General features: G+C 38.7%; 3 non-coding genes across 3 annotated transcripts; all 3 read right to left on the reverse strand.

Moving 5' to 3' along the window:
* Positions 1 to 1,791: 1,791 nt before the first annotated feature.
* TRNAD-GUC (transfer RNA aspartic acid (anticodon GUC)) lies at positions 1,792 to 1,868 on the reverse strand. The gene has a single exon. It is a non-coding gene; the product is annotated as a tRNA-Asp (tRNA).
* Positions 1,869 to 10,423: 8,555 nt separating this feature from the next.
* On the reverse strand, positions 10,424 to 10,527 carry LOC130937490 (small nucleolar RNA R71). Its single transcript, XR_009068709.1, has one exon. It is a non-coding gene; the product is annotated as a small nucleolar RNA R71 (small nucleolar RNA).
* Positions 10,528 to 21,635: 11,108 nt separating this feature from the next.
* On the reverse strand, positions 21,636 to 21,743 carry LOC130937374 (small nucleolar RNA R71). The gene has a single exon (XR_009068596.1). It is a non-coding gene; the product is annotated as a small nucleolar RNA R71 (small nucleolar RNA).
* Between the last annotated feature and the right edge of the window lie 50,346 nt (positions 21,744 to 72,089).

Raw genomic sequence — 72,089 nt, forward strand, 5'->3', positions numbered from 1 at the left:
TCTCTAAAAGTTGTTTAAATAGTAAACTAGTAACCTAGGTTTACAGAAAATGAGTAAACTATGATAGATGATGTAGAAATCCACTTCTGGGGCCCACTTGGTGTGTGCTGGGGCCGAGACTTAAGCTTCTCACGTGCCTGGGGCTGTTTTGGGCGTTCAACGCCAGGTTGTAACCTGTTTCTGGCGTTGAACTCCAACTTGTAACCTGTTTCTGGCGCTGGACGCCAGACAGCAGCATGATACTGGCGTTGAACTCCAGTTTACATCGTCTATCTTCGCGCAAAGTATGGACTATTATATATTGCTGGAAATCCCTGGATGTCTACTTTCCAACGCCATTGAGAGCGCACCAATTGGACTTCTGTAGCTCCAGAAAATCCATTTCGAGTGTAGGAAGGTCAGGATCCAACAGCATCAGCAGTCCTTTTTCAGCTTAACTCAGATTTTTGCTCAGCTCCCTCAATTTCAGCCAGAAAATACCTGAAATCACAGAAAAACGCACAAACTCATAGTAAAGTCCAGAAATATGATTTTTGCCTAAAAACTAATAATATTCTACAAAAAACCAATTAAAACATACTAAAATCTACATGAAATTACCCCCAAAAAGCGTATAAAATATCCGCTCATCAATAGGACAGGAATGGCTTAGAGGATGGAAAGGAAGCTTGCAAAAATGGAAGGAACGCAAGGAAACAAAGAAGCTGACAGGTGCGCACGCGCACACATTAGCGCATTCACATATTGACGCGCACGCGCACCTGGTGCGCATGCGTGACATGCACGACCTGCAGAAATCGCAAAAATCGCTAGGGGCGATTTCGGGCCAGTTTTAGACCCAGTTTTTGGCCCAGAAACACAGACTAGAGCCAGAAAACAGCAGAGACTCAAGACACATTTACATTCTGCATAGTTTTAGTTTAGTTTTGGAATATAGAGAGAATTCTACTCCTTCCTCTAGGTTTTCTTCACATTCATAGTTTTAGAGTTTTAGTGTTTTGCTTTGGATATTGAGAAGATTCATTACCTCCGTTGGAGCTTCCTCATTCTAGTTTGTCTCTTTATTCTTTACTCTTTTATTGCCCATTGACTCTGTTTAGATAAGTATGTTCGTGATTTTGGGATTTATTAATGCAAAGAACCATTTTTACTTTTGATTGATTTTTAGTTATTAATTATCATGTCTTCCTTTTATTCCTCCCTTAATTCTGTGAAAGTTATATTCATGATAATGGAGTAGTTCCTTAACTTGATTGGGAGTTGATTAAAAGGAAAACCTTGAGTTGAAATACTCAAGTGTTAATATTAATTGGAAGTGGTTGGCTAATTCTCCTATCTTCGACTCTAATCCTTTCCTAGGAAAGGATTAGGTCGCAAACGATAGGATTAGTTTGAGAGTACTTGACTTTCCCTTATTATATAAGGGTTAACTAAGTAGGATAACAACCCTTTTATTATTACACTTGAGAGAGTTCAACAGGGATAGAACTTCCATTTAATCTTCTCCTGGTCAAGGCTTTCATTTAAATTACATAAATTCTCAATCATTTATTTCTCTGTTTCTCAAACTCAAAAATCTCTTGGAAAATCTCTGATTAATAAAATAGCACTCTTTCTGCAACTCGTTGGGAGACGACCTGGTATTTATACTCCTAGTATTTTATTTCTAAATTTTGTGACAACCCCTTCTAAATTGATACGTGGAGTCAACATTGGTTAAGAGATATACTTGCAACGCTATTTTCTCTATAAACTCTTGATCGGTGATTTTTTCGCCACGTCAATTTTTGGCGCCATTGCCGGGGATCGAACCCGGGTCACCCGCGTGACAGGCGAGAATACTCACCACTATACTACAAACTTTTGGCGTCATATTTATTCTTAAAAGATTTATTCACTTTTAGCCAAGTAGGTATAAGCATTTTGCATTTAGTTGCATTCATACAGATAGGTTGCATCTCATACTGTCTACCATTCCTCTTTACTCTTATAGCCTCTCTTGAGCTTAGCATGAGGACATGCTAATGTTTAAGTGTGGGGAGATTTGATGCACCACTATTTCATGGTACATCTTGTGCTTAATTGAGTGGATTTTATCCACTGATCTCACACTTATTCATTGAATTTGCATGTTTTATATTTTCCTTCCTGATTTTGTGCTATGATTGAAAACATGCTTCTTTGGTCTTAATTTAGCTAATTTTAATCCTCTCTTATTACCATTCGATGCCATGATATGTGTGTTAAGTGTTTTCAGAGATTACAGGATAGGAATGGCTTAGAGGATGGAAAGGAAGCATGCAAAAGTGGAAGGAATACAAGAAATTGAAGGAATCGCAAAGTTGTCAAGCCTGACCTCTTTGCACTTAACTAACCATAACTTGAGATACAGAGGTTCAAATGAGGCGGTTTCAGTTACGTTGAAAAGCTAATATCCGGGGCTTCGCAACAATATATAATTTGCCATAGTTGACTTGGCGTTCAGGGACGCGCACGCGCAAAGCACGCGGACGCGCGCATCTGCGAAATTCCCATAGGCCTGCTTGCGCACCTGACGTGTACGCGCGCATGAGCCGCGACCTGTACGTATCAAAAATTGCCCCAGCAATTTCTGGGCTGTTTTTGACCCAGTTTTCAGCCCATAAAACACAGATTAGAGGCTACAGAGTGGGGGAATCCATTCATTCAATCACAACTTCTCATTCACGCAATTTTTAGGTTTTAGATGTAGTTCTCTAGAGAGAGAGGCTCTCTCCTCTCTCTTAGGTTTTAGGATTAGGATTTCTTCTTCTTCTCAATTCTAGGTTCTATGTTCTTTTAATTTAGTTTCTCCTTTATTTGTTTATAAACTCCATGTTAGTTTTGATTTCTTTATTTAATGCAATTTGAAGTATTTCATATTTATGATTTTAATTTAGCTTTTTACATTTTTAGCTTGTGTTTAGTAATTAGAGACACTTGAGTTATCAAACTCCTTGTTGATTGAAAATTGGAATTCTTTGCTGATTGATTTGAATTTTCCTAACTCTAGTCTTTTTTTAAGAATTGACTAGGACCCGAGGAATCAAATTGATTTATCCACTTAACATACTTTCATAGTTAGAGGTTGACCAAGTAGGAGCAAAAGCCAATTCTCATCACAATTGATAAAGATAACTAGGATAGGACGTCCAGTTCTTATACCTTGCAAGGGTTTTCATGATAATTAGTTTACTTTCTTGTCATTTACATTCCTTGTTCAAACCTTTCAAAAATCCAAAAAGATACTTTTCTCATAATCAATAATAACACACCTCCCTGCAATTCCTTGAGAGACGACCCGAGGTTTAAATACTTCGGTTATCAATTTTATTAGGGGTTTGTTAGTTGTGACAACCAAGTTTTTGTACGAAAGGATTCTTTGTTGGTTTAGAAGCTATACTAGCAATGAGAACTTATTTGTAAAATCCTTTACTAGCAAAAATCCGTTCGTCAAAGTGCAATCAAATAATAACAACTAAAGAGAGCAATAATAACATGGAAACATAAATTTGCATTAAATGAAATTAAAGTCAACAAAAGTGTTCATAACATAAAAGTGACAAAATGAAGGAAATAACAAGAGAAATGAAGAAGATCAAGACAAAAGAGCATGAAAACATAAAGGAAACTACATCAAAACAAGAATTAAAGACTGAAATTAAAGAGAAATTAACACATGAAACCTAAATTCTAGAGAGAAGGGGGAGCTTCTCTCTCTAGAAAACTAAAACAACATAACAAAACCTAAAACTAAATGCTCCCTTTGCCCCCTCTTGGATTAGGGTTGAAATAGCTTCAGAAATGAGTTGGATTGGGTTTTTGAGACCCAAAATTTGCTGCCAGCGAATTGCATTAATGAGGTAACGTGCTGGGACCTGTACGTATGCACACTTTCTATTTCTCTACTTGTGCGTACGCACATAAGGTTGTGCGCACGCACACTTGCTGACCCTCACTTGTGCATGCGCACACTTGTTGAAAAGCTCCAAACTCCAATTCTTCATGAATTCTCCACTTTTACATGCTTTTTCTTCATTCCTTCAATCCAATTTTTGCCTTACAAGTCTGAAATCACTCAACAAACACATCAAGGCATCAAATGGAATTAAAGTAAATAAAATTTATCAATTAAGGGCCTAAAAAGTATATTTTTACTTTTGAGCACAATTTATGGAGAATTTACAAAACCAAGCTATTTCATTGAATAAATGCAAGGAAAGTTGATGAAATCCACCCAATTAGAGCAAATAAATACCATAAAATGTGGATTCATCACTTCCCCACACTTAAACAATAGCATTGCCTCATGCTATACTCAAGAAAGAAACAAGGGGTATTACATGTATTCAATGCAAGGAAACTACTTATGTGCAATCTATCTAAATGAATGCGACCACTTAGTCAAAATGAATCAATTTCCAAGAAAGCATATAATGACCTAAAGGCTAAAGCAATCTTAACCAAGTCAAATCCATAATTGATTAGAGTTATTGAAAAAAATTAACAACTTGCAAGAAAGGAGATAATCAAAGGTGGAAACATAGAATTTGAGCCATCGAACCCCTCACCGAATGTGTATACACTCTAATTGCTCAAGTGTTTAGGGTTGATTCACTTAATTCTCTTCTAATTAAGCTTTCTAAGATTTGTTTTCCATCTAACAATCAACAATCAGTTAATGTATGCATACAAGTATCATGAGGACTTTTCATGGTTGTAATGGGGCTAGGGTGAAGGTAAGGTTATATATGGTTAAGTGAGCTTTATATTTGAATCTTTGACTAACTTAAGCTTTCACCTAACCTACATAACAACCTATACAACTCAAAGCAAACCTAACTACCCATTCCTCACTTTTCTTACACACTCATATATTCTTTTCAATTCACATCCCATATGCATTTTTATTTCTCAAACTTTTGGGGCATTTTGTCCCATTTTCTATTATTCTCCATTTTTTCTTAACATGGAAACATAAATTTATATACAAAAAAGTGTCAATGCATATGGTTTAAGCAATTGATGCATGGGTATGTACTCAATTCCCAAGATTTTTAACAAAAATACAAAAATCCACTTTTATCTCAACTAAAGTTCCCAAACTTCCCCACACATAGATGATACACACTCTCACTAGCCTAAGCTAATCAAAGACCCAAATGAAGGACATTTATTATTTTCCGCTATAAAGCTAGTAATGTGCGAAAATTAAGAACAAAAAGAGGATTAACATAGGCTCAAAGTTGGTTAACAAAGGAAGATAAAAGGGTAGGCTATTTGGGTAAGTGAGCTAAATGAAAAGATAGCCTCAATCATGTAAATACATATATACATCAAACAATGGACATAAAGAATCAAACAAATCAAAGATTGCAGTCATAAAAAGATAATATCACACACAATAATGAAAATAGTGGTTAATATGATGTAACCACATAATGAGGCTCAAACCTCACATGCTTAGGTGTTCTTAGCTTAAAAATATGTTCCACAATATATTTCAAGCAAGTTTCAATAAAAATTTATCACTCAAATCAATTAGGATGTCAATTCCCTATCAAGAATGTTTTTCTTGGAAAATTTCATTAAATTAACTAAGCTTCTTATATGTATGCAAAGAAATGCAATAGACTATGGAAAAATGCAATGAAAACTCTAAAATATATACAAACTAAGAAAAATAAACTATGCAAGTGTTTGGAATTAGAATTTGTCACCAAGATTGCCGATCGGTAACGACATCCCCACACTTAAGGGTTTGAACTGTCCGGGGTGCATCCAAAATGAGCAGGGGGGTAAGCGACTTTGGATTGCCACTTTCAGCTGGTGAATCAATTGGCTACTACGTGCTCTTTCTCCTACTTCCCTTGTTGCTTATGGTGAATCATGCATAAAAAATAGAAAATAACATTGTAAGATGAGTGAATGCAAAAATAAGGAAGCAAAGATTGTTGGAATGAAGCAAGAATCACTAAAATGAGTGAGTGAATAAGTTTGTCACATGAAGGAAACAAGTGTGTGTATTCTAAGTTATGCGGTTTAGAACACACACACTAGCATGGAAAGCTATGTCACAATTATACAAAAGAACATGCACTTCACTCATTCTAGTGTGCTTGAAATACTTTAAAGAAAACTTGTAGGTTAATATAAACAAACAAGCAATGAAGAAGCATGAAAGCATTCAAGCAAGAATCAAGGAATTGTGAAATGGATCATGAAGTAACACCTAATTGACATGAAGTGAAAAATATGGCAAGCATAGTCCACAAAGCTTAAAATGCTCAAAAGAAAAAGTCACTAGGTAAGCTTATGATCAAATTCACACTTTCTCAATTTCAATGCATCAACTAGGTGACTTAAATAAAAATCAATCATAACAAGTATCACCTAACAAAAAAAGCATAAACTAAGACAAAGTGCCTATCTATAGATAATGAAATCAAATTACATAGTAGCCAAAACATGCAATTTAGAAATCCAAAGACATTCTCAAAGGCAATGTTATGAGTACTTGGTATGGGCAAATATTCAACATTCAAAACTCAATCCCAAGTAACAAAGTATGACTTCAATGAAGATATCCAACAATATTTAGCAACAACAACATCAATAATTCAGTAGCAGTATCTCACAGAATCAACAAATCAACTCAATCATCCAATACTTAACACCAAAACAGAAAATTAAACAAACTAACTAAACAAATAACTAACTAACTAACTAACTAACTAACTAGTGATGAGCGGATAATTTATACGCTTTTTGGCATTGTTTTTAGGTAGTTTTTAGTAGGATCTAGCTACTTTTAGGGATGTTTTCATTAGTTTTTATGCTAAATTCACATTTCTGGACTTCACTATGAGTTTATGTGTTTTTCTGTGATTTTAGGTATTTTCTGACTGAAATTGAGGGACCTGAGCAAAACTCTGATAAGGAGGCTGACAAAGGACTGCTGATGCTGTTGGATTCTGACCTCCCTGCACTCGGAATGGATTTTCTGGAGCTACAGAACTCCAAATGGCGCGCTCTCAACGGCGTTGGAAAGTAGACATTCAGAGCCTTCCAGCAATATATAATAGTCTATACTTTATTCGAGATTAGATGATGCAAACTGGCCTTCAACACTTGTTCCACGCTGCATTCTAGAGTCAAACGCCAGAAACACGTCACAAACCAGAGTTAAACGCCAAAAACACGTTACAACTTGGCGTTTAACTCCAAGAGAAGCCTCTGCACGTATAAAGCTCAAGCTCCGCCCAAGCACACACCAAAGTGGACCCCTGAAGTGGATTTCTGCATTTAGACTTATTTCTGTAAACCCTAGTAACTAGTCTAGTATAAATATGACATTTTACTATTGTATTAGACATCTTGGAATAATTTTTGGATTACCTTATGATCCTTTGATCACGTTTATGGGGGCTAGCCATTCAGCCATGCCTGGACCATCACTTATGTATTTTCAACGGTGGAGATTCTACACACCATAGATTAAGGTGTGGAGCTCTGCTCTACCTCGAGTTTTAATGCAAAGTACTACTATCTTTTATTCAATTCAGCTTATTCTTATTCTAAGATATTCGCTGCACTTCAACATGATGAATGTGATGATCCGTGATACTGATCATCATTCTCACCTATGAATGCGTGATTGACAACCACTTCCGTTCTACCTTAGAACGAGCGAGTATCTCTTGGATTCCTTAACCAGAATCTTCGGGGTATAAGCTAGAACCCTTTGGAGGCCATTCTTAAGGATCCAGAAAGTCTAAACCTTGTCTGTGGTATTCTGATTAGGATTCAGGGATTGAATGGCTGTGACGAGCTTCAAACTCGCGATTGTTGGGCGTGATGACAAACGCAAAAGAATCAATGGATTCTATTCCGACATGATCGAGAACCGACAGATGATCAGCCGTGCTATGACTGAGCATTTGGACCATTTTCACTGAGAGGATGGGATGTAGACATCGACAACGGTGATGCCCTACATATAGCTTGCCATGGAAAGGAGTATGAAGGATTGAAAGTAAGAAAGCAGTATGTTGCAGAGATTCAACATGGACAAAGCATCTCCATACACTTATCTGAAATTCCCGCCAATGATTTACATAAGTATCTCTATTTTATTTTATGCTTTATTTATTATTAATTTTGAAACCTTTATAACCATTTGAATCTGCCTAACTGAGATTTACAAGATGACCATAGATTTCTTCATACCAACAATCTTCGTGGGATCGACCCTTACTCACGTAAGGTATTACTTGGACGACCCAGTGCACTTGCTGGTTAGTTGTGCGAAGTTGTGACAAAGTGTGATTCACGTTTGAGAGCGCTACCAAGTCTTTGGCACCATTGTTGATGATCACAATTTCGTGCACCAAGTTTTTGGCGCCGTTGTCGGGGATTGTTCGAATTTGGACAACTGACGGTTCATCTTGTTGCTCATATTAGGTAATTTTCTTTTTGTTTTATTTTCAAAAAATTTTTACTTTTGTTTTCGAAAAATTATTCTAAATTTTTAAGAATGAATTCTAGTGTTTCATGAAGCATGTTGAAGCTTGGCTGGCTGAAAAGCCATGTCTAACTCAATTGGATTGAGGCTTCCCTTTATCAGTATATGAAGTTGGATGAAGTATCAGCTGTTGTATGTCTGATTTATATGCTAAAACTTGGCTGGCCATTGGCCATGTCTAGTGTTTTGGACAGAAGCTTTCACAAAAGGCTTGGCTGGCTATTAAGCCATGTCTAATTCCTGGACCAGAGCTTTAGACTAACATTGCAAAGATTCCTGGAATTCTTATTAAAAATTTTGAATTTCTTATCTTATTTTTCCTAGATGTTTTTGAAAAAAAATAATACAAAAAATTAGAAAATCATAAAAATAAAAAATATTTTGTGTTTCTTGTTTGAGTCTAGTGTCAAATTTTAAGTTTGGTGTCAATTGCATGTCTTTAAACTTTATGCATTTTTTTCGAAAATTTCATGCATGGTGTTCTTCATGATCTTCAAGTTGTTCTTGATAAGTCCTCTTGTTTGATCTTTATGTTTTCTTGTTTTGTGTCTTTTGTTATTTTTCATATGCATTTTTGCATTCATAGTGTCTAAACATGAAAAATTTCTAAGTTTGGTGTCTTGCATGTTTTCTTTTCTTGAAAATTTTTCAAAAATAAGTTCTTGATATTCATCATGATCTTCAATGTGTTCTTGGTGTTCACCTTGACATTCATGTTTTGGGTCATATTTGTGTTTTTCTCTCTCCTCATTAAAAATTCAAAAATAAAAAAATATATTTTCATTATTTCTCTCATAAATTTCAAAAATTTGAGTTGACTTAGTCAAAAATTTTTAAAACTTAGCTATTTCTTATTAGTCAAGTCAAATTTTCAATTTTAAAAAAATCTTATCTTTTCAAAACTTTTTTTTTCAAAAATCAAATCTTTTTCATTTTTTTACTATTCTCGAAAAATTTTGAAATTGTTTTTCAAAATTTTTTTCTTAATTTTATTTCAAAATTTTAAAAACTTTACTAACAATTAATGTGATTGATTCAAAAATTTGAAGTTTGTTACTTTCTTGTTAAGAAAGGTTCAATCTTTAAATTCTAGAATCATATCTTTTAGTTTCTTGTTAGTCAAGTAATCAAATTTTAAATTTAAAAATCAAGTCTTTTCCAAAATATCTTTTTCAATCATATCTTTTCAAAATATCTTTCTTTCAAATTATATCTTTTTCAAATTCAACTTCAAAATATCTTTTCTAACTTCTTATCTTTTCAAAATTGATTTCAAATATCTTTTCCAACTAACTAGTTGACTTTTTGTTTGTTTTAACTATTTCTTATCTTTTTCAAAACCACCTAACTACTTTCTTCTTTCTAATTTTCGAAAATTACCTCCCTCTTTTTCAAAATTTTCTTAATTAAATAATTCAAATTTTAATTTTAATTTTATTTCTTCTCTTAATTTTCGAAAATCACTAACCTATTTTCAAAAATACTTTTGGAAAACTCCTCTCTCTCATCTTCTTCTATCTATTTATTTATCTACTAACACCTACTTCCAAATTTGATGGAAGAAGCATCACAATCCCTACCATTGGAGCAAACAATTTTGAGATGAAACCTCAACTAGTTGCTCTACTGCAATAGAACTGCAAGTTCCATGGACTTCCATCAGAAGATCCCTACCAGTTTTTAACTGAGTTCTTGCAGATCTATGAGACTGTTAAGACTAATGGAGTAGATCCTAAAATTTATAGGCTCATACTTTTTCCTTTTGCTGTAAGAGACAGAGCTAGAACATGGTTGGACTCACAACCTAAAGATAGCCTGGACTCTTGGGATAAGCTGGTCACGGCCTTCTTGGCTAAGTTCTTTCCTCCTCAAAAGTTGAGCAAGCTTAGAGTGGATGTTCAGACCTTTAAACAGAAAGATGGTGAATCCCTCTATGAAGCTTGGGAAAGATACAAGCAGATGACCAAAAGGTGTCCTTCTGACATTCTTTCAGAGTGGACCATTTTGGATATATTCTATTATGGTCTATCTGAGTTCTCTAAGATATGACTGGACCATTTTGCAGGTGGATCCATTCACCTAAAGAAAACGTCTGCAGAAGCTCAAGAACTTATTGACATGGTTACAAATAACCAATTCATGTACACTTCTGAGAGAAATTCTGTGAATAATGGGATGCCTCAGAGGAAGGGAGTTCTTGAGATTGATGCTCTGAATGCCATATTTGCTCAGAACAAAATGTTGACTCAGCAAGTCAACATGATTTCTCAAAGTCTGAATGGATGACAAAATGCATCCAACAGTACTAAAGAGGCATCTTCTAAAGAAGAAGCCTATGATCCTGAGAACACTGCAATGGCAGAGGTAAATTACATGGGTGAACCTTATGGAAACTCCTATAATTCCTCATGGAGAAATCATCCAAATTTCTCATGGAAGGATCAACAAAAGCCTCAATAAGGCTTTAACAATGGTGGAACAAACAGGCTCAGCAATAGCAAGCCTTTTCCATCATCTTCTCAGCAACAGACAGATAATTCTGAGCAGAGTTCCTCTAGCTTAGCAATTATAGTCTCTGATCTGTCTAAAGCCACTTTAAGTTTCATGAGTGAAACAAGGTCCTCCATTAGAAATTTAGAGGCACAAGTGGGCCAGCTGAGTAAGAAAATCATTGAAACTCCTCCTAGTACTCTCCCAAGCAATACTGTAGAGAATCCAAAAAGAGAGTGCAAGGCCATTGACATAATTAAAATTGCCGAACCTAGAGAGGAAGGGGAGGACGTGAATCCCAATGATGAAGACCTCATGAGACGTCTCCCAGACAAGAAGGAGTTCCCTATTGAAGACCTAAAGGAATCTGAGGCTCATATAGAGACCATAGAGATTCCATTAAACCTCCTTCTACCATTCATGAGCTCTGAGAACTATTCTTCCTTTGAAGAGGATGAAGACGTAACTGGAGAGCCAGTTGCTCAATATCTAGGAGCCATCATGAAGTTGAATGCCAAATTGTTTGGTAATAAGACTTGGGAAGGTGAACCTCCCTTGCTCATTAGTGAACTAGATACATGGGTTCAGCAAACTCTACCTCAAAAGAAACAAGATCCTGGTAAATTCTTAATACCATGTACCATGGGCACCATGACCTTTGAAAAGGCTCTGTGTGACCTGGGGTCAGGTATAAATCTTATACCACTCTCTGTAATGGAGAAGCTGTGGATCTTTGAGGTACAGGCTGCCACATTCTCATTACAGATGGCAGACAAGTCAGTAAGGCAAGCTTATGGATTGGTAGAGGACGTGTTAGTAAAGGTTAAAGGCCTTTACATCCCTGCTGATTTCATAATCTTAGACACTAGGAAGGAGAAGGATGAATGCATCATCCTTGGAAGACCCTTCCTAGCCACAGCAGGAGCTGTGATTGATGTTGACAGAGGAGAGCTAGTCCTTCAATTAAATGGGGATTACCTTGTGTTTAAAGCTCAAGGATATTTCTCTACAACCATGGAGAGGAAGCATGAAAGGCTTCTCTCAATACAGAGTCAAACAAAGCCCCCACAATCAAACTCTAAGTTTGGTGTTGGGAAGCCACAACCAAACTCTAAGTTTGGTATTGAACCCCCACATTCAAACTCTAAGTTTGGTGTTGGGAGTCCACAACATTAACCTGATCACCTGTGAAGCTCCATGAGAGCTCACTGTCAAGCTATTGATATTAAAGAAGCGCTTATTGGGAGGCAACCCAATTTTTATTTATCTAATTTTATTTTTATTTTATTTTTCTTTTATGTTTTATTAGGTTCATGATCATGTGGTGTCACAAAACAAATACTAAAATTAAAAACAGAATCAAAAACAGCAAAAGAAATAGCACACCCTGGAGGAAGAGCTTACTGGCATTTGAATGCCTGTAAGGAGCATCTGGCTGGCGTTCAACGCCAGAACAGAGCATGAATATGGCATTGAATGCCAAAAACAAGCAACAATCTGGCGTTTAAACGCCAGGATTACACCCTGAGGAGAGCTGGCATTAAACGCCAGAAACAAGCATGGAACTGGCGTTCAACGCCAGAAACATGCTGCAGACTGGCGTTGAACGCCCAAAACAAGCATAGAACTGGCGTTTAACACCATAAACAAGCATCAATCTGGAGTTAAACGCCAAGATTGCATACAAAGGGCATTTTACATGCCTCATTGGTACATACCTCAGGATCTGTGGATGCCTCATTGGTGCATGCCTCATTGATGATTAGCTGTGCTGTGACAGAACATTTGGACCATTTTCACTGAGAGGATGGGATGGAGCCAATGACAACAGTGATGCCTTACATACAACTTGCCATGAAAAGGAGTATGAAGGATTGAAAGTAAGAAAGCAGTATGTTGCAGAGATTCGACATGGACAAAGCATCTCCATACACTTATCTGAAATTCTCGCCAATGATTTACATAAGTATCTCTATTTTATTTTATGCTTTATTTATTATTAATTTCGAAACCTTTATAACCATTTGAATCCGCCTAACTGAGATTTACAAGATGACCATAGATTGATTCATACCAACAATCTCCGTGGAATCAACCCTTACTCACGTAAGGTATTACTTGGATGACCCAGTGCACTTGCTGGTTAGTTGTGCGAAGTTGTGACAAAGTGTGATTCACGTTTGAGAGTGCTACTAAGTTTTTGGCACCATTGTTGATGATCACAATTTCGTGCACGAACTAACTAAATAACCAACTAAAGGAGAGTATGATAGGTGGTGAATGATAGTGGTGGATGGTAGTTGGAAGAGGGAAAAAAGAGAAGAAAAGAGAAAAGAAGATAAGAAATAGAGATAAGAGAAGAAAAGAAGTATAGTGGTGAAAAAACAGGGTTGTGTGTACGCACATAGGACCGTGCATACACACAAAGGGTTTAAAATGGGAGTGGGCACACGCACAAGCTTGTGCAAGCACTCTGGGCAGAAGGAGAAAATTGGTGTATGCGGGCGCAAACATGCGTGCGGATGCACAGAAAGAGATTTTTTTCGAGAAAATGAAACGTCAAAATTGCCAGCTATCTTGATGTGTGTGCATACGCACACATGTCCATGTGTACGCACAAAACACAAAGAGAATGGGGATGCGGACGCACAAGGTGTGCGAGCGCTGCGAACAAGAGGTGTATAAGCTGGCGTGCACACACACAGTGGAGTGCGTGCTCACAAAACGCAAAAATTGGGGTTGTGTGCGTACGTACAAAGCGCAAAATTCAAAAGGGTGCCCACACACAAGGCGTGCGAGTGCTCTGAACAAGGGCTGTGTTAATGAGTGTGCGTACGTACAAGCTGATACGTACGCACAAGATGCAAATTTTGGGGAGGTGTGCGTACGCATAAGTGTGTGCGCACGCACATGCTCTGTTTTTTTCCAAAAATTTTTAGAGTTCTAAGGCACCAAACTTGAGTTTAACAAAAGGGTTTTAACCCCAAAACATCCAACATTGCACAACTACATTATTCAAACTAAAATTAATCTAACTAAGCTTGAAATTAAACTAAACATAAGTTATCTGCAAGAAACAAAATGCAATGAATTAAAACAATAGTCAAAGAGAGGCTTAGAAGAGTGTTACTATGCTTGGGGTGTCTCCCACCTAGCACTTTTATTTATTTTTCTTAAGTTGGACAATTGGGGGAGCTTTGGCTATGGTGGCTTGTGCTTAGATTCTTCCTTGAATCCCCACCAATGTTTGTTTCACCAATAGCCTCTTGGATCCCAAATCTTGTGTACCTGATCTTCTTGTTGACTCATGTGACTCCATCCGAGTGGCAAGCATCTAGAAATCTCACTCAAGTATCCAAACAATCCATCCAATTGAGAATTACCACAACCATTAAAGCAAAATTTTAAAGATTCAACTTCTATGAACTTAGGATCATGTTTCCAACCACTACCTAATTTTTCTTTATTTTCCAATCCATAAATTTTCCTAAGTTGACTATCATTTTCAATCAAACCATATTCAAGTGGAATAATGAAGCTCAAGGTTAAGGATGTTACCCACTTAAATGAAGGAGGTGATGGTCATTCTTGTATGATCTCCGCCTCTTCAAGTCTTTCAACCACTCCTTTTAATTCCTTGAATTTAACCTTATCCACTTGCAACTCATACTTCAATTCCTCTTCTTTCCCTTGTAGTTCCAAGCTCCCCTCCAATCCACATGCTTCAATTGGAGTTGGTTTTTCACTTTCATTCATAGAGGTGCTTGAATTGTTGGAAAAGTGTAGTGAGGCTAAGTGGGATAAGGCTCCGACTAAGGTAGCCATGATGTTGTCTTGCCTCTTTTGGTACTTTTCTTGTTCTAGAAGGAAGAATTGGAAGGCTTCCTCTGTTGAAGATTGTGGAGGAAAAGAAGATTCATTATGTGGGAGAGGGTCCTCATATGTTGAAGGTGGTTAGCATTGATGAGAGTATTGAGGTAGTGTAGGGTATTTGTGTTGGAATTGTGGTGGTTCTAAGTGTGGTTCATAAGGTTCTTCATGAGGCACATAAGGTTAATGGTATGGTGGGTATAAATTAGGCTCATGTGAAGGTGTTTGGTAATAGTGTGATGTGGCTTGTGAGTAAGGTTGATCATAGTGTTGAGGGTTTGATTGGTATTGGTATGCATCAAGAGGTGGATAGTAGCTATAAGGATGTGGAGGAGGTTCTTGCCAAGAGGGTTTCCTAGAAGCATATAGATCCTCACTCAGTTGATCCAACAATTCATGATGCATTCTATCATTGAGGTTCTCATATCCTACAACATTATAACAACCAAACTCCAAGGCAAAGGGGTGAGAATTCATAAAACAAAGAGGAAATAAAAACAAAATCTTCTAAGAGAAACTAAAACAAATTCCTAACAACTAATAAAAATCAAGCAAACAACCAAAAAGAAGTAAATATTTACGTATCAACATATTTACAATAGCCAACAAATAGCACACATTGCAACTCCCCGGCAACGGCGCCAAAAACTTGATGTCAGAATTATTTCCGGTTTAGAATCAATCAAAATAAGAATCACTTCGTTAATAGCATAGTCCAAACCAACAATAAACTCTCACAATCAAAGTTTAATTCAAAGATAGGCAAAAAATCATCTAAAAGCATATGATAAATAGGCAAAAAGGCCATAAATTCTATCTATAACTTCCCAAAAAAGTACTTAAGATACTTATATGTCAATACCTCAGCGTTGGAAGCAGCTTTGGCAAAACTCTCTAAAACCAAAAATAGTTTCATGCAAAAAACTAGAGTTTCAATTCAAAACTTGAAGGTTCAAATGGGTCAGTTGAGCAATCAAGTTGCTGAGAGGCCTCCTAATACCTTCCCCAGTGATATAGTACCAAATCCAAGATAGGAATATAAGGCCATCTATGTAATAAGTGAAAAAGTGGTGGATGCTTGGCTTTCTAGCGATGAGGGGTAAGCTGAAGAAGTTATGACGTTTGCCAAGGACCTTGAGGAGCACGCTCTCTCTCACTGATGTGAGAATTATTGCCGGTTTAGAATCAATCAAAATAAGAATCACTTCATTAATAGCATAGTCCAAACCAACAATGAACTCTCACAATCAAAGTTTAATTTAAAGATGTCATAACCAATACAAAATAACCGGGAGTTTTTAAGTCCCGGGTCGTCTTTCTTAGGAGTTGCAATTAAGTGATCAATTATTGGCTATGGAGGAATGGAGATTGAGATAGCAATTGACAAGAATTTAAAGTGTAAGAAAGTAAATAAACATGCAAGGAATTAAATGAAAGCAATTAAATTCAAGACAATTAATCAAAAAAAAAAGAAAAATTCAAGTTCTAAGAAACCTCATGGTAAGGATTGAGGGTCAAGGTTATCTATCCTAGCCATTGACTACAAACATATGATGATTATGAAGAGTTAATCCTACTTAGTCAACCCTAACATCGAGGATAAATCAAATAGGCATAGCTGACCTCAATCCACAAGTCCTAGCCAACTCTATTAATGGAAGGCTTAGAATTAGTGGAAACCAAATCAACTAACTACTCTAATATATCAATCAAGAATGGACATTAATGACTCAAGGGTCACCAAAATCCTCAATTCCAAGCCAAGAGTGAGGAAAAACTAAGTTAAAACTAAGCCAAGCATTTTTATCAAACATTTGGTGTACATGAAAATAAAAGCATATTAAATTGCAATAATAATAAAATCTAAAACTACCAAGTGCAATCAAATAATAACAACTAAAGGGAGCAATAATAACATGAAAACATAAATTTGCATTAAATGAAATTAAAGTCAACAAAAGTGTTCATAACATAAATGTGACAAAATGAAGGAAATAACAAGAGAAATGAAGAAGATCAAGACAAAAGAGCATGAAGACATAAAGGAAACTACATCAAAATAAGAATTAAAGACTGAAATTAACAAATAAAACCTAAATTCTAGAGAGAAGGGGGAGCTTCTCTCTATAGAAAACTAAAACAACATAACAAAACCTAAAACTAAATACTCCCCCCTTGCCTCCTCTTGGATTAGGGTTGAAATAGCTTTAGAAATGAGTTGGATTGGATTTTGGAGGCCCAAAATTCGCTGCTAGCGAATTGCATTAATGAGGTCACGTGCTGGGAACTGTGCGTATGCACAATTTCTATTTCTCCACTTGTGCGTACGCACGTATACTTGTGCATGCGCACACTTGCTGAAAAGTTCCAAACTCCAATTCTTCATGAATTATCCACTTTTACATGCTTTTTTTCATTCCTTCAATCCAGTCTCTGCCTTACAAGCCTGAAATCACTCAACAAACACATCAAGGCATCAAATAGAATTAAAGTAAATAAAATTCAGCAATGAAGGGCCTAAAAAGCATGTTTTCACTTTTGAGCAAAATTTATGGAGAATTTACAAAACCAAGCTATTTCATTGAATAAATGCAAGGAAAGTTTATGAAATCCACCCAATTAGAGCAAATAAATACCATGAAATGTGGATTCATCACTCACCCTGCATATGCCAAGGTTGAGCAACCCAATGTGAAGATCTCAATACCTGAGTACGAGCCAACTATTCCATACTCTCACATGCTTCAGGGAGAGATCAAGGATAGGCAATACTCTGACTTTTTGGAGGTATTTAAGACACTACTGATGAGCGGATAATTTATACACTTTTTGGCATTGTTTTTAGTATGTTTTTGGTATGATCTAGTTAGTTTTTAGTATATTTTTATTAGTTTTTAGCTAAAATTCACTTTTCTGGACTTTACTATGAGTTTGTGTATTTTTCTGTGATTTCAGGTATTTTCTGGCTGAAATTAAGGGACCTGAGCAAAAATCTGATTCAGAGACTGAAAAGGACTGCAGATGCTGTTGGATTCTGACCTCCCTGCACTCGAAGTGGATTTTCTGGAGCTACAGAAGCCCAATTGGCGCGCTCTCAACGGCGTTGGAAAGTAGACATCCTGGGCTTTCCAGCAATATATGATAGTCCATACTTTGCCCAAGATTTGATGGCCCAAACCGGCGTTCAAAGTCACCTCAAGAAATCCCAGCGTTAAACGCTGGAACTGGCACCCAAATGGGAGTTAAACGCCCAAACTGGCATAAAAGCTGGCGTTTAACTCCAAGAAGAGTCTCTACACGAAATTGCTTCATTGCTCAGCCCAAACACACACCAAGTGGGCCCGGAAGTGGATTTTTATGTCATTTACTCATTTCTGTAAACCTTAGGCTACTAGTTATCTATAAGTAGGACCTTTTACTATTGTATTAGAGGACTTTGGTAGCTATCTTCGTTTTAGGCTATCTTAGATCATTGGGAGGCTGGCCATTCGGCCATGCCTAGACCTTATGCTTATGTATTTTCAACGGTGGAGTTTCTACACACCATAGATTAAGGTGTGGAGCTCTGCTGTACCTCGAGTATTAATGCAATTACTATTGTTCTTCCATTCAATTCCGCTTGTTCTTGTTCTAAGATATCACTTGTTCTTCAACTTGATGAATGTGATGATCCGTGACACTCATCATCATTCTCACTTATGAACAAGGTGACTGACAACCACTTTTGTTCTACAAGCAACCAAGGCTCTAGTGAATATCTCTTGGATTCCTGATTGCACGATGCATGGTTGATCGCCTGACAACCGAGTGCTCGCCTGACAAATGAGCCAACCATTCCGTGAGATCAGAGTCTTCGTGGTATAGGCGAGAACTGATGGCAGCATTCAAGAGAATCCGGAAGGTCTAACCTTGTCTGTGGTATTCTGAGTAGGATTCAATGACTGAATGACTGTGACGTGCTTCAAACTCCTAGCAGGCGGGGCGTTAGTGACAGACGCAAAAGTATCGATGGATATTATTCCGGCCTGACCGAGAACCGACAGCTGAATTCCGCTATGCCGTGACAGGGCATATGCAATCGCTTTCACTGAGAGGATGGGAGGTAGCCATTGACAACGGTGAAACCCTACACGAGCTTGCCATGGAAAGGAGTAGGAAGGATTGGATGAAGACAGTAGGAAAGCAGAGAGACAGAAGGGAAGGCATCTTCATGCGCTTATCTGAAGTTCCTACCAATGAATTACATAAGTATCTCTATCTTTATCTTTTATGTTATTTTCGTTCATCACCATATACATTTGAGTCTGCCTGACTAAGATTTGCAAGATGACCATAGCTTGCTTCATACTAACAATCTCCGTGGGATCGACCCTTACTCACGTAAGGTATTACTTGGACGACCCAGTGCACTTGCTGGTTAGTTGTGCGAAGTTGTGTAATGCCATGGAATTGAGCTACCAAGTTTTTGGAGTTCATGACCGGGGATTATGAGAGTTGTGAAAAGTATTGTTCACAATTTCGCGCACCAAGTTTTTGGCGCCGTTGCCGGGGATTGTTCAAGTTTTGAGCAAGCTTTTGGTAACAATGCCTGAGATTGTCAAGTTTGGACAACTGACGGTTCATCTTGTTGCTTAGATTAGGTATTTTTTTTCGAAATTCTTGAAGATGAATTCTAGAGTTTCATGATGATTTGTTTAAATCTGGCTGGCTGAGAAGCCATGTCTAATCTCATTGGACCGAGGTTTCAACTTATCATCACAAGAGCTTGTTGATTTTTATCAATCTTGCTTTTGGAGCAGTGATCTGCTAAGGCTTGGCTGGCCTTTGGCCATGTCTAGTGTTTTGGACCGAAGCTTTCTTTGAAAGCTTGGCTGGCTGTGAAGCCATGTCTAATTCCTGGACCGGAGTCTTAGGCTAGCATTGCACTGATTCCTGGAATTCTCATTAAGAATTTTGATATCTTTTTCCACTTAATTTTCGAAAAACAGGAAAAAAAAAATCAAAAAAATTTCATAAAAACCAAAAATATGTTATGTTCATTGTTGAGACACTAGTCTCATCTTAAGTTTGGTGTCAATTGCATACATTCATTCATGTATCTTAAGGATCTTCAAGTAATTCTTGATGATTTCTTACTCTGATCTTTGAATTCTTTTGGCTTGAGTGTTTATGCGTCTCATATAGTGTCAGTAGTATACAAACTGCTAAGTTTGGTGTCTAGCATGCATTGTTATTTCATTCTTGTTGCATTTTGATTATTAAAAATCCAAAAATATTTTTAATTTGTGTCTTCTCAAGTCAATAATACAAAGAATTGAAGATTCAGAACATGCTGCAGAGGAATTATACAGAAAAAGCTGAGCATTCAAAAATGCCCAGTGAAGAAGACAGACTGGCGTTTAAACGCCAGCCAGGGTACCTGGTTGGGCGTTTAACGCCCAAAGAGGTAGCATTTTGGGCGTTAAACGCCAGAATGGAGGCCATTCTGGGCGTTTAACGCCAGGATGGCAAAGGGGGAAGATTTTGTTTTCAAATCATTTTTTTCAAGTTTTCTAAGCTTTTCAAAATCAAATCTTTTTCAAATCATATCTTTTCAATCAAATGTTTTCAAAATCAATTCCTTTCCTTTTTCAAAGATACTTACTAACAATTAATGATTTGATTGAACATCTCAAATATGTTGCCTTTTCTGTTGAGGAAGGTTTAATGTTTGAATCATATCTTTTCTTGTTAGACAAGTCATTGATTTTCAAAATCAAATCTTTTAAAAAATTGTTTTCAAAACATATCTTTTAAAATCGTTTTTAAATCAAATCTTTTCAATCATATCTCTTTAATCACATCTTTTTCAAAATCAGTTTTCAATCAAATCTTTTTAACTTCTAATTTCAAAATCTTTTTCAAAAATCACTTGATTTCTTTTCCACTTTCAATTTTCGAAAATTATCAATCAATTTTTAAAATGTTTTTGACATCTTTCTAATTAATTTTCAAAAATTCTCTTCCCTCCTTCTCACATCCTTCTATTTATGGAGTACTACTCCTTCTTAATGCACAATTCGAACTTTATATCATCAAGTTCGAATTCTTCTACCTTCTTTCTTCTATTTTTCTTTTCCTCTGACACCTCAAGGAATCTCTATACTGTGACATAGAGGATTCCACATCTTCTTGTTCTCTTCTCTTTCATATGAGTAGGAGCAGAGACAAGGGCATTCTTGTTGAAGCTGACCCTGAACCTGAAAGGACCTTGAAGAGAAAGCTAAGAGAAGCCAAAGCACAACTCTCTTTAGAGGACCTGACCGAATTCTTCAAAGAAGAAGAACACATGGCAGCCGAAAACAACAACAATGCCAACAATGCAAGGAAGGTGCTGGGTGACTTTACTGCACCTACTCCCAACTTCTATGGGAGAAGCATCTCTATCCCTACCATTGGAGCAAACAACTTTGAGCTTAAGCCTCAATTAGTTTCTCTAATGCAACAGAATTGCAAATTCCATGGACTTCCAATGGAAGATCCTCATCAGTTTTTAGCTGAGTTCTTGCAAATCTGTGACACAGTCAAGACTAATGGGGTTGACCCTGAGGTCTACAGACTGATGCTATTCCCTTTTGCTGTAAGAGACAGAGCTAGAATATGGTTGGACTCACAACCTAAAGATAGCCTGGACTCTTGGGAAAAGCTAGTCAATGCCTTCTTGGCAAAGTTCTTTCCACCTCAAAAATGGAGTAAGCTTAGAGTGGAAGTCCAAACCTTCAGACAGAAGGATGGAGAATCCCTCTATGAAGCTTGGGAAAGATACAAACAATTGATCAGAAAATGTCCTTCTGACATGCTTTCTGAATGGAGCATCATAGGTATTTTCTATGATGGTCTCTCTGAACTATCCAAGATGTCTTTGGATAGCTCTGCTGGAGGATCTCTTCATCTGAAGAAGACGCCTACAGAAGCTCAAGAGCTGATTGAAATGGTTGCAAATAACCAATTCATGTACACTTCTGAAAGGAATCCTGTGAACAATGGGACAAATCAGAAGAAAGGAGTTCTTGAGATTGATGCTCTGAATGCCATTCTGTCTCAGAACAAGATATTGACTCAACAAGTCAATTTGATTTCTCAAAGTCTGTCTGGAATGCAAAATGCACCTGGCAGTACTAAGGATGCTTCATCTGAGGAAGAAGCTTATGATCCTGAGAACCCTTCAATGGAAGAGGTGAATTACCTAGGAGAGCCCTATGGAAACACCTATAATTCTTCATGGAGAAATCATCCAAATTTCTCATGGAAGAATCAAGAGAGACCTCAACAAGGTTTCAATAACAATAATGGTGGAAGAAACAGGTTTAGCAATGGCAAGCCTTTTCCATCATCTTCTCAGCAACAGACAGAGAGTTCTAAGCAGAATACCTCTGACTTAGCAACAATGGTCTCTGATCTAATCAAAACCACTCAAAGTTTCATGAATGAAACAAGGTCCTCCACCAGAAAAGGACAAATGGGTCAGCTGAGCAAGAAAATTACTGAACTCCCTCCTAGTACTCTCCCAAGCAACACAGAAGAAAATCCAAAAGGAGAGTGCAAAGCTATTAACATGGCCGAATTCTGGGAGGAAGGAGAGGCAGTGAACGCCACTGAGGAAGACCTCAATGGGCGTGCACTGGCCTCCACTGAGTTCCCCAATGAGGAACCATGGGAATCTGAGGCTCAAAATGAGACCATAGAGATTCCATTGGACTTACTTCTGCCTTTCATGAGCTCTGATGAGTATTCTTCCTCTGAAGAGGATGAGTATGTCACTGAAGAGCAAGTTGCTAAATACCTTGGAGCAATCATGAAGCTAAATGACAAGTTATTTGGAAATGAGACTTGGGAAGATGAACCTCCTTTGCTCACCAAAGAACTGGATGACTTGTCTAGGCAGAAATTACCTCAAAAGAGACAAGATCCTGGAAAGTTTTCAATACCTTGTACCATAGGCACCATGACCTTCAAGAAGGCTCTGTGTGACTTAGGGTCAAGTGTAAACCTCATGCCTCTCTCTGTAATGGAGAAGCTAGGGATCTTTGAGGTGCAAGCTGCAAGAATCTCACTAGAGATGGCAGACAACTCAAGAAAACAAGCTTATGGACTTGTAGAGAATGTTTTGGTTAAGATTGAAGACCACTACATCCCTACTGATTTCATAGTCCTAGAGACTGGGAAGTGCATGGATGAAACCATCATCCTTGGCAGACCCTTCCTAGCCACAGCAAAGGCTGTGATTGATGTTGATGGAGGTGAACTGATCATTCAAGTGAATGAAAAATCCTTTGTGTTTAAGGCTCAAGGATATCCCTCTATCACCATAGAGAAGAAGCATGAAGAGCTTCTCTCAAATCAGAGACAAACAGAGCCCCCACAGTCAAACTCTAAGTTTGGTGTTGGGAGGCCACAACCAAACTCTAAGTTTGGTGTTGAACCCCCACAGTCAAACTCTAAGTTTGGTGTTGGGAGGTTCCAACATGACTCTGAGTATCTGTGAGGCTCCATGAGAGTCCTCTGTCAAGCTAATGACATTAAAGAAGCGCTTGTTGGGAGGCAACCCAATGTTTTATAATTAACTATTTCCTTTTGTTATTTTATCTTTTTTTGTAGGTTGATGATCATGAGAAGTCACAAAATCAATGAAAAAAGCAAAAACAAAATGAAAAACAGGAAGAAAAACAGCACACCCTGGAGGAAGATGTTGCTGGCGTTTAAACGCCAGTGAGGTTAGCTGTTGGGCGTTTAACGCCCAGCCTGGCACCATTCTGGGCGTTTAACGCCAGAAAGGGGCACCAGACTAGCGTTAAACGCCAGAAAAGAGCAAGAACCTGGCGTTAAACGCCAGGAATGGGCACCAGCCCGGCGTTTAACGCCAGAAATGGCTCAAAACGTGATTTTGAGCAACATTTGGTGCAGGGATGACTTTTCCTTGACACCACAGAATCTGTGGACCCCACAGGACCCCCACCTACCCCACCCCCACTCTCTCTCTTCTTCCCCCATTCACCAATCACCTCAATACCTCTTCCCCAAAAACCCTTCACCTATCAAATCCCATCTTTCTCTTCACCACTCACATCCATCCTTCATAATACCCCACCTAACCTTCCATTCAAATTCAAACCACTTTCCCACCCAAACCCAACCATAATGGCCGAACTCCATCTCCTCTCTCTCCTATAAATACCCTTCTTCATTCCTTCATTTTCACACAACCTAAACACCACTTCTCCCCTTCTTTGGCCGAATACAAAGCCATCCCTTTCTCCCTCATTTCATCTTCTTCTACTCTCTTCTTTCTTCTTTTGCTCGAGGATGAGCAAACCTTTTAAGTTTGGTGTGGTAAAAGCGTTGCTTTTTCGTTTTTCCATAACTATTTATGGCATCCAAGGCCGGAGAAACCTCTAGAAAGAGGAAAGGGAAGGCAAAAGCTTCCACCTCCGAGTCATGGGAGATGGATAGATTCATCTCAAGGGTGCATCAAGACCACTTCTATGAAGTTGTGGCCTTGAAGAAGGTGATCCCCAAGGTCCCCTTTTCACTCAAAAAGGGTGAATATCCGGAGATCCGCCATGAGATCCGAAGAAGAGGTTGGGAAGTACTTACCAACCCCATTCAACAAGTCGGAATCTTGATGGTTCAAGAGTTCTATGCCAATGCATGGATCACAAAGAACCATGATCAAAGTATGAACCCGAATCCAAAGAATTATCTTACTATGGTTCGGGGGAATTACTTGGATTTTAGTCCGGAAAGTGTATGGTTGGCATTCAATTTGCCCATGATGCAAGGAGATGAACATCCTTACACTAGAAGGGTCAACTTTGATCAAAGGTTGGACCAAGTCCTCACAGTCATATGTGAAGAGGGCGCACAATGGAAGAGAGATTCAAGAGGCAAGCCGGTTCAATTGAGAAGGCATGACCTCAAACCTGTGGCTAGAGGATGGTTGGAGTTCATCCAACGCTCAATCATTCCCACTAGCAACCGGTCCGAAGTTACTCTAGACCGGGCCATCATGATTCATAGCATTATGATTGGAGAAGAAGTGGAAGTTCATGAGGTTATAGCCCAAGAACTCTATAAAGTGGCGGACAAGTCTTCCACCTTGGCAAGGCTAGCCTTTCCTCATCTCAATTGTCACCTCTGTTATTCAGTTGGAGTTGACATAGAAGGAGATACCCCTATTGATGAGGACAAGCCCATCACCAAGAAAAGGATGGAGCACACAAGAGACCCCTCTCATCATGAGATCCCTGAGATCCCTCAAAGGATGCACTTTCCTCCACAAAACTATTGGGAGCAACTAAACACCTCCCTAGGAGAACTAAGTTCCAACATGGGACAACTAAGGGTGGAGCATCAAGAACACTCCATCATCCTTCATGAAATAAGAGAAGACCAAAGAATCATGAGGGAGGAGCAACAAAGACAAGGAAGAGACATTGAGGAGCTCAAGCACTCCATAGGACCTTCAAGAGGAAGAAAGAGCCGCCATCACTAAGGTGGACCCGTTCTTTGATTTCCTTGTTCTTTAGTCTTCTATTTTTCGAATTTTATGCTTATGTTTATCTATGTTTGTGTCTTGTGATCATTAGTGTCTTAGTGTCTATGCCTTAAAGTTATGAATGTCCTATGAATCCATCACCTTTCTTGAATAAAAATGTGCTTAAATGAAAAAAAAAAGAATTGCATGAATTTTGAATTTTATAATAGTTTAATTATTTTGATGTGGTGGCAATACTCTTGTTCTCTGAATGTATGCTTAAACAGTGCATATGTATCTTGAATTTGTGGTTCATGAAGGTTGGCTCTTGAAAGAATGATGAAAAAGGAGACATGTTACTGAGGATCTGAAAAATCATTTAAAAATGATTCTTGAAGCAAGAAAAAGTAGTGAATACAAAAAAAAAAGAAAAAAAGCAAGCGAAAAAAAAAGAGAGAAAAAAAGAAAACCGAAAAAAAAAAGAAAAAAAAAGAGAATAAAGTTGTGATCCAAGGCAAAAAGAGTGTGCTTAAGAACCCTGGACACCTCTAATTGGGGACTTTAGCAAAGCTGAGTCACAATCTGAAAAGGTTCACCCAATTATGTGTCTGTGGCATGTATGTATCCGGTGGTAATACTGGAAGACAGAGTGCTTTGGGCCAAGGCCAAGACTCAATAAGTAGCTGTGTTCAAGAATCATCATACTTAACTAGGAGAATCAATAACACTATCTGGATTCTGAGTTCCTAAAGAAGCCAACCATTCTGAATTTCAAAGGATAGAGTGAGATGCCAAAACTGTTCAGAGGCAAAAAGCTAAAAGCCCCGCTCATCTAATTAATACTGATCTTCATAGATGTTTTTGGAATTCATTGCATATTCTCTTCTTTTTATCTTATTTGATTTTCAGTTGCTTGAGGACAAGCAACAATTTAAGTTTGGTGTTGTGATGAGCGGATAATTTATACACTTTTTGGCATTGTTTTTAGTATGTTTTTGGTATGATCTAGTTAGTTTTTAGTATATTTTTATTAGTTTTTAGCTAAAATTCACTTTTCTGGACTTTACTATGAGTTTGGGTGTTTTTCTGTGATTTCAGGTATTTTCTGGCTGAAATTGAGGGACCTGAGCAAAAATCTGATTCAGAGACTGAAAAGGACTGCAGATGCTGTTGGATTCTGACCTCCCTGCACTCAAAGTGGATTTTCTGGAGCTACAGAAGCCCAATTGGGGCGCTCTCAACGGCGTTGGAAAGTAGACATCCTGAGCTTTCCAGCAATATATGATAGTCCATACTTTGCCCAAGATTTGATGGCCCAAACCGGCGTTCAAAGTCACCTCAAGAAATCCCAGCGTTAAACGCTGGAACTGGCACCCAAATGGGAGTTAAACGCCCAAACTGGCATAAAAGCTGGCGTTTAACTCCAAGAAGAGTCTCTACACGAAATTGCTTCATTGCTCAGCCCAAACACACACCAAGTGGGCCCGGAAGTGGATTTTTATGTCATTTACTCATTTCTGTAAACCTTAGGCTACTAGTTATCTATAAGTAGGACCTTTTACTATTGTATTAGAGGACTTTGGTAGCTATCTTCGTTTTAGGCTATCTTAGATCATTGGGAGGCTGGCCATTCGGCCATGCCTAGACCTTATGCTTATGTATTTTCAACGGTGGAGTTTCTACACACCATAGATTAAGGTGTGGAGCTCTGCTGTACCTCGAGTATTAATGCAATTACTATTGTTCTTCCATTCAATTCCGCTTGTTCTTGTTCTAAGATATCACTTGTTCTTCAACTTGATGAATGTGATGATCCGTGACACTCATCATCATTCTCACTTATGAACAAGGTGACTGACAACCACTTTTGTTCTACAAGCAACCAAGGCTCTAGTGAATATCTCTTGGATTCCTGATTGCACGATGCATGGTTGATCGCCTGACAACCGAGTGCTCGCCTGACAAACGAGCCAACCATTCCGTGAGATCAGAGTCTTCGTGGTATAGGCGAGAACTGATGGCAGCATTCAAGAGAATCCGGAAGGTCTAACCTTGTCTGTGGTATTCTGAGTAGGATTCAATGACTGAATGACTGTGACGTGCTTCAAACTCCTAGCAGGCGGGGCGTTAGTGACAGACGCAAAAGTATCGATGGATATTATTCCGGCCTGACCGAGAACCGACAGCTGAATTCCGCTATGCCGTGACAGGGCATATGCAATCGCTTTCACTGAGAGGATGGGAGGTAGCCATTGACAACGGTGAAACCCTACACGAGCTTGCCATGGAAAGGAGTAGGAAGGATTGGATGAAGACAGTAGGAAAGCAGAGAGACAGAAGGGAAGGCATCTTCATGCGCTTATCTGAAGTTCCTACCAATGAATTACATAAGTATCTCTATCTTTATCTTTTATGTTATTTTCGTTCATCACCATATACATTTGAGTCTGCCTGACTAAGATTTGCAAGATGACCATAGCTTGCTTCATACTAACAATCTCCGTGGGATCGACCCTTACTCACGTAAGGTATTACTTGGACGACCCAGTGCACTTGCTGGTTAGTTGTGCGAAGTTGTGTAATGCCATGGAATTGAGCTACCAAGTTTTTGGAGTTCATGACCGGGGATTATGAGAGTTGTGAAAAGTATTGTTCACAATTTCGCGCACCAACTACACATCAATATCCCATTTATAGAAGTTTTTGAACAAATGCTTATGTATGTTAAATTCATGAAGGAATTGTTGTCTAAGAAAAGATCCCTGAAGAGAGGCCAAACAATGGTACTAACAAGAGAGTGTAGTACAATCATTCAAAGGAATCTACCAAGTAAGAAGCCAGATCTTGAAAGTTTTCAAATCCCATGTACCATTGGAAACAACACCTTTGAAGGAACGTTGTGTGATTTAGGGGCGAGTATCAATTTGATGCTACTCTTTGTGATGAAAAAGCTGCAAATTCAAGAGGTAAAACCCATGAGACTAGGTCTTCAATTGTCACACAAATCTATAAGGCAGGCACATAGGGTGGTTGAGAATGTTTTGGTCAAGGTGGGAAAGTTCTTCCTCTAAACAGATTTTGTGATTCTTGACATGGAGGAAGATGAAAATTTTTCCATTATTCTAGGCATCGATGTTTGTGATCAAAGTTTAGCTATATGCTTGTGATGTGATGAGAGGATATTTTATACGCTTTTTGACATCATTTCATATAGTTTTTAGCATGTTTTGTTTAAGTTTTATTATGTTTTCATAGGTTTTAGTGCAAAATTCACATTTTTGGATTCTACTTTGAGTTTTTGTGTTTTATGGTAATTTCAGGTATTTTTTGGCTGAAATTGAGGAGTTTGAGCAGAAGTCTAATTCAGAGACAGAGAAAGCATTGCAGATGCTGTCAGGATCTAACCTCTATGCACTCGAAAGCATATTTCTGGAGCTACAGAAGTCCAAATGGCGCACCCTCAATGACTATAGAAAGCTAACATCTAGGGCTTTCCAGAAATATATAATAGTTTATACTTTGCTTTGGAAATAAATGCCTAAAAATGGCATTTAACGCTAGCTACCAACCCCAATCCTGGTGTCCAGTGCCCACAGGGGAGCAACTGGAGTTCAACGCCCAAAAGAGGGTCCCTAGCCAGCGTTTAACGCCCCTAAGGGACACTAGAATGTGGAAGACACTCAAGCTCAGCCCAAACACTCACCAAGTGGGCCCCAGAAGTGAATTTTAGCACTATCAACTTAGATTATCTTATTTCTGTTCCTTAGTCATTAGATTATTATATATAGGAGAAAATCACTGATGAACGAATTCCTCGCATGGTCTAGAATTCACAAATAAGTTCTCATTGAAAGTATAGCCTCTAAACCAACAAAGAATCCTTTCATAAAAAAAGTTTGGTTGTCACAAGTAACAAAACCCCTAAAAAGTAATAATCGAAGTATTTAAACCTCGGGTCGTCTCTCAAGGAATTGCAGAGAAGTGTGTTTATTATTGGTTATGAGATTTTCTGAGAAATTTTGGAGTTGGAGGGTGGAAAAATAAATGATTATAAATTGAAGCAATGAAAATTAACAAGAGGTTTTATGTAATTAAAATAAAAAGCCTTTGCTAGGAGAAGATTAATCGAAAGTTCTATCCTTGTTGGATTTCCCAAGATTAATAATAATAGGTTTTTGTTTCTACTTAGTTAACCCTCAACGAATGAAAGAAAGTCAAGTAGTTGAGCCAACTTCTATTCACAATTTCTAATCCTCTCCCTTGGGAAGGATTAGCGTTAGCAACTAGAGAGCTAGCCAATAACTTCCAGTTACTATTTAACTCTTGAGTTTTCCAACTCAAGGGTCTCCAAATATTAATCTAACTCCAAAGCCAAGTTGGAGGCCTACTCCGTTGATATGGATGCCAATTTCGCATACATGTAAAGGGAGTAGGAAGAAGACATGATAATAAGACTCAATTGAAAATAATCAACAAATAAAGAGATTAAATAGAAAAGTATCCTTGCATCAATTAATTCCAATATCGAAGGTATCCATATAACTCTGAACAAAGTAAATGGCAAATAAAAGAGTAAGGAAATAGAAAATAAACAAGAATGATAAAACTTCAACGGAGGTAGTAATATCCAACTCAAGAGCATAAAACTAGGAATCCTAAAATATAGAGAGAGGAGAGAGCCCTTCTCTCTAGAAAACTACATCTAAAACCTAAATTGTGAATAATGAGAAGTGCATAACGTGAAGTCCTTCCCATCCTGCTCCACTCCCAGCCTCTAATCTGTGTTTTTCGGGCTTGGAACTAGCCAAAAGGAGCCCAAAAATCACTCCCAACACTTTCTGCAATTTCTGCACGTGATGCATGTCACGCGTACGTGTCAGTCACACGCACGCGTCGCTTTTCTTCTACGCTAGTCACGCGTACGCGTCGTCCATGCGTACGCGTTGCTGCCAGCTCCTCAAAATTTCATTTTCTCGCATTCCTTCCACTTTTACATGTTTTCTTTCCATCCTCTGAGCCATTCCTACCCTATAAAGCCTGAAAATACTTAACACACAGATCATGGCATCGAATGGTAATAAAGGATAATTAAAATTGACAGTTTAAAGGCCTAGGAAATATGTTTTCAACTATACCACATAATTCGGAAGAAAAATGTAAAACATGCGATTTCTATGAATAAATGTGAAATTAGTGGATAAAATCCACTCAATTAAGCACAAGATAAACTTTAAAATAGTGGTTTATCAATCTCCCCACACTTAAACATTAGCATGTCCTCATGCTAAGCTTAAGAGAACTAAAAGAGTGAAGGCAAAATGGTAGAACTTATGCAATGCAACCTATCTATATGAATGCAACTATATGCAAAAATGATTCTACCTACTTGGTTAAAAGTAAATCAAATTCTCCAAGAACAAATATAAAATGGGTTCCACTAATTCAAATCATAAAAAATGAAGTAAAATAGACTTGCAGAAGAAGATATCTCATGAAAGCCAGGAACAAAGAATCGAGCATTAAACCCTCACCAGAAGTGTATACACTCTAATCATTCATGTGTTTAAGGTTCGATTCTCTCAATTTTCTACTAACCTTGCTTTCTAAGGCTTGCTCTTTATCTAACAATCAACAAAAATTTAATGAACAAATACACAAATCAAAAGGTCTTTTGAGGGTTGTAATGGAGTTAGGGTCAAGGTAGGATTGTATTTGGTCAAGTGGACTAAAATCTGAATCTTTGATTAACCTAAACTTACCACCTAACTTAGGACAATCCAAGTAATTACAGTGCAAAATCTAACTACCCATTAACTGTTTTTCCACATATTCATGCATCCCAAATGTAGTACAGTACATATGCATTGATATTATTACTTAACTTGGGGCATTATGTCCCCTTTTTATTTATTTGCTCTTTTTTCTTTTCTTTTTCTCTATATTTTTTTCTTTCTTTCTATTTTTCTTTTCTTTTGTCTTTCTCAATGCATATGATTAAGGTATTGTATGCATAAACATGTGTTTAACATTCTTTTTCACATTTTCACCAAAAATATACAATATACCCAATTCTCAAACCAAATATTTTCAATCCCAATTTCTCCACACTTAATTCGTGAGTACTCTCACTAGTCTAAGCTAACTGATGCACCACTATTTTGTGGTACATCTTGTGCTTAATTGAGTGGATTCTATCCACTATTCTCACACTTATTCATGTAAATTGCATGTTTTACATTTTCCATCCTGAATTTGTACTATGATTGAAAACATGCTTCTTTGGTCTTAATTTTGCTATGTTTAATCCTCTCTTATTACCATTCGATACCTTGATATGTGTGTTAAGTGTTTTCAGAGATCACTAACCAAGGATTCAAATTAGGGACATTATTGTTTTTCACTTAGAGTTAATGATGTGCTAAAATAAAGAACAAATGGGTAAAATAGGCTCAACTTTGGTTTACAAAGGATAATGAAAGGGTTAAAGCCATATGGATATGTAAGCTCAGTGAAACAAAGGCCTCAATCATATAAGTGCATGCATACATCAAAGAATGGAAATATAGAATTAAGCAAGACAAAGATCACATTACAGAGAGAACAACACACACCAAAATAAAATATTGGTCGATAAAAGGCAACCAATAAAATAGGCTTAAAATCTCACTAGTTTTGTGTGTTCGAGCTCTAAAACTATGTTTCAAAATAAAATTTCTTCAAACAAGTTTAACAAAAGTTTTAATTCAAATTAGTGAAATACTCTAAAAAGTTTCTTGAAAAAGAATTCATCGTTTCAACTAAGTAGTGGTAAAATATGCACAAAATCAAACAAACATGCAATCAAACATGCAAATGCAACAACTAATTTAACAAAAAAAAAATTTAAACATTGGTGTTAAGTCAAAAAGTAGTTACCCGCGGAAGTCGGTATCAACCTCCCCACACTTAAAGATTGCACCGTTCTCGGTGCATGCAAAGATGTGCAAGTGGACGGGGGTTGTGAGCTATAACTGTTGCTCTTTCTCTAAAGAATGTACAGATGGACTTGTTTGTTGCCCTATTGAAAAGCTTTTCCTTTTCCTTCTCGGTGGCCACCCTGAAAGAAAAAAAAAGGAAGAAAAATAACCCAGAAACAAAGCTAAGAAAATAAATAGAATATGGGTGGGTTGATGTCAAATAATGAGGATCTCAACTACATGGTAGCTACAACATGCAAGAGAGAAACAGTAGAAACAAATGGCATATAAATAGTGCAAAAATTGCAATAATGGAAGAGAGAGTGTGGGTAATGAAAGGCAATATAAGTGCATATCAATGCAAATGGAATACAAGTATCATAAAAATTAGCATTGACTTATAATTAATAACACCCAACAGTTTAAAACAAGTCACGAAGCACCAAAATAATTCAAGAAAAGATGCAACAGTTGAATAATAACATTTAACACCAATGGTAAAATGGGAAATTAGAAAAGGGGATAAAAATATGAACAAAATTAAAATGCAATGAAAGAAAGTATGCAAATGCAGTATGTAAAAGAGAATGAAAGAGAATAAGGATGAGAAGGGAGGAGAAGAAAGAATTAGGATTGAGAGAAAATTATGATTTGGGAGGAGGGAATAATTGAAACTGGGTGGCGCGCTAGTTTAGTGATGCGGTGCATGCGACGCGCATGCGTACCCCACGCGGACGCATGGGTCGCGCAAAAGTGAAGGCGATGCATAAGCGTCCAACACGTGTAGGCGTGCCCATGGGCGTGCCAGGTGCACGAGTCCAGCCTCATGTACGCACAACTCTCTGTTTGCATAGCATACGAATCAAAATATGCATATGACGCGTGCGTGTCAGGCACGCGCACGCGTGGGTGGTCTGAGAACGAGAGGGACGCGTACGCGTGAGTGGATTTGTGCCTCTCGCACGATGCCAGTGCCAGGCCATCACAACTTTCTATTCAAAACATATTTACGTCGATTCCCTGATGAACGCGTGCGCATGCTAGACGCGTACGCGTGGGTTACCAAAATCGCAAGTGACGCGCACGCGTGGACTTGTTGGTGTGCAAGGCATGGTGCCTATGCCACTCCCGCGTAACTCTTTATTCAATCCAATATATTTCACATTCACGTATGAAGCGTACGCGTCATAGACGCTTGTGCGTCGAATGCTCCCTTCTTTCATTTTTTGGATGCAGAATGAATGTATTTATGCAGAACTTAACACTGATAAAGATATCATAGAACTAATAGTAAAAATGAAAGATCATACCATGGTGGGTTGTCTCCCACCTAGCACTTTTAGTTATTGTCCTTAAGTTGAACATTTGATGAGCTCCTTGTCATGGTGGCTTGTTCTTGAACTCATCCAGGAATTCCCACCAATGTTTGTAATTCTAATAGCCGTCGAGATCCCAAACTAGGCGCATACAGCCTTCAAGCAAATTAAAACAAGTGACAAGGCCCCAAGAGTGTTGATTGTTGGAATGAATTTCAGGGTCCCAAACTTTGCTTTTACACCTGTCTTCTTGCTGATCATCGTGATTCCATCCGGGTGGTTTAGCCTTGGAATTCTCATGTATGCACCCAAACATCCTCCTAGACCCATTCACTGAGGTTCTACACCAACCATTGTTATCAAACTTTGAGCATGCAACCATCATGAACCTAAAGTAACGCTTCCAACCACCACACAATTTCCCCTTACTCTTCAATCCGCAGAGAGCTCTAGGTTGACCATCCGTCTCAAGCAAACCATAGTCAAGTGGGAAAGTAAAGGTTAAGGATAAGAATTTTACCCACTTGAATGTTGTATTGGATGGTAATGGCTTTGAGAGAGGTATTTCTAATGATCTTGCAAGCTCCACTCCCTTGTGTTCTTTCTTGACAACTTCCACCTCTTTGCAAGCTTCTTCAATATCAACCTCTTCCTCTTGGTAGCTTTCTTCCAATTCAATCTCTTCTTCATTGCTCACCAAGGGCATGGGAGGTTGTACACCCTCCTCAACATAAATTTCAAACGTCTTAAAAGGAGGCTCTATGACTTGACTTTCCCATGGAGGTTCCGCATCTTCCAAGTCTTCAACCACTTTCTCTTCTTCTATAGTTTTGGCTTTCTCCACTTGCTCTAGTACAAAATTAAACTCCTCCTTGATGTCTTCCACTTCATGATAACTTTCTTCAAGGGTCTCCACTACCTCCACCTTTTGGGTCTCCTCTTGCTTCTTTTGAAGTATAGATGCATGAAGCCGATCCATTACGTCCCTAAGACGATCTCTTCGCTCTTGTTCCGGGTCAGTAGCATCATTGGGATCATGTTGCTCTTGGATTGATAGATATGGATATTCTTGCACGGAGGGTAGTGGTGCACTAAAGCTTGAGGGTTGAATATTGGAGGTAGAGGGTTGGTCCCTGCGGGATATAAGATATTGGAGTTTAGAGGTGAGACCAATGAGAGTAGAGATAAGTGTGGTTTGAAGCTCTCCTTGCCCCTGGTGAATAACACTAAGAGTGTTGTTATTCAATGGAGGTTGGGGTGGATAGGAGGGTTCATGTGTTGGGAGAAAGGGCTCATAATACGGAGGTGGTTCTTCTTGATAAGGATATGGAGACGGTGTATATTGAAGTGGTGGTTCTAAGTATGGCTCATGAGGCACTTGGTATGGTAGGTAAAGATTAGGGTCATATGGCGGTGTTTGGTGGTAAGGTGCTTGTGAGTATGGTAGTTCAAAATTATGTTGAGGAAGGGGTTCATAGGCATATGGTGGTGGTTGTTGATAATCAAAAGAGTGCTCACCATAGCCGTTATCTTGGTATGCTTCTTGGAATGGCTCTTGATCATAGTATGTTCATGGAGGTTGTTGCCAAGAGGGTTGATCAAATCCTTGTGGCTCCTCCCATCTTTGATTCTCCCATCCTTGATGCATATTCTCATTGTAATCTCCTCTTTCTGCAACATAATTGTAATCAAACTCATAGCCAAAGGGGTGAGAGTTCATAGTAGCTAAAGAAAATAAAAACAAAAACTAGCAAAAATAAGCAACTAATTCTTAAACTAACAAAAACTACCAAACAAGAAAAAAAGCAAATAATTACAATAACCAATAATAAGGCACACGTTTGCAATTCCCTGGCAACGGTGCCATTTTGATAAACGAATTCCTTGTGTGGTCTAGAATTCACAAATAAGTTCTCGTTGAAAGTATAGCCTCTAAACCAACAAAGAATCCTTTCATACAAAAGTTTGGTTGTCACAAGTAACAAAATCCCTAAAAAGTAATAACCGAAGTATTTAAACTTCGGGTCGTCTCTCAAGGAATTGCAGGGAAGTGTGTTTATTATTGGTTATGAGATTTTCTGAGAAATTTTGGAGTTTAAGAGTAGAAAAATAAATGATTATAAATTGAAGCAATGAAAATTAACAAGAGGTTTTATGTAATTAAAATAAAAAGCCTTGGCTAGGAGAAGATTAATCGGAAGTTCTATCCTTGTTGGATTTCCCAAGATTAATAATAATAGGTTGTTTTTTCTACTTAGTTAACCCTCAACGAATGAAGGAAAGTCAAGTAGTTGAGCCAACTTCTATTCACCAGTCCTAATCCTCTCCCTTGGGAAGGATTAGCGTTAGCAACTAGAGAGCTAGCCAATAACTTCCAGTTACTATTCAACTCTTGATTTTTCCAACTCAAGGATCTCTGAATATTAATCTAACTCCAAAGCCAAGTTGGAGGCCAACTCCATTGACATGGATAGCAATTTCGCGTACATGTAAAGGGAGTAGGAAGAAGACATGATAATAAGACTCAATTGAAAATAATCAACAAATAAAGAGATTAAATAGAAAAGTATCCTTGCATCAATTAATTCCAACATTGAAGGTATCCATATAACTCTAAACAAAGTAAATAGCAAATAAAAGAGTAAGGAAATAGAAAACAAACTAGAATGATAAAGACTTTAACGGAGGTAGTAATATCCAACTCAAGAGCATAAAACTAGGAATCCTAAAACCTAGAGAGAGGAGAGAGCCCCTCTCTCTAGAAAATTACATCTAAAACCTAAATTGTGAATAATGAGAAGTGCATAATGCGAAGTCCTTCCCATCCTGCTCCATTTCTAGCCTCTAATCAGTGTTTTTCAGGCTTGGAACTGGGCCAAAAGAAGCCCAGAAATCACACCCAGCACTCTCTGCAATTTCTGCACGTGGTGTATGTCACGCGTACGCGTAGGTCATGCATGCGCGTCGCTCGCCGAAATTTCTTGTCACGCGTACGTATCTGTCATGCGCACGCGTCTATTGTCTTCTGTGCTAGTGGTGCACGGAATTGTGATACACAACTCCGATACAACTAACCAGCAAGTGCACTGGGTCGTCCAAGTAATACCTTACGTGAGTAAGGGTCGATCCCTTGGAGATTGTCGGCTTGAAACAAGCTATGATCATCCTGTAAATCTCAGTCGGGCGGATTCAGAATGTTATGAGAGTTTAGATAATTAAAAGATAAATAAAACATAAAATAAGATAGGGATACTTATGCAATTTATTGGTGGGAATTTCAGATAAGCGTATGGAGATGCTTTGTTGCTCCTGAACTTCTGCTTTCCTATTGCCTTCATCCAATCATTCATTCTCCATTCCATGGCAAGCTGTATGTTGGGGGATCACTGTTGTCAATGGCTACCGTCCGTCTCTCAGTGAAAATGGTCTGGCTACGAGTTACGTAGGACTAATCATCTGTCTGTTCTCACTTGTGTTGGAATAAGATCCAATGATCCTTTTGTGCATTGTCATTGTGCCCAACAGTCATGAGTTTGAAGCTCGTCACAGTCATCCCATCCCAGATCCTACTCGGAATAGCACAGACAAGGTTTAGACTTTCCGGATCTCAAGAATGCTGCCAATTGGTTCTAGCTTATACCACAAAGACTTTGATTTCACGAAATTAAAAGGCTTTGTTGTCAGGAGAGGCAATCATGCATCGTGAACCAGGAACCCAAGAGATACACACTCAAGTTCTCACAGATAGAACGGAAGTGGTTGTCAGGCACGCGTTCATAATAGAGGATGATGATGAGTGTCACGGATCATCACATCCATCAGGTTGAAGTACGAGTGAATATCTTAGAATAAGAATAAGCGTGAATTGAATAGAAAAATAATAGTACTTTGCATTGATTCATGAGGAACAGCAGAGCTCCACACCTTAATATATGAGGTGTAGAAACTCCACCGTTGAAAATACAAAAGTGATGAAGGTCCAGGCATGGCCGAATGGCCAGTCCCCAAAACGTGATCAAGAGATCAAAAGTGATCCAAAGATGTTCTCAAAAATGATCTAAAGATATAAATACAATAGTAAAAAGTCCTATTTATACTAAACTAGTTACTAGGGTTTACAGAAATAAGTAGATAGTGCAGAAATCCACTTCTGGGACCCACTTGGTGTTTGCTTGGGCTGAGCATTGAAGCTTTCACGTGCATAGGCTTTCCTTGGCGTTTTACTCCAGCTTTGGTGCCAGTTCTGGCGTTTTACGCTAGAAAAGGGTCTCTGACCGGCGTTTAGATGCCAGTTTGGGCCATCAAATCTTGAGCAAAGTATAGATTATTATATATTGCTGGAAAGCCCAAGATGTCTACATTCTAACGCAATTAAGAGCGCATGGATTGGGCTTCTATAGCTCTAGAAAATCTATTTCGTGTACAGGAGGATCAGAATCCAATAGCATCTGGAGTCCTTTTTCAGCATCTGAATCAAATTTTTGCTCAGATCCCTCAATTTCAGCCAGAAAATACCTGAAATCACAGAAAAACACACAAACTCATAGTAAAGTTCAGAAATGTAAATTTTGCATAAAAACTAATAAAAATATAATACAAACTAACTAAAACATACTAAAAACTATGTAAAAACAATGTCAAAAAGCGTATAAATTATCCGCTCATCACAACACCAAACTTAAATTGTTGCTTGTCCCCAAGCAACTAAAAATAAAATAAGATAAAAATAAGATAATATACTATAAATCCCAAAATATCAATGAAGCTTAGTTCCAATTAGATGAGCGGGGCTAGTAGCTTTTTGCTTCTGAATAGTTTCGGCATCTCACTTTATCCTGTGAAGTTCAGAATGATTGGCATCTATAGGAACTCAGAATTAAGATAGTGTTATTGACTCTCCTAGTTTAGTATGTTGATTCTTGAACACAGCTACTTTATGAGTCTTGGCAGTGGCCCTAAGCACTTTGTTTTCTAGTATTACCACCGGATATATAAATGCCACAGACACTTAACTGGGTGAACCTTTTTAGATTGTGACTCAGCTTTGCTAAAGTCCCCAGTTAGAGGTGTCCAGAGTTCTTGAGCACACTCTTTTTGCTTTGGATCACGACTTTAACTACTCAGTCTCAAGCTTTTCACTTGGACCTTCATGCCACAAGCACATGGTTAGGGACAGCTTGATTTAGCCACTTAGGCCAGGATTTTGTTCCTTTGGGCCATCCTATCCATTAATGCTCAAAGCCTTGGATCCTTTCTACCCTTGCCTTTTAGTTTTAAGGGCTATTGGCTTTTTCTGCTTGCTTTTTCTTTTTTTTTTCTTTTAATTTTTGCCACTTTTTTTTCGCAAGTTTTGTTATTCACTACTTTTTCTTGCTTCAAGAATCAATTTTATGATTTTTTAGATCATCAATAACATTTCTCTTTTTTCATCATTCTTTCAAGCGTCAACAAATTTAACATTCATAAACTTCACTATAAAAAATATGCACTATTCAAGCATTCATTCAGAAAATAAAAAGTATTGCCACCACATCAAAATAATTAAACTAATTTCAAGATAAAATTTGAAATTCATGTACTTCTTGTTCTTTTGTAATTAGGAACATTTTTCATTTAAGAAAGGTGAAGGATTCATAGAATTATTCATAGCTTTAAGACATAGACACTAGACACTAATGATCATGAAATAAAGGTAAAACATAGTCAAATATAAAGCATAAAAATCGAAAAACAGAAAAATAAGAACAAGGAAATTAAAGAATGGGTCCACCTTAGTGATGGCGGCTAGTTCTTCCTCTTGAAGATCTTATGGAGTGCTTGAGCTCCTCAATGTCTCTTCCTTGCGTTTGTTGCTCTTCCCTTATGGCTCTTTGGTCCTCTCTAATTTCATGGAGGATAATGGAATGCTCTTGGTGCTCCATCTTTAGTTGCTCCATCTTGGAACTCAAATCTCCTAAGGAGGTGTTGAGTTGCTCCCAATAGTTGTATGGAGAAAAATGCATCCCTTGAGGTATCTCAGGGATTTCTTGATAAGGAACTTCCTCATGCGCTTGTTGAGGTCCATGAGTGGGCTCTCTTGTTTGCTCCATCCTCTTTTTGGTGATGGGCTTTTGAGATGAATATTTCCATCTCCCATGACTTGGAGGTGGAAGTACTTGCCTTCCTTTTCCCCTTCCTTGAGATTTCTCCGGCCTTAGGTGCCATTAATGGTTATGAAAAAAAAACGCAAGGCTTTTTCCACACCAAACTTAAAAGGTTTGCTCGTCCTCGAGCAAAAGAAGAAAGAAAAGAGGAGAAGAAGAAGAAATAGAGGAGATAGAAGTGTGCGAAGGGTTCAGCCAAGGGGGGTTTAGTGGGTTAAGATATGTGAAATTGAAGGTGGTAAGGAGGGCTATATAGGGAAAAAGAGGGGTGGGTGGCCGAATTGAAGTGGGTGGGTTTGGGAGGGAATTGTTTTGAATTTGAATGGTGAGGTAGGTGGGGTTTGATGGAGGGTTTTGGGGAAGAGTGAATGGATTTGATAGGTGAATAGTGGTTTGGAAAGAGTGTTATGGAAAAGTGTGAAGGGGATAGAGAGTGAGTTGAGGTAGGTGGGGATCCTGTGGGGTCCACAGATCTTGAGGTGTCAAGGATTTTGCATCCCTGCACCTTGCTGGCGTTAAATGCCCCTCTATGTTCCTTTCTAGCATTTAAACGCCAGGCTGTTGCCCTTTTCTGGCGTTTAAACGCCAGTCTGCTGCCCTTTTCTAGTGCTTAAACACCCAGAAAGGTGCCAGACTGGGCGTTTAAACGACCATTTTTATACCTTTACTGGCGATTAAACGCCAGTTTTCCTGCCAGTTCTGGCGTTTAAATGCCCAGAATGGTGCCAGGCTGGGCGTTAATTGCCCATTTTGGTATCCTTACTGGCGTTTAAACGCCAGTAAGCTCGTCCTCCAGGGTGTGCCATTTTTTATGCTGTTTTTGATTTTTCTTTAATTTTTTTGCAGTTGTTTTTGTGACTCCACATGATCATGATCCTAAAGAAAACATAAAATAACATAGATAGATAAAATAAAATTGGGTTGCCTCCCAATAAGCACTTTTTTAATGTCAATAGCTTGACAGTGAGCTCTTTATAAAGCTTCACAAATGCTCAGAGCATGATTGTGGCCTCCCAATACCAAACTTAGAGTTTGAGTGTGGGAGCTCTATCTGATTCTGTATTGAGAGAAGCTTTTCATGCTTCTTCTCCATGTTTACAGAAGAAGATCCTTGAGCCTTAAACACAAGGTAGTCCTCATTCAATTGAAGGACTAAATCTCCTCTCTCCACATCAATCACAGCCCTTGCTGTGGCTAGGAAGGGTCTTCCAAGGACGATGGATTCATCATCATCCTTTCTAGTGTCTAGGATTATGAAGTCAACAGAGATGTAAAGGCCTTCAACCTTCACTAGGACATCCTCTACAAGTCCACAAGCCTTTTTCATTGATTTGTCTGCCATCTCTAGTGAGATTCTTGCAGCTTATACCTCAAAGATCCCTAGTTTCTCCGTTACAGAGAGTGGCATGAGGTTGATACCAGACCCCAGGTCACACAGAGCCTTTTCAAAGGTTATGGTGCCTATGGTACAAGGTATTAAGAACTTTTTGGGATCCGGTTTCTTTTGAGGCAAAGTCTGCTGAATCCATGTATTCAGTTTATTGATGAGCAATGGAGGTTCATCCTCCCAAGTCTCATTACCAAATAACTTGGCATTCAGCTTCATGATTGCTCCTAGATATTGAGCAATTTGCTCTTCAGTAGTAACTTCATCTTCTTCAGAAGAAGAATATTCTTCAGAGCTCATGAATGGTAATAAAAAGTTCAGTGGAATATATATGGTCTCTGTATGAGCCTCAAATTCCTCAAATAACATTCATAGGTGAGAATGATGATGAGTGTCACGGATCATCACATTCATCAAGTTGAAGAACAAGTGATATCTTTGAACAAGAACAAGCTAAATTGAATAGAAGAACAATAGTAATTGCATTAATACTCGAGGTACAGCAGAGCTCCACACCTTAATCTATAGTGTGTAGAAATTCCACCGTTGAAAATACATAAGAACAAGGTCTAGGCATGGCCGTGAGGCCAGCCCCATGATCTAAGATAGCATAAGACTAAAGATAGCTACCAAGATTAAAATACAATAGTAAAAGGTCCTATTTATAGGGAACTAGTAGCTTAAGAGTTACAAAGATGAGTAAATGACATAAATATCCACTTCCGGGCCTACTTGGTGTGTGTTTGGGCTGAGCATTGAAGCATTTTCGTGTAGAGACTCTTCTTGGAGTTAAACGCCAGCTTTTGTACCAGTTTGGGCGTTTAACTCCCACTTTGGTGCCAGTTCCGGCGTTTAAGGCTGGGAATACTAAAGGTGACTTTGAACGCCGGTTTGGGCCATCAAATCTTGGGCAAAATATGGACTATCATATATTGCTAGAAAGCCCAGGAAGTCTACTTTCCCACGACGTTAAGAGCGCGCAAATTGGGCTTCTGTAGCTCCAGAAAATCCACTTCGAGTGCAGGGAGGTCAGAATCCAACAGCATCTGCAGTCCTTTTCAGCCTCTGAATCAGATTTTTGCTCAGGTCCCTCAATTTCAGCCAGAAAATACCTGAAATCACAGAAAAACACACAAACTCATAGTAAAGTCCAGAAAAGTGAATTTTAACTAAAAAATAAAAAAAATATACTAAAAATTAACTAAATCCTACTAGAAACATACTAAAAATAATGCCAAAAAGCGTACAAATTATCCGCTCATCAAAATCGTTGATGGGAATTTTAGATAGGCGTATAAAGATGCTGTGCTCCTTCTGAATCTCTGCTTTCCTACTACTTTCATCCAATCATTCTTACTCCTTTCCATGGTAAGCTGTATGTAGGGCATCACCGTTGTCAATGGCTACATCCTATCCTCTCAGTGAAAAAGGTCCAAATGCTTTGTCACAGCACGGCTAAGCATCTGTCGATCCTCAATCATGCTGGAATAGAATCCATTGATTCTTTTGCGTTTGTCATCACGCCCAACAATCGCGAGTTTAAAGCTCGTCACAGTCATTCAATTCCTGAATCGTACTTGGAATACCACAGACAAGATTTAGACTTTCCGGATTCTCATGAATGCCACCATCAATTCTAGCTTATACCTCAAAGATTCTGATTAAGGAATTTAAGAGATATGCGTTCGGTCTAAGGTAGAACGGAAGTGGTTGTCAGTCACACGTTCATAGGTGAGAATGATGATGAGTGTCACGGATCATCACATTCGTCATGGTTAAGTGTAACGAATATCTTAGAACAGGAATAAACTGAATTGAATAGAAAATAGTAGTAATTGCATTAAAACTTGAGGTACAGCAGAGCTCCACACCCTTAATCTATGGTGTGTAGAAACTCCACCGTTGAAAATACATAAGTGATGAAGGTCCAGGCATGGCCGAATGGCCAGCCCCCAAAACATGATCAATAGTCTCCTAAGATGAAAAATGGAATAAAACCGAGACCAAAGATGTCTAATACAATAGTAAAATGTCCTATTTATACTAGACTAGCTAGTAGAATTTACAGAAGTAAGTAATTGATGCAGAAATCAACTTCCGAGGCCCACTTGGTGTGTGCTTGGACTGAGCTTGAGCTTTACACGTGCAGAGGCTTCTTTTGGAGTTGAACGCCAAGTTGTAACGTGTTTTTGGCATTCAACTCTGGTTCGTGACGTGTTTCTGGCGTTTGACTCCAGAATGCAACATGAAACTGGAGTTGAGCGCCAGTTGACGTCGTCTAATCTCGAATAAAGTATGGACTATTATATATTGCTGGAAAGCTAAGGATGTCTACTTTCCAACGCCGTTGAGAACGCGTTATTTGGAGTTCTGTAGCTCCAGAAAATCTATTTCGAGTGCAAGGAGGTCAGAATCCAACAGCATCAGCAGTCCTTTGTCAGCCTTCTTATTAGAGTTTTGCTCAGGTCCCTCAATTTCAGCCAAAAATACCTGAAATTACAAAAAAACACACAAACTCATAGTAAATTCCAGAAATGTGAATTTAGCATAAAAACTAATGAAAACATCCCTAAAAGTAGCTAGATCCTACTAAAAGCTACCTAAAAATAATGCCAAAAAGTGTATAAATTATCCGCTCATCACAACACCAAACTTAAATTGTTGCTTGTCCCCAAGCAACTAAAAATCAATTAGGATAAAAAGAAGAGAATATACTATAAAGCTCAGAATATCAATGAATATTAATTCTAATTAGATGAGCGGGACTTGTAGCTTTTTGCTTCTGAACAGTTTTGGCATCTCACTTTATCCTTTGAAGTTTAGAATGATTGGCATCTATAGGAACTTAGAATTTCAGATAGTGTTATTGATTCTCCTAGTTAAGTATGTTGATTCTTGAACACAGCTACTTTTATGAGTCTTGGCCGTGGCCCTAAGCATTTTGTTTTCCAGTATTACCACCGGATACATAAATGCCACAGACACATGACTGGGTGAACCTTTTCAGATTGTGACTCAGCTTTGCTAAAGTCCCCAGTTAGAGGTGTCCAGAGCTCTTAAGCACACTCTTTTTGCTTTGGATCACGAATTTAACCACTCAGTCTCAAGCTTTTCACTTGGACCTGCATGCCACAAGCACATGGTTAGGGACAGCTTGATTTAGCTGCTTAGGCCTGGATTTTATTTTCTTGGGCCCTCCTATCCATTGATGCTCAAAGCCTTGGATCCTTTTTACCCTTGCCTTTTGGTTTTAAGGGCTATTGGCTTTTTCTGGTTGCTTTTTCTTTTTCTTTCTATTATTTTTTTCGCCACTTTTTCTTCTTCTTTTTTTTTCGCAAGCTTTTTCTTTTTCACTGCTTTTTCTTGCTTCAAGAATCAATTTCATGATTTTTTAGATTATCAATAGCATTTTTCTTTGTTCATCATTCTTTCAAAAGCCAACAATTTTAACATTCATAAACAACAAGATCAAAAATATGCACTGTTCAAGTATTCATTCAGAAAACAAAAAGTATTGTCACCACATCAATATAATTAGGCTAATTTCAAGGATAAATTCAAAACTCATGTACTTCTTGTTCTTTTGTATTAAAAACATTTTTCATTTAAGAGAGGTGAAGGATTCATGGAATTATTCATAGCTTTAAGACATAGTTACTAAATACTAATGATCATGTAGTAAAGACACAAAACATAGATAAACATATAGCATAAAAATCGAAAAATAGAGAAATAAGAACAAGGAATGAGTCCACCTTAGTGATGGTGGCGCTTTCTTCTTGAAGAACCAATGATGTCCTTGAGCTCTTCTATGTCTCTTCCTTGCCTTTGTTGCTTGATCCCTAGTGATTTTGGTGCTCCTATCTTTAGTTGCTCCCAATAATTGTGTGGAGGAAAATGTATCCCCTGAGGTATCTCAGGGATCTCTTGATTTGCAATCAAATGTTCTTCCGCTGAGCTATGGACCCTTGAGATGAATCTCTCCATCTCCCATGACTCGGAGGTGGAAAATTTTTTTTTGTCTTCCTTTTTCTCTCTCTCTTTTTTTGAGGTTTCTCTGGCCTTAGGTGCCATCAATGGTTATGGAAAAACAAAAAAGCTATACTTTTACCACACCAAACTTAGAATGTTGCTCGCCCTCGAGCAAAGAAGAAAGAATGGAAGGAGAAGAAGATATGGAGGAGAGGGAGAGATGTGTATGTTTCGGACATATGGGTGGGATTGGATGGGGAAGAGATGGAGGGATGTGAGTGGTGAAGAGGTGATGGGGAAGAGAGATTGAGGTGATTGGTGAAGAAGAGAGAAGGTGAGTTGAGGTAGGTGGGGATCCTGTGGGATCCACAGATCCTGACGTGTCAAGGATTTACATTCCTGCACCAATGAGGCGTGTAAGACGCCCTCTACATGCAATCCTGGCGTTTAACGCCAGATTGATACATGTTTCTGGCGTTAAACACCAGCTCTAAGCTTATTCTGGGCATTCAATGTCCATCTGCAGCATGTTTCTGGCGTTGAACGCCAGCTTTCCTCAGTGTGCAATCATGGCGTTTAAACGCCAGATTGCTGCATGTTTCTGTCGTTCAACGCCAGATCCATGCTCTGTTCTGGCGTTGAACACCAGCCAGATGCTCTTTACTAGCGTTTAAATGCCAGTAAGCCCTTCCTCCAGGGTGTGCTGTTTCTTCTGCTATTTTTTATTTTGTTTTTAATTTTTGTATTTGTTTTGTGACTCCACATGATCATGAACCTAAGAAAACATAAAAGAACAATAAAATAAAAATAAAATTAGTTAAATAAAAAATTGGACTGCCTCCCAATAAGCGCTCCTTTAATGTCACTAGCTTGACAGTGGGCTCTCATGGAGCCTCAAAGGTGATCAGGTCAATGTTGTAGACTCCCAACACCAAACTTAGAGTTTGAATGTGGGGATTCAACACCAAACTTAGAGTTTGGCTTTGGCCTCCCAACACCAAACTTAGAGTTTGATTGTGGGGGCTCTGTTTGACTCTGTACTGAGAGAAGCTTTTCATGCTTCCTCTCTATTTTTAAAGAAAAACACCCTTGGGTCTTAAACACAAGGTAGTCCCCATTCAATTGAAGGACTAATTCTCCTCTGTTAACATCTATCACAGCTCCTGCTGTGGCTAGGAAAGGTCTTCCAAGGATGATGCATTCATCCTCCTCCTTCCTAGTGTCTAAGATTATGAAATCAACAGGGATGTAAAGGCCTTCAACCTTTACCAACACGTCCTCTACCAATCCATAAGCTTGTCTTACTGACTTGTCTGCCATTTACAATGAGAATATGGCAGGTTGTACCTCAATGATCCCCAGCTTTTCCATTACAGAGAGTGGCATAAGATTTATGCCTGACCCTAGGTCACACAGAGCTTTTTCAAAGGTCATGGTGCCTATGGTATAGAGTATTAAGAATTTACCAGGATCTTGTTTCTTTTGAGGTAAAGTTTGCTGAACCCATGTATCTAGTTCACCAATGAGCAAGGGAGGTTCACCTTCCCAAGTCTCATTACCAAACAACTCGGTATTCAGCTTCATGATAGCTCCTAGATATTGAGCAACTTGCTCTCCAGTTACATCTTCATCCTCTTCAGAGGAAGAATAGTTTTCAGAGCTCATGAATGGTAGAAAGAGGTTTAATGGGATCTCTATGGTCTCTATATGACCTTCAGATTCCTTTAAGTCCTCAATAAGGAACTCCTTCTTGCTTGAGAGACGTCCCATGAGGTCTTCCTCATTGGGATTCACGTCCTCTCCTTCCTCTCTAGGTTCAGCCATGTTGATTATGTCAATGGCCTTGCACTCTCTTTTTGGATTCTCTTCAGTAATGCTTGGGAGAGTACTAGGAGGAGTTTCAGTGACTTTCTTACTCAGCTGGCCCACTTGTGCCTCCAAATTTCTGATGGAGGACCTTGTTTCACTCATGAAACTTAAAGTGGCCTTAGACAGATCAGATACCATGTTTGCTAAGTTAGAGGTGCTCTGCTCAAAATTCTCTGTCTGTTGCTGAGAAGATGATGGAAAAGGCTTGCTATTGCTAAACCTATTTCTTCCACCATTATTAAAGCCTTGTTGAGGCTTTTGTTGATCCTTCCATGAGAAATTTGGATGATTTCTCTATGAGGGGTTATAGGTGTTGCCAAAGGCTTGCCCCATGTAATTTACCTCTGCCATTGCAGGGTTTTCAGGATCATAAGCTTCTTCTTCAGAAGATGCCTCTTTAGTGCTGTTAGATGCATTTTGCCATCCATTCAGACTTTGAGAAATCATGTTGACTTGCTGAGTCAACATTTTGTTCTGAGCCAATATGGCATTCAGAGCATCAATTTCAAGAACTCTCTTCCTCTGAGGCGTCCCATTATTCATGGAATTCCTCTCAGAAGTGTACATGAATTGATTATTTGCAACCATTTCAACAAGTTCCTGAGCTTCTGCAGGTGTTTTCTTTAGATGAATGGATCCACCTGCAGAATGGTCCAGTGACATCTTAGAAAACTCAAACAGACCATAATAGAATATATCTATCATGGTCCATTCTGAAAACATGTTAGAAGGACACTTTTTGGTCATCTGCTTGTATCTTTTCCAAGCTTCATAGAGGGACTCACCATCTTTTTGCTTGAAGGTTTGAACATTCACTCTAAGCTTGCTCAGCTTTTGAGGAGGAGAGAATTTAACCAAGAAAGCCGTGACCAGCTTATCCCAAGAGTCCACGCTATCCTTAGGTTGTGAGTCCAACCATGTTCTAGCTCTGTCTCTTACAGCAAAAGGGAAAAGCATGAGCCTGTAGACTTCAGGATCTACTCCATTAGTCTTGACAGTCTCACATATCTATAAGAACTCAGTTAAAAACTGGTAGGAATCTTCTGATGAAAGTCTATAAAACTTGTAGTTTTGTTGCATTAGAGCAACTAGTTGAGGTTTCAGCTCAAAATTGTTTGCTCCAATGGCAGGAATTGAGATGCTTCTTCCATCAAACTTGAAAGTAGGTGTAGTATAATCACCAAGCATCATCCTTGCATTATTGTTGTTGGGTTCGGCTGCCATATCCTTTTCTTGTTCAAAAATTTCAGTAAGGTTGTCTCTGGATTGTTGTAGTTTAGCTTCTCTTAGTTTCCTCTTCAGAGTCCTTTCAGGTTTAGGATCAGCTTCAACAAGAATGCCTTGTTCCTTGTTCCTGCTCATATGAGAAAGAAGAGAACAGAAAAGGAAGAGGAATCCTCTATGTCACAGTATAGAGATTCTTTTATGTTAGTAGAAGAAGAAAGGAATAGAAGAAGGAGAAGAGTTAAGAAACCAAACACAAGGGTGAAGATAGGCTCAGATGCTTGAGATGAAGAGAAGTGTTAGTAAATAAATAAATAAATAAATAAATAGAAGAAGATGAGAGGGGGAGAATTCGAAAATTAATTTTGATAAAGGGTTAGTGATTTTCGAAAATTAAAGGAAGAATTAAAATTAAAATTAAAATTTAAAACAATTAGTTAATTAAAAAGAATTTTGAAAAAGGATGAGATATTTTCAAAAAATTGATAGGGAAAATTAGTTAGGTGGTTTTGAAAAAGATAAGAAACAAATAAAAAGTCAATTAGTTAGTTGAAAAAGATTTGAAAATTAATTTTGAAAAGATAAGAAGATAAGAAGATATTTTGAAATCAAATTTTTGAAAAAGATAAAATTTAAAAAGATATGATAAAAAGATATGATTAAAAAGATATGGTTGGAAAAGATTTAATTTTTAAAATCAAAATTACTTACTTGACTAACAAGAAACTAAAAGATATGATTCTAGAATTTAAAGATTGAACCTTTCTTAACAATAAAGTAACAAACTTCAAATTTTTGAATGAATCACATTACTTGTTAATTAAGTTTCAAAAATTTGAAATAAAATAAGAAAAAGATTTTGAAAAATAGTTTTAAATTTTCGAAAATCATAAGATAAAAGTAAAAGAGATTTGATTTTTGAAAAAGATTTTGAAAAGATAAGATTTTTAAAATTGAAAATTTTGACTTGACTTATAAGAACTAACTAATTTTAAAAATTTTTGACTAAGTCAACTCAAATTTTCGAATTTTTGAGAAAATTAAGGAAAAGATATTTTTTTTGAATTTTTAATGATGAGAGAGAAAAACACAAAAATGACCCAAAACATGAAAATTTTGGATCAAAACACATGATGCATGCAAGAACACTATGAATGTCAAGATGAACACCAAGAACACTTTGAATGTCAAGATGAACATCAAGAACATATTTTTGAAAAATTTTTAAGAAAAGAAAAACATGCAAGACACCAAACTTCGACATTTTTAATGCTTAGACATTATGATTGCAAAAATGCATATGAAAAACAACAAACAACACAAAACAAGAAAATATCAAGATCAAACAAGAAGACTTACCGAGAACAACTTGAAGATCATAAAAAACACCATGCATGAGATTTTCGAAAAATGCATAAATTTTAAAAACATGCAATTGACACCAAACTTAGAAATTGACTCTAGACTCAAACATGAAGCACAAAAATATTTTTGATTTTTATGATTTTATAATTTTTTTTGGTTTTTTTTTGTATTTTATTATTTTTTTCGAAAACATATAGGAAAAAGGAAGTAATGAATTCAAAGTCCTCAATCAAAATTTCAGGAATCATACCAGTTTAGTCTAAAGCTAGATGGCCAGCCAAGCTTCAGCATACCATTTTGAAACTCTAGAATTCATTCTTAAAAACTCTGAAGAATTTTTCGAAAATAGAGGGAGAAAATTTTTTGAAAGATTTTTGAAAAATTTTTTTTTTGAAAATAAATGAAAAGAAAATTACCTAATCCGAGCAACAAGATGAACCGTCAGTTGTTCAAACTCGAACAATCTCCGGCAACGGCGCCAAAAACTTGGTGCACGAAATTGTGATCTCTAATAATGGCATTCAACTTGGTATATCGTCATCACATACCCATTTCTCAAGCAAATTTCACTTGTTTCACTAGTTTTTATGCACTTTCTTGCATCCTAAGAAAGCAATTTAGAGTGAAATTGCATGTTTTATTTGAATCAAACAACTACCATTTAATTGATGCTAAATCATGAGGTTTAAGCTAAATTTAATTGATTTTTAATTGATTTATAAACCTTGTGAATTTAGTAATACTTTGATTGGTTGTTTTGATTATTTGTAGGTGAAGAAAAGAAGAAAAGAAGGAAGTATGGCTTAAGAAAGCGTGGCCCAAGGAAGAAAAGAATGTAGCGCATGGAAGGGAGGAAGCCACATTGCCCTCCATGAGAGCACACTGCCCTCCAAGGGAGCATAACAATGAACCAAGCATTCAAGGCTTCACTGCCCTGCCCTCCTTGAGGGCGGAGCACAATTCTAGGCCAAGAAATGAGAGAAGGAAAATCTCTGCCCTGCCCTCCTCAAGAGCAGTTTCGGGCTCCTCATGGAAAAATTCAAGGAAATTATTCTTCAAGTGCCATCCATGGGTTTCGAACCAAGCTCAAGAGGGAAGGAAGTAGCGTTCAAAAGGAAGGAAAACAAGCCAAAATTAGCTTGTTTTCAACCTCCAAGGATCGAACACAAGACCTTGAGGAAGCAAGAAACTAGGCGCTACCTTGGCACCAAGAAAACCAAGAAAAAAAGGGCAACAAAAGCTATCCAGCAAGTTTCGAACTTGGGACCTCACCCAAGAACAAGGAAAGCCTGCACTGTCCTACCCTTGTGGAGGGCAGGGCAGCATTTCTTGGTGCATGGCACACAAATTGGCACGGCCAGAAGCTTGGGCGCGCGCAGCTTGGACGCACGGGCAGGAAGGCAAGGCCGCACCGTGACAACATTGCCCTGCACTCCACAAGGGCAGGGCAGCATCCTCATGCCCCTCCCAATTTGGCACGCTAGTTGGATCCACATGCAAGGCTTCCCTGCTCTGCCCTCCACAAGAGCAGAGCAACCTCCTGGAAGCAACATGGGCTGAATTTCACTCAAAAATCCAACTTAATTCATTTCTTCACCAAATCAAAAAGCCCACTCAAAATTCTTAGATCCAAAATAGAAAGTGTATAAATAGGTGTTAGTTAGGATTAGAGAAAGAGTTTTTTTAGAGAGCTTACTTTGATTTTAATTTTCATCCTTAGTCAACTTGAGAGCTGAATTTTCATTTTCTGTTTTCTGCGATTGGAGGAGAGAATTCATTTCTTCTACCTCTGATCTTTTGTTTTCTTTACTAGGTTTTGATTGAATCTTGAGTGTGAAGAATTGAGGAACTTCTGTCTCAATCTCCATTTAAGATCTCTTTAATTTCCCTTCTGCATAATTGAGTTCAATTCCATTTCCTTTACTGCTACAATCTTTAATTTCTCTTCAATTGCTTAGTGAACTTGGATCTAGGAAGGCAATTGAGATCTAGAATCTGCTATCTAGTCTCTGGATTCCTGAGATCTGATTTTATCTTTTCGGTTCTCCTGCTGAACCACTACTGCAATCACATTTTCCATTTCTGTTTGAAATCTAGTAGAATTCAAATCATCTCTTGCTTTGATAATTGTTGCAATTTAATTACCCTTGCTTAAATTCTAAAATCCCAGTCCTCAAATCCCTTCTTCATTCAAGCAATTTACATTTCTTGCACTTTAAGTTACCGCAATTTATATTTCTTGCACTTTAAGTTTCAGTCATTTAATTTCTTGTTCTTTAAGATTCAGCACCTTTACTTTCAGTTCTCTTTAATTTCTGCAATTCATCCCTCTCCCTTTACATTTCCCGTTATTTACTTACTGTTGGATACAAAATCACTCAACCAATACTTGATTCGCTTGACTAAATCAACCACCAAACTAAAATTGCTCAATCCTTCAATCCCTGTGGGATCGACCTCACTCCCGTGAGTTTTATTACTTGATGCGACCCGGTACACTTGCCGGTGAGTTTTGTGTTGGATCGTTTTCCACACATCAAGTTTTTGGCGCCGTTGCCGGGGATTGAAATAGATTGACAATGATTAAGTGAAGTGGAGATCTAGATTAAGCATTTTTTTTCTTTTGTTCTCAACTAACATATTAACTGTTTGAATTTTTGCTTAAGCTAACTAAAACTTCATTCTAGCAATAGATTGAAGTTTCACTGGTTTTCTGGTTCTGTGTGTTTCTTGTGGTGTGTTTGTATGTCAGGTACAGGGAGAGCTTCTCCTATTTTCTCTGAAACTGACGAAAGAACTCTTCGAAGATTAAGAAGAGCTGAAAGAGGGAAGAACATTGTTGGAGAGGAAGAATCTGAGGAGGAATTCCAAGAGATGGAAGGAGATCCATCTAATCTCAATCAGCCAGAAGGAGGGGCCAACAATAACCCACAACAGAGGAGAGTACTGGCCTCCTATACATTTGCAAATGCTAGACATTGTGGGAGTAGCATTCTTACCCCTAATAACAATGCAAACAACTTTGAACTGAAGCCACAACTCATCACATTGGTCCAAAACAACTGCTCTTTTGGAGGAGGGCCATTAGAGGACCCGAACCAACATCTATCCACTTTCTTGAGGATCTGTGACACAGTTAAAAGCAATGGAGTGCACCCTGACATATACAAGCTGCTGTTGTTCCCATTCTCTCTCAGGGACAAAGCCACTCAATGGCTAGAAACATTTCCAAAGGAGAGCATCAACACTTGGGATGATTTAGTGAGCAAGTTTCTTGCCAAATTTTATCCCCCTCAAAGGATCATAAGATTGAAGACTGAGGTGCAGACATTCACTCAAATGGATGCTGAAAATCTATATGAGGCATGGGAAAGATATAAGGCTCTGCTGAGGAAATGTCCACCAGAGATGTTCACTGAGTGGGACAAGCTGCAGAACTTCTATGAAGGACTTACTCTGAAGGCTCAAGAGGCACTTGATCACTCAGTTGGAGGATCATTGCAATTGATGAAAACTACAGAGGAAACTCAAAACCTCATTGATATGGTGGCCAACAACCAATATTTCTTTGCTCACCAAAGGCAACGCCAACCATCACAGAGGAAGGGAGTGTTAGAATTGGAAGGAGTGGATACAATTTTGGCTCAACACAAAGTGATGCAGCAGCATATTCAGCAACAATTTGAGCAAATGGCCAAGAGAATTGATAGCCTTCAGGTTGCATCAGTAAGTGCCACAAGCCAACCATCAACTCCTTGGGGGCAAAATGAAGAGAACCAAGAAGAACAGCAACAAGAGCAAGTGCACTATATGCACAACCAAAATTCTGGATCAAATGAGGTGTATGGTGACACCTACAATCCATCTTGGAAGAACCACCCAAACCTTAGGTGGGGAGATAACCACAACCAAAACCAACAACCATGGCAAAGGAACTCAGCTCAAAACACTCTAAGAAACAACCAAAATCACAACCAGCAGCCAACTAACCAAATTCCTTACAGAAAATCCCAAAACAATTACCCCAATTCCAACCATTATCCATCCAATACCCAACCAACTAACCAAAACACTTACCATCATCCATCAACACCCCAAAACCAACCAATCTCACAAGACTCTCAGAGGATTACTAATCTGGAGATGCACATGGAGAAGATGATGAAGAACCAAGAATTAACAACAAAGAACCAAGAAGCTTCCATGAAGAGCCTAAAAAGGCAGATAGGACAAATCTCCAAGCAGATTTCTATTGAGAGACCTTCAAGCTCACTACCAAGTGACACCATTCCTAATCCAAAAGAAGAGTGCAAAGCTGTGCAACTAAGGAGTGAAAAGACATTGGTGGATGGCAACCAAGGGGCAACCAAGAAACTTATGGAGAGTAACAAAGAACCAACAGAGAAAGATGGAGCTAACAACAAGGACATAACAAGTAAGAATGTCCCAAAAAAGCTCATAGAAGAGAACAACCAACCACAGAATTTGAAGAAGGGAAAGCAGATCATGGAAGAACCAAATCCAAGACAGCAGCAAGTGGAGAAGAGTCTTACACCTCCCCTACCTTATCCACAGAGATTCCACAAAGAAGCAAAGGATCAACATTTCCACAAATTCCTTGAGACTTTCAAGAAACTAGAGATCAACATACCCTTGGCTGAGGCATTGGAGCAAATGCCTCTGTATGCCAAGTTCTTAAAGGAGCTCATCAACAAGAAAAGAAGTTGGCTAGAAAAGGAGACTGTGCTACTCACTGAGGAATGTAGCGCTGTGCTTCAAAAGGGAATCCCACCAAAGCTTAAAGATCCTGGGAGTTTTGTAGTCGCTTGCACCATAGGTAAAATAACATTAGACAAGGCTCTTTATGATCTTGGAGCTAGTATCAACTTAATGCCCCTGTCCATGATGAGGAAGCTTGCGATAGAAGAACTTAAACCCACTAGGATGTCACTAGTCATGGCTGATAGATCAATCAAGACACCTAATGGGATTGTGGAGAATCTATTAATAAAAATTGGGGAGTTTATCTTCCCTGCAGATTTTGTGATCTTGGACACTGAAGAAGAAGAAAATAGTTCAATCATCCTGAGAAGACCATTCCTAGCAACTACAAGAGCTATTATCGATGTGGAAAAGGGGGAGATGATCTTCAGAGTACACAATGAGAAAATGGTCATAAATGTTTTCAAGTCAATGCAACACCCTCTTGAGCAAGAGGATTACCTGAGAGTGGACATGATAGAAAGCCTGGTGGAAGAAATGTTAGACACTAATCATCATGAGCAAGAAGAGGAAAATAACCAAGAGACAATAGAGGAACAAGCAGCTGAAATCTCTATTGACAAAGAGGTGAAACCAAGCAAGAAGGAAGAAGTACAAAAACAAGAACTGAAGCCATTACCCACCCATCTCAAATATGCATTTCTTGGCACATCAGAAAGTCTCCCAGTAATCATCAATTCATCCCTGACAAAAAAGGAAGAAGGAGAACTTCTTGATGTACTCAGAGCTCACAAGGATGCTTCAGGATGGACCATTGATGACCTGAAAGGCATCAACCCTGCAGTGTGTATGCATAAAATCCTCTTGGAGGACAATTCCAAACCAGTGGTTCAACCTCAGAGAAGGTTAAATCCCACAATGAAGGAATTTGTCCAGAAGGAAGTAATGAAGTTGTGGAATGCAGGGATAATCTATCCTATCTCTGATAGCTCATGGATAAGCCCAGTTCAAGTGGTACCAAAGAAGGGTGGGATGACAGTCATTGTTAATGAGAAAAATGAACTCATCCCCACAAGAACTTTGACAGGATGGAGGATGTGTATTGACTATAGGAGGCTGAATGACGCCACACACAAAGATCATTTCCCACTTCCCTTCATTGACCTTATGCTTGAAAGATTGGCTGGCCATGCTTACTACTGCTTCCTGGACAGCTATTCTGGGTATAATCAGATAGTGATAGATCCAAAGGACCAAGAAAAGACTTCATTCACATGTCCATTTGGAGTTTTCGCCTATAGAAGGATGTCGTTTGGGCTATGCAATGCCCCAGCCACCTTTCAAAGGTGTATGCTCTCCATTTTTTCAGATATGGTCGAAAAGTTTTTAGAGGTTTTCATGGATGACTTTTCTGTTTTTGGTGACAATTTTAATGCTTGCCTGAAACATCTAACTCTTGTCTTGAAACGGTGCCAAGAAACCAATTTGGTTTTGAATTGGGAGAAGTGTCATTCATGGTGCCCGAGGGGATCGTTCTTGGTCACAAAGTTTCAAGAAAAGGGATAGAGGTTGACAAGGCAAAGGTGGAGATCATAGAGAAGCTTCCTCCACCAACTAATGTGAAATCTGTTAGAAGTTTCTTGGGGCATGCAGGATTCTATAGAAGGTTTATCAAGGATTTTTCTAAAATAGCCAAACCTTTGAGTAATCTGTTAATGATTGATAATCCGTTTGTTTTTGATGAAAACTGCCAGCATGCCTTTGAAACTTAAAAAAACAGACTCACAACAGCACCAATCATCACACCCCCGGATTGGGAACTACCTTTTGAACTCATGTGTGATGCAAGTGATATTGCAATTGGTGCTGTGCTTGGACAAAAGAAGGGAAATTTGCATCATGTCATATATTATGCAAGTAAGGTGTTGAATGAGGCTCAAAAAAATTACACCACAACAGAGAAGGAATTATTAGCTGTAGTTTATGCATTTGATAAGTTTAGATCATATTTGATAGGATCCAAAATTGTGGTTTATACTGACCATGCTGCCCTTAAGTATTTGATGTCAAAGCAGGATGCCAAACCAAGACTTATCAGGTGGATATTACTCCTACAAGAGTTTGACATTGAAGTAAAGGATAGGAAGGGCACTGAAAACCGAGTTGCTGATCATTTGTCGAGGCTACCATAAGAAACAATTCAAAAAGCCTCCCAACCCGTGAATGAAAGCTTTCCAGATGAACACCTTTTGCAGATCCAACAAGCACCTTGGTTTGCTGACATAGCAAACTACAAAGTGGGGAGGAAGATACCTCAAGAGTTCTCTAAGCAACAAGTGAAGAAGTTAATCAATGAAGCAAGGAAATTCTTGTGGGATGAACCCTTCCTGTTCAAGAGATGTTCTGATGGAGTGATTAGAAGGTGTGTCCCTGAGAGTGAAATAAACGATATATTGTGGCATTGCCATGGCTCAGCTTATGGTGGACACTTTGGTCCAGAAAGAACAGCTGCAAAGATACTGCAGAGTGGCTTCTATTGGCCAACTATCTTCAAAGATACCAGAGAGTTTGTTCACCAATGTAATGAATGCCAGAGAGCAGGAGGATTGACAAGAAGGAATGAGATGCCACAGAATTTCATTTTGGAATTAGAATTATTTGATCTATGGGGCATTGACTTCATGGGACCCTTTCCCCCTTCCTATTCTTTCAGATATATCTTGGTAGCAGTAGAGTATGTCTCAAAGTGGGTGGAAGCCATAGCCACAACTACCTGTGATGCACAAATTGTCCTTCAATTCCTCAAGAAGCACATTTTTACTAGATATGGAGTACCCAAGGGTCTTATTAGTGATGGTGGTGGTCATTTTTGTAACAAACAAATGGGGAAACTCCTTCACAAATATGGAGTTATTCATAAAGTAGCCACACCATACCACCCTCAGACTAATGGGCAAGCTGAATTAGCAAACAGAGAATTGAAGAAGATCTTAGAGAAGACAGTAGGAAGCACAAGGAAGGATTGGGCTAGGAAGTTGGAAGATGCACTCTGGGCATATAGGACAGCTTTCAAAACTCCCATTGGGAAGTCTCCCTTTCAGCTATTATATGGCAAATCTTGTCACCTCTCTATAGAGCTTGAACACAAATCCTTTTGGGCTACTAAACTCCTAAACCTTGACTCTGAAGCAGCAGGGGAGAAAAGGTTGTTGCAGCTAAATGAGCTGGATGAATTTAGGCTAGAAGCCTATGAAAATGCCAAGATATACAAGGAAAAAGCCAAGAGGTGGCATGACAGGAAGATCTTGAAGAAAGAATTCAAACCTGGGCAACAAGTACTCTTGTACAACTCACGACTCAAGATGTTCCCTGGCAAGCTTAAATCTAAGTGGACTGGTCCATATTTGGTAACTAAGGTTTTTCCTTATGGGAGTATTGAATTGCTAGACGAAGCAACAAAGAGTCGATTCACAGCAAATGATCACAGAGCAAAACTGTACCTAGGAGGACAATGGGACAAAGAAAAAGAGATTCAAAGCCTACAGCCTTCTTAAAACAGAATGAAGGATGTCAAGCTAGTGACATTAAAAGAGTGCTTGTTGGGAGGCAACCCAACCTGAGGTAGTTTTCTTTTCATAGCTTTTTCAATAAAAATGTTGAATAATTGGTATGCATTGCAAGGAGCTAAGTTTGGTGTTGCACACCAAAATAATTTAAGGGAGAATGAAGGATTCTAAGTTTGGTGTTCCACCAAAATCTCATTTAAAAGAACATTCTCACCTCCTGCATAATACGAGCTCCAAGCAATCAGACAAATTATTCAACTATTTAACTACTTTTTAGTTTTAATTCCATAACCTTTAGCAAAGACACAAGGTTTCACATATGGTTAAGTGGATGCATGAAAAATAGTGGCAAGGAACCAAGTTTGGTGTTCACACACCAAAGTAAGTTCAAAAAGCCATAATCATTTTTAGACTAACCAATTGCACAAAGGCTTGAGAAGCAAACAACTTTTGAGAATTATGCAGGAAATTAGCCAACAATTGAAGACAATTTGCATTGTGACTCAAAAGGGATGCAACAGAAGGAAGAATTAAAGGGCTGCAACTTCAAAGGTTGTATCTAAACTTAATCCTTGCTGCTATAAATTGTTTTGAATCTGGAAACCCTTATATATCTTGCTAAAGTGTTTATCTAGTTGCAAGTGAAGTTGTTTGATTAAGTATGCTGATCTGCATAATGCTTGTCATTCATCACTTAGCTTTAAATTTTGTTTTGTTTCCCATATGCTTGAATAAAAGAGAAATGTTTGAATTAGAAAGTAAATATCCAATGTTGCATAAATTAGAATGGAAGTTAATGGTGGTATATGTGTTTGATTAAATGCATAACTCATGAAATAATTGCTGCATAATGTCATTTTCATTGAAGTGTGAGCTAGCTTGCTGTCATAAAGGTTCCTATCAGTAAAGAAAAAAAATCCCTTGAGAACAAAATAAAACAGAAAGAAAAGGAGGAAGAAAAAGCCAATGTGGCAAGAAAAATAAAGAATAAAGGTTGGACACCAATAGCTTGGACCCTAGGACACATGCTTGTGGTGTTCTTGTACTAGGATATGCTTGGACAAGTAAATTCTAAGGGGTATTTCAAAACCTGGCCACTTAGATCAACTGATTTGGGATGGCCAATTGAAAGTCCATAATAAAGATCAACCTAGATATAGAACATTTAGTTATCCAAAGAGATGCTGGGCATCAATGATCCTAGGAGGAAATAGTGAGCCATGTGTCTGTGGTGAAGAGATGTTGAGTAAAAATAAAGCCAAAGGCTACTGCAACATTTGATACCAAGCCTTCAAAGAATAATAAGCTTGTTAAGCAAAATAAAACAAGAAAAGTTATCAAGGGAGCAATTAAAAAGTAAACCTTACACCAGCAAGTTTAGTAAGCCTTTGAGGAAAAGTGTATTTTATGTAACAGTAAACAATAACTGAGTTATCATTGTCTGCATAAAAACTCCATGAACCAAGTTCTACTATATGCCTAATAAGGATATGTATGCTTTTCTTTTTTCATTTCATTTCCTCTTAATTTTGATGCTTGCTTGGGGACAAGCAAGATTTAAGTTTGGGGTTGTGATGACAAGTCATCATATACCCATTTCTCAAGCTAATTTCACTTGTTTCACTAGTTTTTATGCACTTTCTTGCACCCTAAGTAAGCAATTTAGAGTGGAATTACATGTTTTATTTGAATCAAACAACTACCATTTAATTGATGCTAAATCATGAGGTTTAAGCTAAATTTAATTGATTTTTAATTGATTTATAAACCTTGTGAATTTAGTGATACTTTGATTGGTTGTTTTGATTATTTGTAGGTGAAGAAAAGAAGAAAAGAAGGAAGCGTGGCTTAAGAAAGCGTAGCCCAAGGAAGAAAAGAATGTAGCGCATGGAAGGGAGGAAGCCACATTGCCCTCCACGAGAGCACACTGCCCTCCAAGGGAGCATAACAATGAACCAAGCATTCAAGGCTTCACTGTCCTGCCCTCCTTGAGGGCGGAGCACAATTCTAGGCCAAGAAATGAGAGAAGGAAAATCTCTGCCCTGCCCTCCTCAAGAGCAGTTTCGGGCTCCTCATGGAAAAATTCAAGGAAATTGTTCTTCAAGTACCATCCATGAGTTTCGAACCAAGCTCAAGAGGGAAGGAAGTAGCGTTCAAAAGGAAGAAAAACAAGCCAAAATTAGCTTGTTTTCAACCTCCAAGGATCGAACACAAGACCTTGAGGAAGCAAGAAACTAGGCGCTACCTTGGCACCAAGAAAACCAAGAAAAAAAGGGCAACAAAAGCCATCCAGCAAGTTTCAAACTTGGGACCTCACCAAAGAACATGGAAAGCCTGCGCTGCCCTGCCCTTGTGGAGGGCAGGGCATAATTTCTTGGTGCATGGCACACAAATTGGCACGGCCAGGAGCTTGGGCGCGCGCAGCCTGGACGCTCGGGCAGGAAGGCAAGGCCGCACCATGACAACGTTGTCCTACCCTCCACAAGGGCAGGGCAGCATCCTGATGCCCCTCCCAATTTGGCACGCTAGTTGGATCCACATGCAAGGCTTTCCTGCTCTGCCCTCCACAAGAGCAGAGCAACCTCCTGGGAGCAACATGGGCTGAATTTCACTCAAAAATCCAACTTAATTCATTTCTTCACCAAATCAAAAAGCCCACTCAAAACTCTTAGATCCAAAATAGAAAGTGTATAAATAGGTGTTAGGATTAGAGAAAAAGTTTTTTTACAGAGCTTACTTTGATTTTAATTTTCATCCTTAGTCAACCTGAGAGCTGAATTTCCATTTTTTGTTTTCTGCGATTGGAGGAGAGAATTCATTTCTTCTACCTCTGATCTTTTGTTTTCTTTACTGGGTTTTGATTGAATCTTGAGTGTGAAGAATTGAGGAACTTCTGTCTCAATCTCCATTTAAGATCTCTTTAATTTCCCTTCTGCATAATTGAGTTCAATTCTATTTCATTTACTGATGCAATCTTTAATTTCTCTTTAATTGCTTTGTGAACTTGGATCTAGGAAGGCAATTGAGATCTAGAATCTGCTATCTAGTCTCTGGAGTCCTGAGATCTGATTTTATCTTTTTGGTTCTCCTGCTGAACCACTGCTGCAATCACATTTTCCATTTCTATTTGAGATCTAGTAGAATTCAAATCATCTCTTGCTTTGATAGTTGTTGCAATTTAATTTCCATTGCTTAAATTCTGAAATCCCATTCCTCAAATCCCTTCTTCATTCAAGCAATTTACATTTCTTGCACTTTAAGTTACCGCAATTTACATTTCTTGCACTTTAAGTTTCAGTCATTTAATTTCTTATTCTTTAAGATTCAGCGCCTTTACTTTCAGTTCTCTTTAATTTCTGCAATTCATCCCTCTCCCTTTACATTTCCTGTTATTTACTTACTGTTGGATACAAAATCGCTTGACTAAATCAACCACCAAACTAAAATTGCTCAATCCTTCAATCCCTGTGGGATCGACCTCACTCCCGTGAGTTTTATTACTTGATGCGACCCGGTACACTTGCCGGTGAGTTTTGTGTTGGATCGTTTTCCACACATCAAGTTTTTGGCGCCGTTGCCGGGGATTGAAATAGATTGACAATGATTAAGTGAAGTGGAGATCTAGATTAAGCATTTTTTTCTTTTGTTCTCAACTAACATATTAACTGTTTGAATTTTTGCTTAAGCTAACTAAAACTTTATTCTAGTAATAGATTGAAGTTTCACTGGTTTTCTGGTTCTGTGTGTTTCTTGTGGTGTGTTTGTATGTCAGGTACAGGGAGAGCTTCTCCTATTTTCTCTGAAACTGACCAAAGAACTCTTCGAAGATTAAGAAGAGCTGAAAGAGGGAAGAACATTGTTGGAGAGGAAGAATCTGAGGAGGAATTCCAAGAGATGGAAGGAGATCCATCTAATCTCAATCAGCCAGAAGGAGGGGCCAACAATAACCCACAACAGAGGAGAGTACTGGCCTCCTATACATTTGCAAATGCTAGACATTGTGGGAGTATCATTCTTACCCCTAATGTCAATGCAAACAACTTTAAACTGAAGCCACAACTCATCACATTGGTCCAAAACAACTGCTCTTTTGGAGGAGGGCCATTGGAAGACCCGAACCAACATCTATCCACTTTCTTGAGGATCTGTGACATAGTTAAAAGCAATGGAGTGCACCCTGACATATACAAGCTGCTGTTGTTCCCATTCTCTCTCAGGGACAAAGCCACTCAATGGCTAGAAACATTTCCAAAGGAGAGCATCAACACTTGGGATGATTTGGTGAGCAAGTTTCTTGCCAAATGTTATCCCCCTCAAAGGATCATAAGATTGAAGACTGAGGTGCAGACATTCACACAAATGGATGCTGAAAATCTATATGAGGCATGGGAAAGATATAAGGCTCTGCTGAGGAAATGTCCACCAGAGATGTTCACTGAGTGGGACAAGCTACAGAACTTCTATGAAGGACTTACTCTGAAGGCTCAAGAGGCACTTGATCACTCAGCTGGAGGATCATTGCAATTGATGAAAACTGCAGAGGAAGCTCAAAACCTCATTGATATGGTGGCCAACAACCAATATTTCTTTGCTCACCAAAGGCAACGCCAACCATCACAGAGGAAGGGAGTGTTAGAATTGAAAGGAGTGGATACAATTTTGGCTCAACACAAAGTGATGCAGCAGCATATTCAGCAACAATTTGAGCAAATGGCCAAGAGAATTGATAGCCTTCAGGTTGCATCAGTAAGTGCCACAAGCCAACCATCAACTCCTTGGGGGCAGAATGAAGAGAACCAAGAAGAACAGCAACAAGAGCAAGTGCACTATATGCACAACCAAAATTCTGGATCAAATGAGGTGTATGGTGACACCTACAATCCATCTTGGAAGAACCACCCAAACCTTAGGTGGGGAGATAACCACAACCAAAACCAACAACAATGGCAAAGAAACTCAGCTCAAAACACTCCAAGAAACAACCAAAATCACAACCAACAGCTAACTAACCAAATTCCTTACAGAAAATCCCAAAACAATTACCCCAATTCCAACCATTATCCATCCAATACCCAACCAACTAACCAAAACACTTACCATCATCCATCAACACCCCAAAACTAACCAATCTCACAAGACTCTCAGAGGATTACTAATCTGGAGATGCTCATGGAGAAGATGATGAAGAACCAAGAAGTAACAACAAAGAACCAAGAAGCTTCCATGAAGAGCCTAGAAAGGCAGATAGGACAAATCTCCAAGCAGATTTCTATTGAAAGACCTTCAAGCTCACTACCAAGTGACACCATTCCTAATCCAAAAGAAGAGTGCAAAGCTGTGCAACTAAGGAGTGGAAAGACATTGGTGGATGGCAACCAAGGGGCAACCAAGAAACTTATGGAGAGTGACAAAGAACCAACAGAGAAAGATGGAGCTAACAACAAGGACATAACAAGTAAGAATGTCTCAGAAAAGCTCATAGAAGAGAACAACCAACCACAGAATTTGAAGAAGGGAAAGCAGATCATGGAAGAACCAAATCCAAGCCAGCAGCAAGTCGAGAAGAGTCTTACACCTCCACTACCTTATCCACAGAGATTCCACAAAGAAGCAAAGGATCAACATTTCCACAAATTCCTTGAGACTTTCAAGAAGCTAGAGATCAATATACCCTTGGCTGAGGCATTGGAGCAAATGCCTCTGTATGCCAAGTTCTTAAAGGAGCTCATCAACAAGAAAAGAAGTTGGCTGGAGAAGGAGACTGTGCTGCTCACTGAGGAATATAGCGCTGTGCTTCAAAAGGGAATCCCACCAAAGCTTAAAGATCCTGGGAGTTTTGTAGTCGCTTGCACCATAGGCAAAATAACATTAGACAAGGCTCTTTGTGATCTTGGAGCTAGTATCAACTTAATGCCCCTGTCCATGATGAGGAAGCTTGCGATAGAAGAACTTAAACCCACTAGGATGTCACTAGTCATGGCTGATAGATCAATCAAGACACCTAATGGGATTGTGGAGAATCTATTAATAAAAGTTGGCGAGTTTATCTTCCCTGCTCTGCCCTCCACAAGAGCAGAGCAACCTCCTGGGAGCAACATTGGCTGAATTTCACTCAAAAATCCAAATTAATTCATTTCTTCACCAAATCAAAAAGCCCACTCAAAATTCTTAGATCCAAAATAGAAAGTGTATAAATAGGTGTTAGTTTGGATTAGAGAAAGAGTTTTTTTAGAGAGCTTACTTTGATTTTAATTTTCATCCTTAGTCAACTTGAGAGTTGAATTTCCATTTTCTGTTTTCTGCGATTGGAGGAGAGAATTCATTTCTTCTACCTCTGATCTTTTGTTTTCTTTACTGGGTTTTGATTGAATCTTGAGTGTGAAGAATTGAGGAACTTCTGTCTCAATCTCCATTTAAGATCTCTTTAATTTCCCTTCTGCATAATTGAGTTCAATTCCATTTCCTTTACTGCTGCAATCTTTAATTTCTCTTTAATTGCTTTGTGAACTTGGATCTAGGAAGGCAATTGAGATCTAGAATCTGCTATCTAGTCTCTGGAGTCCTGAGATATGATTTTATCTTTTTGGTTCTCCTGCTGAACCACTGCTGCAATCACATTTTCCATTTCTATTTGAGATCTAGTAGAATTCAAATCATCTCTTGCTTTGATAGTTGTTGCAATTTAATTTCCATTGCTTAAATTCTGAAATCCCAGTCCTCAAATCCCTTCTTCATTCAAGCAATTTACATTTCTTGCACTTTAAGTTACCGCAATTTACATTTCTTGCACTTTAAGTTTCAGTCATTTAATTTCTTGTTCTTTAAGATTCAGCACCTTTACTTTCAGTTCTCTTTAATTTCTGCAATTCATCCCTCTCCCTTTACATTTCCTGTTATTTACTTACTGTTGGATACAAAATCACTCAACCAATACTTGATTCGCTTGACTAAATCAACCACCAAACTAAAATTGCTCAATCCTTCAATCCCTGTGGGATCGACCTCACTCCCGTGAGTTTTATTACTTGATGCGACCCGGTACACTTGCCGGTGAGTTTTGTGTTGGATTGTTTTCCACACATCAGTATGCGCGTTTATAACTTAACACTTTCTTCACAATCTCACACAACTAACCAGCAAGTGCACTTGGTCGTCCAAGTAATAAACCTTACATGAGTAAGGGTCGATCCCACGGAGATTGTTGGTATGAAGCAAGCTATGGTCATCTTGAAATTCTCAGTTAGGCGGATAATATATGGTTATGGAGTGTTCGAATAGTAATAATAAATAAACAGAAAATAAAGATAGAAATACTTATGTAAATCGTTGATGGGAATTTCAAATAGGCGTATGAAGATGTTATGCTCCTTCTGAATCTCTGCTTTCCTACTACCTTCATCCAATCCTTCTTACTCCTTTTCATGGTAAGCTGTATGTAGGGAATCACTGTTGCCAATGGCTACATCCCATCCTCTCAGTGAAAAAAGTCCAAATGCTCTGTTACAGCACGCTAAGCATTTGTCGGTCCTCAATCATGCCGGAATAGAATCCATTGATTCTTTTGTGTTTGTCATCACGCCCAACAATCGCGAGTTTGAAGCTCGTCACAGTCATTCAATTCCTGAATCCTACTCGGAATACCACAGACAAGGTTTAGACTTTCCGGATTCTCATGAATGCGCCATCAATTCTAGCTTATACCACGAAGATTCTGATTAAGAAATCTAAGAGATATACGTTCGGTCTGAGGTAGAATGGAAGTGGTTGTCAGTCACGCGTTCATAGGTGAGAATGATGATGAGTATCTGATGAGCGGATAATTTGTATACTTTTTGGCATTGTTTTTAGTATGTTTTTGTTATGATTTATTAGTTTTTATTATATTTTTATTAGTTTTTAATTAAAATTCACTTTTCTGGACTTTACTATGAGTTTGTGTGTTTTTCTGTGATTTCAGGTATTTTCTGGCTGAAATTGAGGGACCTGAGCAAAAATCTGATCCAGAGACTCAAAAGGACTGCAGATGCTGTTGGATTCTGACCTCCCTGCACTCGAAGTGGATTTTCTGGAGCTACAGAAGCCCAATTGGCGCGCTCTCAACGGCGTTGGAAAGTAGACATCCTGGGCTTTCCAGCAATATATAATTGTCCATACTTTGCCCAAGATTTGATGGCCCAAACCGGCGTTCAAAGTCACCTCAAGAAATTCCAGCGTTAAACGCCGGAACTGGCACCTAATTGGGAGTTAAACGCCCAAACTGGCACTAAAGCTGGCGTTTAACTCCAAGGAGAGTCTCTACACGAAAAAGCTTCATTGCTCAGCCCAAGCACACACCAAGTGGGCCCGGAAGTGGATTTTTATGTCATTTACTCATCTATGTACTAGTTTTCTATAAGTAGGACCTTTTACTATTGTATTTAAAAAGAGACTTTTGGTAGTGATGCGTTTGCATATTTTCTATATTAGCTAGTTAGTTTAAGTAGTTTTAGCTTAATTTCACTCATTTTCTCTAAATAAACAAGTCCTTTTATGAGTTTTGTCTCCATGCATGAGAATACCAAGGAACATGTGATTCTAGCCAAATTCATGCAAATGATTTATGGAATGCATATATGAATGAGTATGAATGAATCTCATGAAATTTATTGCATGAATTGGTAAGACTTTGAAGCTATTTCCCTTGTTGATGATAGGTGATTAAACAAGGAAGCATGGAAGCAAGAATGATGCAAGCTGGGCAAGAAGAAGTTGGCGTTGCCAACTTGGGAATAGGGTGCGTTGTTGAGGACAACGCCAGGCAACCTTGAAGAACAAAAGTTGGCGTTGCCAACTTGGAGAATGGAGGGCGTTGTTGAAGGCAACGCCAAGGCAGCCCCTGGAGAGCACTTGGGCGTTGCCAACTTGGAGAAAGGAGTGAGTTTTTATGGGCAACGCCAAGCACAAGAATGAAGCCTTGAAGAGGAGCTCGAGCACGTTGCCAACGCCAAGAACCATAGGCGTTATTCAAGGCAACGCCAAGCAACTTTGGCACCATTCAAGTTGCCAACGCCAGGGACATGCACCATTCAAGTTGCCAACGCCAGGGACATGCACCATTCAAGTTGCCAACGCCAGGGACATGCACCATTCAAGTTGCCAACGCCAGGACGTGCTGCCAGCCAAGTCTTGGTGCCAACCACGTTGCCAACGCCAAGCAAGGCTGCCAACCACGTTGCCAACGCCAAGCAAGGCTACCAACCACGTTGCCAACGCCAAGCAAGGCTACCAACCACGTTGCCAACGCTGAAATACAAAGGAGTGTTTGCCAAAAACGCTGGTGAGCTGGACAGCCTGACCTTACCTCCTTCAATGGAGTATATCTTGAGCTACAAAGCTCCAAATGAGGTGATTCCAACGGCATTTGAAAGTAGACATCCAGAGCTTTCCAACCATATATCATAGTATGGGATTGGCATTCATTTGAAGCTTCAAAAGTTGGCTTCATTTAGAGCTTCAGAATCTGAGCACGTTGGCAACGCTGGAAACAAGGGCGTTTTCACCAAAAACGTGTGCGATTTTGGCAGCCTGACCCTGTCTCCTTCAAACGAGCATAACTTGAGTTATTGAGATCCAAATTGAGTGCTTCCAGTTGCGTTGGAAAGCTAACATTCAGAGCTTTCCAACCATATATGATAGTCTATGGTGGAGCACAAAATTGAAGCCAAACCAGAGTCATCTTTAGGCCCTAAAAACAAGAACATGAAGTGAAATTCAAGAAGGCTAGAGATGAGCCCTGGAGGGGGGCACGAGCACGTTGCCAACGTGCCAGAAAGGGGGCGTGTTTTGCAACAACGCCAGCCCCAAGTCCCTGCCTTGGGAGGCTAGGCACGGGCACGTTGCCAACTTGGGAGTGAAGGTGCGTTTTTGGCAACAACTTGGCAGCTTGACCTTACCTTCTTTGAGGAAGCATAACTTGAGCTAGGAAAGTCCAATTGAGGTGATTCCAGTGGCATTGGAAAATAGACATCAAGAGCTTTCCAATGATGTATAGTAGTCCATATTGAAGTAGAAGGTTGACACTCAAATTCTGGGCTACATTTAGCATGAAAGTAGAGCCAAGAAGAGGAGAAGCAAGTTGTTAGCAACAACTTGGGCTAGCAACGCCCAAGTCTCAAACTTCACTTCCAGGAAATTGTGCTGCACGTTGCCAACGTGCATTAAGGCCAGCGTTATTGACAAAAACGCCAAGCCAATGGGCCAGAAGCATGATGAATGAACTCTTCCTTTCCAAGTCTAGCAACTTCTTCAATTGAACCAAGAATTCAACAATGAGAAAGCCCACATTGCTAGCCCAAATTGAAGATCTCTGAAGAAGTTTTAGGAGTAGTATAAGTAGAAGAGATTGGTGTACTTGTAGAGGACTTTTCAACACTTTTGACACTTAGACTTTTTTTAGACTCTTAGCACTTTTATTTTGGAACTCTTGAGCACTTCCGGGAGGATACCCGGAGAGCATTTTTGGTTCATCTTGGAACTTCTCTTCTTCATTTCTTAAGCTTTAACATTTCCTTATTCTTCTTCATCTTTCTTTTCAATTTAGTTTAATTTTGATTTATGGCAATTGTTGTTGAAATTGGAGCAATGACTCACTAAACCCCACTTTCATTAGGGGGAAGAGCTCTGCTTGTTGGAATGAATTAGTGAACTCATCTTCTCCTCCTCAATTCTAGTGGTTGATCTAAAAAGGGAACTCTTGATCTTCAAAGATTCAACCACCATCGAGAGAGGGGTTAATCTATATGAACTATGTGGTGAATTTGAGGAATGAGCCACATAATTCAGTTTAGAGTTCATCCTTTCATGATTTCTTTGATCAATATACCTTGGTTAGTATGTGAGATGTAACTCTCCTTGGTTGAGATTATGGGAATTGTGTGGCTGGATTAGATTTGAGCTTCATCTCTTCTCATGAACAATTAGATCACGAGAGTGGCAATTGGCTATGTTGAGAGAGATTGAATCACCAAGAGATTGGGATTCAATCACCCACTTGCCATGGATCTATACCCATGATTGAGAAGGATTTGACTAACATCAATTCATGAAAACTTGCATCTCTGATCCCTAATGATCCTCTCTATCATTAATTCTCATTTCTTTCGTTCTTAGTGTTTGAAAACCCATCACCCAATCCCCTTCTACATTCTTGCAATTTATTATTCTTGTCATTTACATTCTGTTTCTTTATTTCGTACTCTTTTGCTCTTTAGAATTCAGCACCCTATTTCTTGCAATTTACTTTTGATGTCATTTAAGTTTCTTGCAATTTAAGTTTCCGTTATTTACTTTCACTTTATTTCTATCCTCTAGTTCTTTACATTCTGTGTCATTTAAATTCTTGCAATTATGTTCAAAAATCAAAATGCTCATGAAATCAAAACTATGTTTGCTTGACTAAATTCACCATTTAACTAAAGTTGCTTAATCTACCAATCTCCGTGGGATCGACCTCACTCTTAGTGAGTTTTATTACTTGATACGACCCGGTATACTTGCCGGTTATACGTGAAATCAAATTTTTACGTATCAAGTTTTTGGCGCCGTTGCCGGGGATTGGTTAGATTGACAATGATTAAGTAAAAGGTGGTTTAGATTGAGCATTTTTTTGTGTTTTTGTTAAGCCTACTAACTGTTTGATACTTTGTTTCACTAACCCCAATTCCACTCTAGTTCTAGAATATTTCACTTGTGATTTTGGTTTTGTTTGTGTATGTCAGGAGCTAATAGACATAATATTGAGGACGAGAGAACCCGCCGAAGGATAAGGAGAGCAGAAAGAGGAAAGGGAATAGTTGGTGAAGAGGATTCAGAGGGAGAAGATCAAGTCATGGAGGATGAGATGCACAATCCTGGAGGGGTCAACAACAATGATGGACCACCTAGAAGGGTGCTATCTTCTTATACCATCCCTGATCCAAGACATTGTGGGAGTAGTATTGCCACTCCTCCAGTTCAGGCCAATAACTTTGAGTTGAAACCTCAACTCATCACTTTGGTACAGAACAACTGCTCTTATGGAGGGGGACCTCTTGAAGACCCAAATCAACATCTATCTGTTTTTCTGAGGATATGCAATACAGTGAAGACAAATGGAGTGCATCCAGATGTCTACAAGTTGTTACTATTTCCATTCTCTTTGAGGGATAAAGCCACTCAATGGCTAGAATCATTCCCCAAGGAAAGCCTCAATGATTGGAATGACCTGATGGGCAGATTTCTAGCAAAGTTTTACCCACCTCAAAGAATCATCAAGTTGAAGACAGAGGTACAAACTTTCAGGCAAATGGAAGGGGAGTCATTGTATGAAGCCTGGGAAAGGTATAAGGCACTCATGAGAAGATGTCCACCTGACATGTTTAGTGACTGGGTCAAACTCCAAAACTTCTATGAAGGTTTAAACTTAGAAGCAAGGAAGGGACTAGACTACTCATCAGGAGGATCACTTAACATGATGAAAACTGCCGAGGAGGCTCAAGACCTCATTGAGATTGTGGCAAACAATCAATATTATTACTCATCAGAGAGGCAGCATAATCCGACCCCAAAGAAAGGTGTAATGGAGCTCGAAGGTGTTGATGCTATCTTGGCACAAAACAAGTTAATGCACCAACAAATCCAACAACAAATGGAGATGATAACAAAGAGAATGGATGGTTTCCAGCTAGCATCAGTGAACACAACAAATCAACCATTACTTGAATGGAGCCAAGGTGAAGGGACCACTGTTGAACAACCACAAGAGCAAGTTCAATACATGCAGAATACTTCAAATTCTCAGGATGAATTTCATGGTGATACATACAACTCATCTTGGAGAAATCATCCCAATCTAAAGTGGGGTGAAAACCATTGGCAAAAGAACAACAACCACAATCACTCCCGCAACACAAATAACCAAAATCACCATGCCAACAACACTAACCAATATAGAAAAACACAAAACACATATCAACACCCTCATAATAACTCACAAACTCACCAAAGCAACTTTCCTGCACCAACATCCACTTCACAAAATTACCACACTAATCCACCCAACAACTTCCAACAACAATCAACCCCCATCATATCTCCAATTGATCATCATGAGGCCAGAATCTCAAGTCTGGAAGCAACCTTGCAAGCACTTGCTCAAACCACTCAAGCCTTAGCTAAGGGACACAAGGAACATGAGGTCATCATGAAGAATATTGAGAGACAAGTGGGACAATTGGCCAAACAAGCCGAGCGACCAACCAATGTTCTTCCAAGTGATACGATACCCAACCCAAGAGACACAGAAAAAGCCATAAAATGGGAGGAGTGTAAAGCAATCACCCTGAGAAGTGGGAAGAAAGTGGAGACAGAAGCCATTACTCAGGAAGAGCACATCAAAGAAGGCTTAAAAGAAGAGGTGAAGGAACAAAAGCAGGAGCAAGAAACCTATACACAAAGTGATAAATTAGCTAAGAAGGAGGCAGTGAAAGCATACCAACCAATGCTCCCATACCCTCAAAGGTTTAAAGAAGAGAACAAAGAGAAGCAATATTCCAAATTCTTGGAAATATTCAAGACACTACACATCAACATCCCCTTCATTGAAGCACTTGAACAGATGCCCCTATATGCTAAGTTCATGAAGGAATTGTTAACAAAGAAAAGATCCTTGAAAGAGGGACAAACGGTTGTGATGACCAGAGAGTGTAGTGCCATCATCCAGAAAAAGTTGCCAAAGAAGATGAAAGACCCAGGGAGCTTTCACATCCCCTGCACAATAGGCAACATGATGATTGAGAGAGCATTTTGTGATCTTGGTGCAAGCATAAATCTGATGCCTCTATCTTTGATGAGGAAGCTTCAGATTCATGAATTGAAACCTACAAAGATAGCCCTTCAAATGGCGGATAAATCTATTCAGCAAGCACTCGGGGTTGTAGAGAATGTATTAGTAAAGGTGGACAAATTTTTCCTCCCAGTTGACTTTGTCATCCTAGACATAGAGGAAGATGACAACACTCCCATTATTCTAGGGAGGCCCTTTTTAGCCACTGCCAGGGCATTGATAGATGTCGAAAAAGGAGAATTAATGCTAAGGGTGCATGATGAGCATATAGTGTTCCATGTCTTCAAGAATTT

Source organism: Arachis stenosperma, chromosome 6 (genome assembly GCF_014773155.1).
Source record: "Arachis stenosperma cultivar V10309 chromosome 6, arast.V10309.gnm1.PFL2, whole genome shotgun sequence".
Lineage (NCBI taxonomy): Eukaryota > Viridiplantae > Streptophyta > Magnoliopsida > Fabales > Fabaceae > Arachis > Arachis stenosperma.